This window comes from Lagopus muta, chromosome 14 (assembly GCF_023343835.1).
Source record: "Lagopus muta isolate bLagMut1 chromosome 14, bLagMut1 primary, whole genome shotgun sequence".
NCBI classification, from domain to species: Eukaryota; Metazoa; Chordata; class Aves; order Galliformes; family Phasianidae; genus Lagopus; species Lagopus muta.
The window spans coordinates 12,232,382-12,304,470 of record NC_064446.1 but is presented as its reverse complement, the minus strand read 5'-3'; the positions used below and the strand labels follow the sequence as shown (position 1 = coordinate 12,304,470).

General features: G+C 40.3%; 1 long non-coding RNA gene across 2 annotated transcripts; it reads left to right on the top strand.

Annotated features, from left to right (window-relative positions):
* Positions 1 to 23,819: 23,819 nt before the first annotated feature.
* Positions 23,820 to 70,664, top strand: LOC125700348 (uncharacterized). Of its 2 annotated transcripts, none has more exons than XR_007379869.1 (5): positions 23,820 to 23,904; positions 67,073 to 67,239; positions 68,478 to 68,638; positions 69,070 to 69,317; positions 69,690 to 70,664. It is a non-coding gene; the product is annotated as an uncharacterized LOC125700348 (long non-coding RNA). The 2 variants fall into 2 exon arrangements; XR_007379868.1 differs by having other exon boundaries at positions 69,686 to 70,664.
* Positions 70,665 to 72,089: the final 1,425 nt, after the last annotated feature.

The following is a 72,089-nucleotide window of genomic DNA, read 5'->3' as shown; positions in this document are numbered from 1 at the left end:
CTGTTGATGCATTCTTGTGGTCTCAATTACTCTACCCACAATAGGCTGTGTTTATGCAGGACTTGCCACAGCAGCAGGTCCATGTGTAGGTCTCCTAAGATAATAGCTACACGTGTGAGGTTCCTGAAGAGCAGATGAAGATGATTCCTCTTTTTTCCCTGCACAAATATGACATCTTGGGAGAGAGATGTACAAGCCTGCTAATTAGGAGTGGCTGCTGTTGATTCCTCATTTGCTTCAGAAATTACTGAAGCTCTAATGAAGAGCTTGAAAGGTACTTTTGATTTGGATGGTTTTGGGAACTGAACTATAGAAAATTACACAGGTCAGAGTTGGTTTTTTGCAAATATCTGCTATCTTTGATGGGATTGTTGTGCCAGGTTTAAAGAGAATGTCTGCTACTGATTGTGATTTAACAAGAGCAGATAAAATACCACAGCACAAATTAATATCTAGGGCAATTTTTGTCATGAGTAAAGAAAGCTGAATTCAATCATAGAGCAGGGCAGTATCTTCTGACTTCTGACCTTCAGGGATCTGGTTCATACTTTGTTCTGATAACATCGGAATTGGGGAAAAATGATGGAAAACCAAGACTACTGGAATTTTGCTAGATATTCTGTGTTGTCTTTACCTGGACAAGGGTGGGGGTGATATAAATTTGGAGCATGTTATATAGTGGTCTTATCCTATTAAAATAAAAATAACTATTCAATGCATGAAACATCGAAATATATTAGAGCAATTAAACACGGATATATATATAATATATAAGAGAGTAAAGTCATATTTGATAAAATAAATAAGCCACTGGCTCTGCTTTACTGATTATAAAGTATTATGGCAAAGACAAATCTCAATTTCAGTGAGTGTATGAATGTTCCTTGATCATTGTTCAGAAAAAAAATGCTGAGCAGTTTGGTCTTTTGTCATCCAATAGACTAAATGTTGCATTGAAATTCAGCATCTGAGTTCTACTGACAGGAGCTAGCTGGCTGATTCATTTGATAAGCTAGGAGAGGAAAGCCTGACTCCAGATACCAGTCTGCAATGGATATCAACAGGAATAGAGAATGACTCTATTGGAAAGGTGTATATTTGCTGTAGGATAAGGGAAGGTTTTAATGGCTTATGGATGCTTTGGAGCTCAGGGAACAAGAAATGGGAAGTAGGTTTGGAAGCAGGATGGAAAAGTAAAACCAGGTAGAAGGTTCAGCTGACTCTTAGCTGTTTAGAGGGCTGGTGAAGCTCTGTGCTATGCTATGTTTCAGGATGCTAACCCATGTTTTTGACCGTCTGTTGTTGCTATTGCTGCTTGCTCCTGATAGCCTCTGCATGGCCTGTCCTCACACTCAGAGGATGCAAGTTGCATTGTCAGCTGTTCAGTGAGTTGTGTGAGCTGCTCAGTCTGGGGCTCCTACCTGCATTGGCTGGTGGAAGTCCCATTTCACTCCAACGCTATCGCAGGTGAAAGCAGAATATCACTTCTCTCCTTGAATTCTGCAATGGTTATCTCAAAGTGAAAACACTAATGATGATGGTACAAACTTCCTCACCATCAATGTCTCTAATGAAATGGCTTGTGTGTCCGCAGAGGCAGGAAGGATAGTTGGAACTTCTTCTCAATTATTTTTCTAGTCTATTACACTGTCTAAGCTTAGGTTTCTCAAAAATACATAAATAAAAGAAAATCCAGAGAGAATAAATGAATGCTGAGGCCTCTGCTCATCTCATCCAGCATCACAGTTTATCTGCCCCAGGAGATGTCCTCAGTAGCGTGGCTTTATGACCGTGAGAGAAAACAATGGTGCACTGAGAAAACTTACAAATGCACAGCCCTACTGCACATGAAATGGTTCCCCCAAGTGATTTATCATTATCATTTGCAAAGTAAATAGGGATAGGAGAAAAAGAAGGAATGGTTCCGTTTAATTTGGTGCCTTGACACAGCAAGAAGAAGCTACCATTGAGGGTGAAGAAAAAGTATGAAGGCGTGGGCAAGAGAGAAGCAGCAACTTACTCTCCTCACAGATGATATATCGCATCTGAGGGCTGTGCTTGTTCTATAACCAACTGAAAGAAAGCGTGCTTCCGATGTATAAAGATGTAAACATATATCAAACAGAAATTTAGATATCCCTGCCTGAATTCTCTTTAGTTTGCTGCCACAGCTTTGAAAAATGTCCCTGTCTGTGTCTGAGGCTCTGAAAACAGACAGGATAGCACCCTGTTATACGCAGTCCATTTCAAATGCTGCAGATCATATCCATTATTTATGTAGCTGCCTTTTGGAATATATACATGCTTGTCCATCGTAAATGAGATGTAGTTTCCAAGCTCTGATTTTCAGCAATTTTTAAAGAAAAGAAGGCAAAGGGACAAGGTCCAGTCCTCCTCCTCTATTCATTCAGTAGTGTATCCCCATATGTGAACAGGACACCTCTGCTCCCTTGTAGTGAGTGGGCACAGGAAATGGGTTGTAATATGGCTCAGATAAGATTCCTGCTGATCCCTTCTACCTCCGCTTTCTTCTGTGTGCTTGGCTGGGTAGCTGACTCATTAAATAAGGAGCAGAAAGCAGCAATTTACTGTTCTGAGCTTGTCCTCACCTTCTGACAAACACCTGTGCAAGTTACATCTTGCACCATCTCCCACAGATGGCTTCCAGGCCAGCTCCCTCGTTTGCACAGCACCAAGTTGACAACTCCATCACATGCTGAAATGAGATGATTGGAAAACCATATCTTCAGCTACTCTTTCCCATGGGTTCAAGAATCAAATTATACTTTTGTAGCTTTGAAATAAAATACCACATGCAACTTGCAAAGCAAATAATGCTGAAATAATCTGGCACTTACTAATCAATCATTTCACTGAGGAGGGCTGCAGTTTAGCTTGAAAGTGTTGACAAGGAGTATGGCATGAATAAATACATACAGAGAAACAGTTAATTTATTCTGGTTTTCCATTCTCCTTGCCATTTTTTAGCTGTTCATAGTCTACACAATCCAATTTAATAGGAGCTTGGGGAATTGGAATGGGTCATAGCCCATGTGACTTTCATAATATTCATTGAGTGGGTTGGTTCTTTGAGTTATAGCTCTGCTCATTGGGAGGCATGGAGGAGCTTTTTCTATTCTGCTTGACTAAAGGAGCTCTCTTTTTTTTTTCTGCAGACCTCAGCTCTGCCCCAGTAGTATCCACAGTAAATAGGATATTCTCATGCCATCTTTGACACTGGTCAGCATTAAGTGCTTAGGGAAAGGTACATGTTCGTAGTTGGGTAGGGAGAGAAGAGCTAATATAGCCCTAGAGTATCGCACTGGCAGAGAGGAATAAGCTTTGTTTGTTAGAGCAGCCTGAATTTTTTTGTCTCAGCATTTCCCATTTGGCCTCTTGAGAGAAATCTCAGAAGGTGACTCACCAGCACTGCACTCCTCCCATCATTCTGGCTGGAACTAGTGCTAAATTCAAATGTTGTTTATATGTTTAGCTAAATCTCATGGAGATTGCTGAAGGACAAGCAATGCAGAGACCATCTTTGAGGTGCACTATGAAATCCAGAAGGCTGAGGTTTGAACAGTACCTCTTTTTTTTCAGCAGCAGCCTCAGGAGATGTGGTCTTGCTCCAAAGTGGGGACAAAAAGAACATGGGAACAAACTTCTGTCCTAGAACTGTATTGCCACCCATAGCCAGAAGTTTTGGTGCAGTGTACTTTCTCTTCCATAACAGGGAAACGTAAGAGGGGAAATGGAAGGACTGATGCATGATTGGAAGGAGATTTTTGTCTCTGCTTAGTAATGAAAGTGATGCGGTTTTGAATGATGAATCCCTTTAAAAGTAATGAAGTATATTAACAGAGTGAATATTGTAAGAAATCAGCATCTTGGAATGCCATGCAACACCACTGCTCAGCAAACATATTTGCAGGTTTTTCTTTTCCTATGGCATTGTTATTGAGAATGTGAAGGTGAAGAGAGAGTCTTGTTAGGACCTAGGAAGTGAATCCTTAGTTCATGGTGGTCAGAGAGTTGATCCAAACTCAGAGAAGGGCACCTGGAAGGGGAGAAAGAAAATACTGTTAAGAAATTGTTGGAATGGTGACACTAATCCTGCTAATCTGTCTGCAGAGTCACACAGCCTGTTTATGGTCTGGACTTCTTGGCAGCTTCAGAGACAAGCGAGATCTTGTAAAAGTGTTTCTCTTCTCTAGAAATCCCAGACACTACCTCAGAAAAGATCAAGCAGCACCTAGTCCTTTACTGGGTTTAAAATCCTATGTCTTAGTAAACCATGAACAAAGGCTGTAACCAACACTGGTGTTTTGGGACAGCTTCCTTCAAAATCCAAGAGCTGCTTTGCCCTGCTCCCTAGTTTGGGAGGCAGAAGATAAGAAAACAGTTTCATTCTCTGTGAGAATTCATGCAGAGATGTTCCTGTGATCTGGTAGAGTAGAATTACAGCAGAGCATTGCTGTGCCTGACAAGGGAGCAGTGAGGGCGGTTAAACCTGCATGGGGGCAGAGAACAGGGGGCTTTTCTGCCCATGGAAATACACCATACATGGCTGAAAAAGACCCTGATTTGTCCTGAATTTTTTTTTTCCTTCTGTCTGGAAAAGACTTCCTGTAGACGTCCTGTGTCAGCCTAATTATTCTGTGATCCTATGAATCCAGGCAAGGTCAGCAGGAAAGCTACTTTCTATTCCTATACTTCTTTTTTCCCCCTCTCTGACATTAGTTGGTCTATTTTGCTTCATACAGGATTTCTTACTGTCCACCTCTATCCTGTCTGACATGATGAATGCCTGACACCAGATTCAAGGTGCTGCAGCAGCACTTGTATTCCTATGAAAACCAAAAGAATTCCTCAGTTCACTCACAGGTCTGAACTGATTTCATCAAAATAATGAAAACCAATACTACAAGTATATGCTCATTTTTTTCCCCTTCTTTTGTTGTAAAGTGTATAAATATATATACAGTAATTTGCTCTCATGCAAAAGGATAAGAAATTGTCTCTGAGAACAGTGTGGTGGAGCCTACAGGAGCACGTTAGGTATGAAAAGGGCTCTGAGCTGGATGGATGGAGCTGTAGATGTCCCCGTTCATTGCAGGGGAGTTGGACCAGGTGGCCTTAAGTGTCCCTTCCAACTCAAACGATTCTGTAATGCATAGCATGAAGAGACAACTCACTTTTAGAGGAGGTAGCATGAGGAGCTCGGCTGAGCTCTTTTGGAGCAGATTTGGCACATTTCACTAAATCGGTTGTGGCTCTGGCACCCTCACAAGTGTGCATCTGTCACAGTCCTCCCATGCTGGTAACATCTTACCCTGCATGTTTTCCTGCAATGAAAAAAAGAAAAAAAAAAAAGTGCTTTTTAAGTGGCATTTTACTTTCTCCACGTTTCAAAGAACATGGGGATAAATTAATAATAATAAAAAAGAAGAGATCCGGAGTCAGGTTGGCAAACATAATCACAAGGTATATTAAAAAGTTAAACATAGCCCAGTGCTTTGAAAACCAAGCACCACGGGAAGCCGAGGATGTGTTGTCCCTTGGCTTTATGTCGCTTTTTAAAAGGAACGCTGTAATTGAGTAATCAGCTTGCTGGTTGTCATGGCAATTGCTGCCGGCTGCTGCAGGGAATCGGCCTCCGCGCTTTGTCTGCGCCGTGCCAAGGGCTGCCACCCACTGCTGCCGCCCGGGGCTTGGCATCCAGAGGGATAAATATAGTGCATGGAGCCCATGGCCTGGAGCGGGGCTCGAGTCAAAAGTCCGTGGTCAGCTGGAAGCTTGGGGTGTGCTGTTTGGTACTGAGCAGATGGCAGCTGTAGGGCGGTTTGGAGCTCATGCTGGTGGAGGGTGTGGGGGGTTAATTTCAGACTGAAATGCAGTGTGGAAAGGGGAAAGCATGTGCAGGATTCGTACTAGAAGAGGTGTTTGTCAGTGGCCTTTACCTGGTTAATTAGTGTCAGCTCCTGGGGATCAGCGTTTAAACTTTAAAGGAAGGGTGGACCTGGAGCAGCAGGATGTGTGCGTGTGGATGAGAGAAGGGAAACAGCTGCAGTGTCTAAAATGCACAGTGGGAAACAACTTCATTCACTGCAGAACTTTACCTGCTGTTTCTCCTGGGAAATCCTCTCACTGGGAGTCAGAGAGAAGTTTTTTTTAGAGTGAAATGTCTCTTTTCTAGAAAGAAGGAGGCTAAATCACGTGGTAAATGGCATCTGTTCAAGCAAGAGTAAATCATATCTTCTGTCTTGCTGGCTTCCCTCATTCCTCCCTGCTGCATTTCCATCTACCCCCAACCTTTAGCTGTCTCATCCCTGCTGCACTGTAAGGTCTCTGCACAACACTCCGTTGCACAGGGTGGAAGCACACTGACTCCTCACGTTCTGGATGGGAGAACATCGTTAGGACAATCTTCCAGCTTCATTTTTCTGTGCAAGCATCCGCTGAGGCTTTGGCCTGCAAACTGAACATCTCCTTGATTGGAAAATGGATAATTTATTTTGATAGGAAAACAGATAATGCATTTATCCTGCTTGAGGCACTGTGATATTGTGGCTAGGACATGTACAGAGAATCAAGGCAACAACTGAAGTCATTTAAACATAGATTAGCTAATCCATAGTGGTAATTACACAGCTACATCTCCACAAAAGCTTTCAAAAAATCAGCCCAATGCCTGCATTAAAAGAACTGAGCACTTATTGCCTTTCCTATCAAGCAAACGAGCTCAGAAAGGCCAACGTGTGCTTCAGGTTGTCTTCAAGATTTTATTCTTTCCAGTAGTGTAACGTCTTGAAGTTTTATAAATAAGGTCTAAAGAAAGTGATAAATTATTGATGTCTCTTCAAAGCTCTAAAAGATTTCTACCTAGTGTATCTGATGGCATCTCAAATTAGTATTGTTTCATTTGCTTGCTGTCTTCTGCATAGCCAAAGCATGCCAACATCATTCTGTAAATTAGTTCTCATTACTTAGCTGCTTTTACAGCAGCTAGCAAAGACTGTATGCAGCACTGTAACTCTGAAGAGTTTAAGTAAATATTAGTTTTGTTCCTTCTCCATTCTAAGGGTAAAGGGATGTGTATTTAAAAGCTATCTGAAATTCAGGCACCTGCCAACACAGTATGAGAGAGTGAACGTTAAGGCTGATCAAATTTATATACATGATGATACTTGACATTGTCCTTTAAAAACTGGTCTCTGCATACTGCAGTAGATGTTCTGCCATTAAATGTTTCTCTCTTCTTTGCATTTAACTCGCTTTGTTTTGCATTCTGTAATGTCCTTTGCAGAGTATGCCATGTGTGCGTCTATCTAGCAAGTTGGAACAGTGATAGCAATTTTAATTAATCACTGCAAGGTTCTATTTTGCATGGAGAAGGCTCAGCCTCTTTGACCCATTAATTAAATTGTGGAATTTACAGTTCCTTGAAAATGTTGAAGAAGCAAAGGATTAGACAGATCTGAGCTTTATTTGAAATGGAAATTGAGACACATTGGACTGCAGATAGCGAAGAGAGGAGTGACATGTTAAAAAAGGCTTCTAGTTCAACAGTGATCTACTAAGCCAAAGCCAACTAGAGGCATGAATTTTCCCTGACAAAAATAATACAGCAGTAAGAGTCAATGGGTTAGATCTTTTGGGGCTAAACCAGCCAAGTACTTTTAAACCCTGCAGAAGCTCCAACTTCCACAGCAAGAATTTTGTTATCACTTTTTTAAAAATTTTTTTTGGTGAGTGAAACAATCTGAATTATTCCTCTTTGGTAAGGAATTAAATCTTAATGTGCTTGGGCAATGCCCTGGGGAAAGCTGAGTGATCAGAAAGATAGAGCAAAGAATTCAGGTCCCTCTCACTCCTGAGCTCCAGGCTCAGTGTGTCTGCAGGCGAGTCACTCATCCCTTGTGCTGCCAAGGAAGCTGCAGAAGTGGGTGGAAGTACCAGCCAGGCTCTTATTGTAATTCAAAATCTTTCTTAGTGCTTTGGTAGGAAAAGTAAATATTTTATTGAAAAAGTAGTTGCTTATCATGTTAAATTCATTGATAAAGAGGCTCAGATTCCTTTAAAGTCCTTCTGTTGCTTGCTAGCGTAAGGATCAGTTTAGTAAAATCAGCAGGTATTTCTTCTGGGAGGCTCTCATCGGACATAGTAGAGCATCATATATACTTCTCTGTTCTGTCTTCTAAAATGGAATTCATTAGAGCATGGATGTTCTGCAGATCCCTCTCCAACAAACAACTGGAGCTCCGAGTTTGGTAATGCGCAGAGCAACAGACGCACATATTTAGAACCACTGTTACTTGTTTACATTCACAGAGCTTTAGACATCTCTGGAATAAACACAGAATAAAAGATGCTTCCTGTCCTAAAGACCCTCAGCTTTTGCTGCAGGAAAATGTCTGAAGTCTGAATTTAAGTTAATGTAATTGGGTTCAGCTGGATTTGGGTTTATAGCTTGTGCATGGCTGTGGGGAGAGGGAAGGGGGGGAGGCTGAAAAGGAGGATTAGATGGGGTTTTGAATATCATGTAGAGTGGTATACAGACAAGGTTTGTTGTGTGATTTTGGCTTTCTATTGGTTTCCTGAGTCCTCAGGGCTACCACAGAGAGAAATACTCTTGATTAAGTATGGCTATTTCTCACTAGGAGAAATGGGCATTCAAATTGCAGGTGAGAGACTTCCAATCTACAAAAGTAATTCACAAATTGTTACCAATTATTAATGATCATTTAATCATCACTAGTATTTAATATTCATCTACATGGTTGTATTTTTTTTTTTAACCTTCCCTGCTCCTTGAATGTATTTTTGTCCTATCCAAAGCTATGTTCTCTCCTAATCTGATTCCTGGTATCCCCTATTCCCTTCCTGTATGCTCAACAGCTATTCCAAGGCATGCGTATTTCTCACTTGGGCCAGTGTCCAGGCAGTTGAGACATAGAAATGTTCAGCTTCGTGCTAATTGGAGATTCAAGCTGTGTATGCATTGGGAAAATCGCTCAAGAAACTTGATTTGGTATATGGATTAAAAATGATTAGAGTGAAATTCTGTTCTGCATGATTAGATATTTGTTTTCCTAAAACCTCTCATAAATAAGATTATATTCCTCTTCCCCAGACAGTGATGTTCCTAGTGTTTTTTTCCTTTCAGGCAGTCATTATGCCTACGACACGTCTTTGGCCTCCTTACCCTTGGCATGACAGTATTAACAATCCTTACAAAAACATTTATCCCTATCTTAAGCCTTTTTGGTGGTATTAAATCTACCATCCCACGTTTCCAAGCTGGTTGATGGATGTATGCAAATGCATGGTGCTAGGGAAAGACTTTTTAATATACAGCACCAGTAAATTACTGAGATTATTACAAGATGAGAGAAGGCATGATAAACTGTTCTGTTGTTGACTATATATTCCCAAGATGTAATGGTGATAGACAAGCAGACAGGCAAATAGATAGGTGTTTGGGACAGCTATCTTTGAGAACCTCAAATATAAATAATGTTCTGTGTTATCTGTTTGCTTTGTCACTTCTCAAGCTGCACGAGCAGTTCCCTCTTTAAGCTTCCAAGCTTTTTAACTTGGGTATATGAAGAAGTAAACCTTTCCATTTCTATTTGCTTCCCACAAATGGTTCCCAGAAGGGAGCGTGGTGTGGAGGAGCAGGTATTTAATACCTGTGCGTGGCTCTTTGCTGCCTGGTCTGTGGCTGTGGCGTTCTGCACTGTGACTGAGAAAAACAAAGCATCCATAAACGCGAGCCCATGGGATGCAGCCCTGCCGGCTCCGTGCCGCTGCTGCACGCAGGGCTTTGCTCCCGTGCCCCCTGGGATCGCCCTTTGCTGATCGGAGCTCCGCTGTAACGTGGAAAACGGCGGCAGATGGCGCTCAGGAACGCACGGAACAGCTCCGGGCTCCTCGGGGAGAAGGGAGCGATGCTCGGGGTGCTGCCGCAGCTGGATGGGGCGGTGGGAAACACAGTGGGAAGGAGGGAAAGGCAGGGGGTAAAGCAGGAAAAACCCCAAATCCCATCTTGAAGTGCAGTTGCAACTTTTGCTTTGGCATGGCAAGAAATTTGCACGAATAAAAATAAATACTAATCCTACAGAGGGGATACAATTTGGCTGTAGATTCTAGCAGCGTCGAGAAAATGCCATTTAATTTCTACAGAACCTAACTGACTCCTCCATACGGGAAATACTTCTGTGGCCGAGCCAAAAAATGCATTCCCAGTGTTGCAGCAGAGGGACAAGAGAACTAATTTTCAATATCCTTGTTTTGGCTCAGTTTATTTTTCTTATCGTTATAATTTTGCAGTTTTTTCTTCGAACCACTCAGGATGTCTTTCTGGTTTTTTTTTTTTTTATTGCCTGCTTTCTGAACCAACACCCAAGCACTTGCAGAAGATGATTTATGGCTCTGAAGGCAGGAGCTTTGCTGTCAGTGGGGCTTGCTTTGCCAGCAGAGACCTGTACCTGAGCAGGTCAGCAGAATGGATTGCATTAAAGAAAGTAAAATACATTAATTTTGAAAATAAGGAGGACAGTGATATGGGGGGAAAGTGCATGCATCTGTTATTTGCTTCTACAGTTAGAAGCAGATTGTGCTCTGCATTTCAACCAGATAAAAGTCTTCCTTCTTTTTAACAGCAACAACAAAATCTACTTAGTAGCAGTATTAGGTATTAAGAATTTGGATTTTTATTGCTTTTTTTTTTTTTGGTCACAAAGTGGGCTTTACAAAACAGAGTGAAATCTCAGAAGTGACTATTAGAACTTGGCTTCATAAGCACAAAACCACAAATGCTTGGTGCATAAGCAGCTTTTGACATGTCAAAGCTTTCAGCAAACCTCAAGTACACAGCTGCAGGAGAGCTTTCTGTGTTACGTATGGAAAGGAAATTGCTGCCCCCATTTTGGAGATGGGCAGCAGCATGTTCCCAGCATTGTGTTACCAGTGCCAGGCTGCAGGCAGGGTGGGAGCTGTGAGAAGGGCTTCTCAGCAAAGCACGGACACAACTGCTGGCCATGCACCATCCCAGTGCAGATGGCAGGGCTGGCTGGCATCCCGAGCTTTGTCTATGTAAACCTGAGCTGCTGGCTTCCAGGAATTGCCTAAAACCTCCTAGGCTTGTAGTTTGACAAACCTTGTTTACCCTTGTGACACATGATATGAGGCCACTCTTGAACTGGCCTGTGGGCTTGGCATCAGTCTGGGCTTCCTGACAAAGAGTGAAACTTCAATAGTAATGAAAACAGCATCCTAAGCCCTGGCCATCTGTAAGGTTTTGTTCCCATGGTGTACCAGCTGCTGGCCATGCTTGTGGACCCAGCTGCAATTAGGATGTGCAGGGGTGGTGCATTTGGCCTCAGTTATGCTTGTGAAATGCAATGCTAGCACAACCCTGTGGTCAGCATTCATTGTCTACTTGAGAACTGTCTGAGTAAGAAAAGGAGTTAAGCTGAGTAAAGCAATGGGGGAAAGGCTCAGATCAATATTTCAGGAAGCCATCTGCACTGAAGCAGCTGTGCCCAAGACCAGGCAGTTGAGCAGAAAAGTGAAAGACAAAGTAGCTCTATGATGTTACTGCTAAGAAGTCCTCAGTTTGGGTGACGCTTCTTGGAAATTCAAGTGCAATCATTCCAAAATAAAAAGTCCATAATGCCTATTTCTTTAGGCATATTCTTCCGAAGGTCAAGCTCAAGGCTGCAATTTTCAGCTTCTACTTGCATTGATTCCAAGAAGGATTTGGAAAGCTAGTTGCAAGCCCTGTGGTTCACAGTCAGCAGAACCTTAGGAAAGGTTTCCCCAGACCACCTCCAAAGAAATGGTCCGGCATTGGAATGTTCCATGGCAACTGTCAGAAAATCTTGCTCCTTTGTCATGGAGCAAGTTTCATGTTGCATGACATCTCCCTCACCCTGTGAGAGCTATTACTACTAGGTGAAATCTGTTAGCAGCTTAACACTCAGTATTAAGAAGGAAAAAAAAAAACTGTTTATGTACTTATCACAATGTATTAAACAATGTTTTCATCAAAGGCTTTATTGCTGGGATGACCTGCCACCCTTGTAGGGAAAAGGGCATCCAAGACAGGAAACATATGTGTAAGATTTCCTCTGTCAGTATTAATAAGATCAGGCACGGAACAGTGTCTGTGTGAGAGCAAGAAACAACAAAATAGCTGCAAAGCTGCTCATTCTCAGATGAAGGTGAAAGGTTTTTCCTGTCTGACTGGAAGACTTCCCATTTCTTATTTACTGACAATATTTTCCATAGTTTTCTGGCTCTTGGGAAGGCTCTCTCACATACCCAGTTTGCTATCGTCACTTCCAGTGATATTATTTATTTTATTGGAAGAATTAGGTGTTAAAAAAGCTAATAACTCTTTTTGCTCCCTTAAGATGGTAATAGTATGTCTGTTTTAAGCCTGATTCTTCAGCTGTGATAAAAAATCTGTGTACTTTGCACATGCTTGTGTGTGTACACATGTACACATCTGTTAGGGATTCTGTGGTGTGTGAGTTCTCAGGAGGTGAAAGAGAACCTCTTATTTATTTCTGCTTGCTTGCTAACCTTTTAAATCAGGAGAGATTGCTTAATGACAGTCTCATGCTTGAAAGCACTACTCATTCTGCACCCACTAGTTTGACTCATGGCCAGACTGACTCAAACCTTGCAGGAGTTCCCTGGGGTGTGCTGCTATCCAGCTTATCCGATGAAGCTTTGCAAAGAAACAGAGCAAGATCTCTTGATGCTTTCAGTTTATCTTGACCTGAGCTTTGGTGAGTAGCACCATATCCTTGTGTTGTCTGAGCATTTCTTGTTGTCTGAGGTTTCTTGTAGATGAGGCTGAGAGCAACATTTTCAGAAGTATTTAAATGACTTAAAAACATAACAGTGAAGGTCAAGGTGTTCTGAAGAATGGCTTCTGCATATCTCAGGCAAATCTGAAATCAACAGGTTTGGGTGCGAAGCAGTGGAGATGCAGCAGGACTGATTACAGCATGCTGCCAAGCCCACTGTCGAGGCAGGATAAATTAGCTGCCTGCTGGGTTTCATGCTACTGAAGCTTGACTGACTCCACTCCCTGAGCTAGGCATCACATTTTTAACACATATCATCAGTGCATCAGATAACCTGCCTCTGTGAGAAGTGCGTTTACATGCACAGGCTGCCCAGAGAGCTGTGGATACTGCATCCCTGGAGTTGCCCAAAGCCAGACTGCACAGGGCCCCGGGCAGCCTGATCTGCTGGGCACAGGGGTGGAATTGGATGATTTTTGAAGTCTCTTCCAACCCAAAACATGCTATGATTCTATAATCCATTGTTTTCATTTCCTATGAACTTAACTACAAGGTTACCTGTCTTGGAAATTACCCTGCAATTTGAAGCTTTATATTCCCCTCTAGGTGTTCTATTATCTAAATAAAAATGATTAGTAGGTGAAAATCAAATCTTCCTTGATACTAAAACCTCAATTTCAACCACACATTTGACAAGTACATATGCTGTTATAAATTATTCAATTCTCATAACTTTCCATTGGCACTAATAGAAGAAAGGTGTATCTGTTACTTCCCGTTAGGAATTCTGCTTTTTCATTCTCAGAGAGTTTTGTCCTGTGAGTAACATTAGCAGCGTGCAGAAGGATCACTTCACCTTTTTCCCCATTGTTTTCCATCTAAATTGTTAGACATACAACAGAAAATCCACATGGCAACCGGGTGCCATTAATTTTTAGAGTCTCATTGTATGCCTTTTGCATCTAAATCTTCCCATCAGGTTTCACTGCAGGAATTCTTCAGGAATGTTCTGGATTGTTGTCTTTAAATCTCATTCCTTAGCTGGGGGTTTGGTGTTCATTTTGTTTACGTTTTCTTCTTTTCTTTCAGTTATGCTTTGAGCCTCCTGCTGCATCTTCCTGAATAAATGCAATAGAACAGGCTAAAAAATAAACCTTTACCTTCCAAGACGCCAATTTTATTTCCATCCACATTTCAGAAGAGCAAATTCCTTTTCAGACAGATGAGATCTAGGATGCAATTTTTTATTAAACTATAAGTAACGTGGTTAAAGTTTTGTTGGAGCTGTTGAAAAGATAAACCTATCTGGAAACATTAATCTTTACCTTCGATGCAAAAAATATTCTGGGTTTGTAACTTTCTAGACTTCTGGCTGGTTGTCTTCACCTTCAGGGAGCCCACCAAAGCAGTGACCATCATGCTAGGCCCAGCAAGGAGGTGGGAATGGGCTATAGCACAACATAGCACAACACTGAGGTACGCTGTATTCCCTACTCTTGCAGAGTTTTCCAAAAGGCTGCTGCAATGTGAAGAGCATCTCAACAAAATAATGACATAAATGTTTCGTTATCTTAAATATAGAAGTCAGTTCCTTCTCTGCTGTTATTTTTTCCCTCTCTAGAAAAAAATAATTATTATTATTGTATTTCATTTTTATGTGCACTTTCTGAAGAGTAATGCATTTCCAAGAAAAGGATTCAATCTCTCAAAGTGAGGTAATAAAACTGAAGCTGTAATGAAACTCACTGGATATACAAGGAGATATTTCACTTAGGCAGTGGAATAAAAATCTCGTTACATTCCTGATCAGAATAATTCACGACCAAAATGGCTCATCCTATTTTTAATTGTCTTTGTTTTTCAAATAAAAGTTACAGATGGTTTGGATAAATCATTGTCTGTGTAACTTAGGTTGTGAATGGCTCAGGGAATCTCAAGGGGCACTTTCAGTTTTTAGGGCTATTTATTTATTGGACTACACCAATAAAGCATAAGTCCAGAGATTTACTTTTTTATTCTTTTATAGTACTTCAAATGTATAAACCAAATAGAAACGACAGCAAGAAACACCAAGGATGAGCTTGCACAGAAGCTCTGAACGATATTTCCCATCTTTTTCTACCAAGACTTTGGGAAAAGAAAAAAGAAGTATTTTTGTTGAAATTCTAGGGTAGGATACAGTAGTTACACAATTGAGATCCATTGCTGCTTTTTGAAAAATATCTGAAGTTCTTGGTTAAACCAAAAGTTGAGATGTCATGGCACATTTAATCTTATTTGCTAACAATGGTTGCTCTAAATACATTGTATTTAGTAGGTATGCACATAAGCCCCACTGTGACTGCTGTGTTTTATCTGATATCTCTCAATCTGCATGTTCTCATCTCCACTGTCCTTTTAATAGCCCTTTTATAAACTGGAAAGATCCTGCTCCTTAGTTTACTAACTTATCTATCACGCTTTTAAATGCCCCATCACTTTCACCGCATAATTAGAATAATGAGACTTACTGTTCTTCAAGCCTGCGTGGCATTGATTAAGCTACAAACTAGATCAATGTATTTTTTCTCTGGCCTTAAATCTTACAGACGTGTAAGTGATACTTGTGATAAATTACAGATCTGCCCAAGCATCCAAGGCCTCACGCAAAAGACGAAGAAGGAAAATCGTACTCTATATCTCAAGCATCTTTAAACCAGAACTATGTATATCTACTACAGAGGTATAACAAAAAATCTTGGTTTGGTGTGACAGAGACCGATGCTCACCTGCACAAACATAATGATTCTAGTTTAGCTATTAGAGGGGAAAAGTGTACTATTGGCCTCGGCGTGTGGACTATACTCATTTATCTGGCTAAATCTGGGAAAAAAATTGAAAAGGACCATCAGAGAGATGCTGATGATGAATGAAATCTTTCTATTTCTGCTATTCTACAAGATATTTCTTTAGCAGCTGGACTGTTGCAAAAGATTTGTCATAAAATTTGAGAGCAGCTTCCACGTAGTTGTGGTGATGAGAGTACATTGCTCGATACATCTTGAATTGCTTCCTGCTCTTGGTAACTCTGATGGGCCATTGTTCAGAACCATATTGTTATGTATACACTGTCAGCTTGAATAATGAGAAACTCACAATGGGACACTGAAGTTATTCTCTTCATGACTATAAAATAAAAACAACAACAAAAACAAACTAAAAACAAGCAGCATGAAGTACCAGCAAGGATCCAAGAAGACTGATCATTTCAGATGCTAAACATCTTGCCAAACATCTGTTAATCTCAGACTATGAATGAAAGCAGGATGAGGTTTGCACAAGAAATGGCTCTGCCTCTGAGCAAAGAAAGCCAACACACCACTGCAAAGTAAATGCAAATCTGTTCCCATTTGCCAAATTAATCAAGTTCATGTAATCTTATTTGTTGGCTTTTCCAAAGATAAGTTTGTCAGATGGGCCGAAGTCTGTGATGACATAGATAAACAATATCTGGTGAATGTAAGGATGCATTCAAAATTAATATGGATGAGGATGAGAGTTCAGGAGAGGTGAAGAAGTTGTATCGGCGAGAAGAATGCCATTTTCACACAAAGCCAAATACAAAAATATGAGAAGCAGAGAAAATCAGAGAACAGCTAACTCTGAATATCTAGTGATTTCAAGTATTTGTCTTCTGAGTAAGGAACGCAAAAACAAAAAATTAAATATAGGAGTGCAATTGATTTTGATTGCAGTTTCACACAGAGCCAACAAAGACAACTGTAGCTTTCCACCTTTGCAAATCATATGAATGACAAGGTAAAAGAAAGTGCTTTTGTTTATCAATCTTTCTTTTGCTAAAGAGCTGAGCCTAGGAAAGGGAAAAATAATAACCCCTTAAAGGTGGCAATGTTAAACCCCATCAAAATAGTAAAAAATATACAATATAAATTCCGAGATAAAGGTAGTGAGAATAAGACTAAAAGAAAATGAAAATTAATGATGAAGAGGTTCACTGAGCTTCCTCCAGGTCTGTTATCAGCAGTGAACCATCAGTCAGAGGTACTCTGTGGTATGTCATAGTAAATGGGTTCCATAGATAAACTGCAGCCTTCCTGTGTAACCAACCAGTGCCTTGGCCGCACTCAGCCTGATTATATTGGTAGGGACTGTAAAGCCAAATTAAAGTCCCAAGGTTTAGGCTGAAGCTAACCAGTACAGCCCTTCCTGACTTGGGAGAAGGATGAGTTGTTTTCTTATTTAACTTTGGGATATGGCCAAGCAGCAGAACTGACTTTTTTTACTACTATTTGTACGAAAGACTTCAAATATTCCTGTTATGTTCAGCAGTTCAGCTTGCAGTACACATAGACTGCAACAGGTTGGAAAATCTGCTCTCCTCCTAGGGAGCGTCTGACTTTTCAGTTAGGGCATCCAAAATCACACATGCAGTTGCCCTGGCCTAAAATTGCTTTGATTATCACCTTGACAGAATTTGCTTTCTGGTGATTACTCTAAGTTTCCAACAAAATGTCAAAACTCCAAAGCTTTGTTGGCATCGTTGTTGATGCCAACTCCTCATACAGGAGTGACTGAGGTGCCTTAGGTTGTTAGGCATGGAGTAGAGGAGGCTGAGGGGAAGCCTCATGGCAGCCTGCAGCTCCTCATGGCCCTGCAGCTCCTCACAGTGAACAGAGGAGCAGCTCCTTCTGTATTTAGAGCAATGGGTTTTTACCCATATTCTGACAACTCTGAAATACCTGCACTAATACTGAGAGTTGCAAGCAGTACAGCAGCAGGAACATATATATTGTCATCTCCATGTGGCACATTTACTGTGGGCTAAAGTAACTTAACAGTAGATCGTGCCTTTTTATGGAGCTTTTAGCTGTCTGTGAGTTAAATCAGAATAAGCTTAGGATCACTAATTTCGGAGATCTGACAAATTTATGATAGACAAGCTCACTAAGCAAAGCTGCATGTCAAAAGACAAAACCGTTGTTCCAGTATTGGGCAGATTACTGTAACACTCAGTACTGGCAAAGCCAGACCAGCTTGGCTAGCTGTTCTACCCTACCACTCCATCTCCAGTCCTTTCTGCTACCATACATCCAGCTGCTTTCTCCTACAATAGATTCTGGATGTTAGGCTTTGTTTAAACAATACAAATAATCATAATTCGTGTTTCTCTGACTGCATAATGTACATGAGTTGAGCTTTTTAGCTGGCGGAACAGAGAAAGGATGGAAAGAAAGAAAATCCGCACAATAAATATTTTATTTCCTGCATCATTCATCCAGCTTTCGATGTGCAGCAGAGAAAGGTGACTTTCAGATTCCTGGAAAAAAAATTTGAATGCCTTAAAGTGACTCAATTTCTCTTTCTCCCACTGTAAGTCTGAGCTAGAGCTTACGATAACTTAGAATTAAGCTAATCTCCAAGTAGGTGTTGATTGTAGACACCCAGCTATATATTTCTCTAGGAAATTTATAGAAAGTGAATTGGATTGTGCTAACCCAGGGCACAGTGCTGCACAGACAGGATGTTTTGTTCTACCCACCTGCAATATTTTAACAAACTAGGAGGAAGACAGATGGAAGGACAACGTGCCCATGTTATTGTTTATCTCACAGAAAGACAATACTGCAGTTTGTCATCCTCACTTACTACTGGCTGCGTTCTGAGCTCTGTCTCCTGAATATTTCCCTGTTCTTACAATAACTGGAATGGTGAGTAGCAGCTTCCCACCCTCAACCCAAACTTGCTTTTCCCCCTCTGTTTCCCAAATAACATTTCCTTTATCCACCAATTTCTGCGCAAACACTTGGCTTGAAACATCATGAGCTAAAGAGATGAGCAAAGCATCGCCAAACACAGAAAGCAAAAATAGGAATGAGAAGTCACTTGCTATGCTCCACAAGATCCTGGCTCCCAGGGAAAATAAGTGCTATCTCCAGGGATATCACCAGGGAGGCGCTGATGTAAGAAGGAGGAACATGGGGAGTACTGGTGCAAACCTCCCCACACAGCAGAGCCATTGGCATTGCTAAACAGCCTGAGTGATACCTGGATAGTGTAGCTCCATTTGTGCAGCACGCAGCTGGACTCTCAGCGCCAAGAAATTAAAAACCAATCAGCTTTATTGGCCTGTCGCTGCCAGGGCAATTAGCACTCATTTCTGACAGCATATGCCCATGCACTGCACTGGTTTGCAGGAGTGCCTCTCACAGCCTTTGCTGCTCTGAATGCTCCAGGCACGGAGTGGAGGTGGCTGCTGCTCCTCGAGGCCTTTCTCTGGTCCCCTGTTTCTTCAAAGCCATAGGGGCAACAAGCTGAGAAGCAGCAGCATCCTCCTTCCTTGTGGAGGAAGCATAAAACATGCTGGTCATTAGTTCCCCTTAGATCTGTAAAAGCAGCAGGACTAAGCTGCTTCCATTCTTTGGCTGAGAAGCTAATCTCAAAGGCAGGAATGCATATTTTGGGAAGAAACATAAAAGATCTCTATATGCAGGCTACAGGAGGTTTCCCTGATGCTTTAATTAAGTGTGTATATTTGGGGATGCTAAATAAGTAAATTGAAGCCTAGATATTAGTTCTTTAGAAGGAGCTGTGTTTTTATATCTCACTTCTGCATTTATAATTGCGCAGAGCACATAAAAACAACATGTATTTAAATCAGAGCATCCTTCTAAATATACCTAACCTCTACACATAAAAACTCTCAGCAGGTGCCTTGTTAAACAATAAGGAACATAGGAGGCAGATTGCTGTTATGAAGTCTTTGGTGAAAACTAATTGTGTGCTTGTGTTTCTTTATCAGCTGTAATAGTAAATGTCTGTGGTACAAAGAGACTTTCACACTTCTAGCTAGAAAGCTAAGCAGTGCAAATTCAAGATACCATCTGCCTTAGTTTTTAAGGCCTAAAAGCTAAAGATATTAATATTTGATTCTGTGAGCACCAGGGTATCTTTGAGAACATAAGCTGAGCCCCAAAGACTTCATGTAGCAATTTTTACAAATTCAAATGAAAAAAAAAAAATCAGCCATTATTCAGGATGAAGTCTCCCAAAACAAACAAAAGTACAAAATATAACAGATATATTGGATACAATCTAAATGTTATTTTAACATTAAAAATAAACAAGCTACTTCCACATACCTTATGGAAAAGGTAATAATAAGCCTTTCTATTTAGCTTCAGCTTTCTTTCTCCTTTTACTACAACATTTAATGAAACTGCTAGGGATTTTTGAATGCAGATGCTACAAGTAGGATCTGACAAATATATGAGCTGCTGAATCCTTAGCTAGCACATCCCATAATTCAATAGCAGCCTGAAGCAAGAGAGGTGCTCATATTAGTTTGAATTCCAAGAGAAGCCACAAGCTATGAACAAATTCTGCTTTTTCACTTCTCCATACCCAAACAGATCCATGAATTGCATACAGCTAAATTTGTATGCTACTACAGAGAACAACAGATTTTAGTCCTGCCAACACAAAGACATTTAAGTAATAAAAAATAACCTTTTAAAAGCTAATTTATCAATCCCTGGGAAATATAGAACAACAAATAAGATCTCAGGGTCCATAAAAATATAATGCAACATTTTAGAAGTTGCCTTTTTTCTCTACTAAACAGTTACAACAGCCTACAAAAGGCCATTGCCATCTTCCAAAATCACCTAAAACTTCCTTTAGCACAAAGCCTTTCATAGAAGGAAATGAGGCCAGACATTTGATCTGAGATCAGTGGCCACTTGGGAAATGCAGTTTAGAAGCTGGGTACCCCCTTGTTGCAGGCTTTGTTCTCGTCACTGAGGAAGTTAAAGAAGATGTTTAATTTTATTTACTTTTGATCCTGCTTGACAGGTCTTCAAGCAGTCTCTTTTTAGATATGACACGATTAAGCTTTTTTCTAATGGAAAAAAAAAGAGTTTGAATTCTTTGGGAGGGCATTATGGGTAATCTGCTGCTTCTAAAAGGCACGAGTGAGCACCTTTCTGGTTTAATTGTACAGAGATTGGATGGTAAGCTCTTGGGAGAAAAAAATGCTGGTGGTGTTTAGGTTAGAAAAATGGATATTCATTTTCATCAGATCAGAGTGTGTAGATGAAATCTTTTGTTAGGGTCCTTTTTAAACTGAGCAGCCTGTAGAAATCAGAAATCTGGATAATAACAGCTCTTGACCAAAGCAGAGGGGTATCACAAACTCTGGCAAAGAATGAACAGACAGTGCTCAGATGAGCTGGTGGAATATTTCACTATTGATATTTTATTTAAGGTTTCCAAGATTTTCAAAACATTTTCTCTCTTCTGAACAGCTCCTGAGCATTTGACCTGCATGTATTTCCTCTGGAGCTACGAAGGTCCTTATAGAAAAGGTAAGCTGTTGCACCATGGCTGGTCTTCCTCAGGAGTCCTTTCTCTGACCTTCACTTTCCCACTGCAAAAATTAATTCCTTAACCCATGCTGCTGAAGCACAAAGGGTCTCTGTGCTCCTGTTTCATCTGAAAATGCACAGGCTGTCTTTGGTCTCATTAATTTCTCAGTTAACTTGAGCTATCTGTCGAGGCAGAAGATTAGCACCTTTGGAAACAGTGTGGGGGTGTTTCCTTTGCTCGGGAGTTTAACTGTATTGACTATGCAGAACAACAATTAAGTATGAGAAATCTTGCCTCATCAACGTCTCTTCCATTTTGAGAGGCACAAACAGGTTTGAATTCTATATTAACTGACAGACAGCTTAATTGATTCCCCTTCATCTCATTTTAAATGCAGCGATGGTCTATGCACAACCTTGAGTAGGTGTAATGGAAAAAGGCCTCCCAGCTGCTTTCCTTCTCTATGAGAGTATTTTGGCCCATGGCACTAGAGAATTGAAGGTAAAAAACAGCCTCACCAAGGCGTGAGTGCGCTTGGATATGGATACAGTGGGGGCTCCACGCTGACCACTCTTACATCCATGGTTCAGTTTAGTTTTTAAGCAGAAAATTCCCAAATCTCTAATCAGCTCACTTCTTTCTCCTCTTTCAGCTTTTAATTGTTGCTGAATGGAGGAAAGTAGCACAGGTATAGGGCACACAAATCAAATGTTTGTCCCAACTTCACCCCCCTCCTTGCAGCATCTTCTGGGAGGCCAAACGAACAGAATGGTAATCTCATTTATTAGGAAACACTAATGAGTGTGTTCAATCTAAAGTGAAGACCCTATTGTGCATAGGTCAGCTGCATTTGAAACCTAAGGAGACTCAGGGAACTGTTTTACTGCAAGATGTTAATTAGCTTTATTGAAAACAGGAGCAGCTTAAAAATGTAACAAAAATGCCTTTCCTATGGATGTGCTGCTAAGAAGACAAACTTCCAGCTACTGACTGGAAGGGATGGAAAAGTGCACAAAGATAACCACTTGATTGTAAGAGATGGAAAAAAACCATTACCATGGTTTTTAACAACTTACTATAATAGCCAATGATATCATCTTGATTTCACAGTGAAACTCAATTTTGTGTGTCAGCAAAGCAATCTTAAACAGCCGAGCAGATGTCAGCTGCATATCTGCCACGTCAGTGATCAGGAAAGATCTTTTTCATGAGCAGCAATAGAGTCATTGCAAGGAATATTGGTTTTTTTTTTTTTTTTGGTTTTTTTTTTTTTTTTTTTGTATACTTTGCAATGAGTGTGGAGGGTTGCAAGGCTTTGAAAAAGTAATTCCTAATCTCTGCTGGTCATGGATTTTGTTTATGTGGCTTTATCCAAAATGGTTTCTGTTATTAGTAGAGAAGTGAGAAGCCAAGAAGAAGCTCTTGGATAAGGGACTTTTGGAGAACACTTCAGACAGGACTGGTATTTCAGTTCATTATTTTCAAACTAACTTCTACTACAAATCAGTATACAGCCCTTGTAGCATCTGGGTAGCTTCCTAAAGCTATTTCCTAATATTCCTGCTCAGTCTTTTTTTTTAAGATGAGTACAGTTCAGCACCTGAGCATCCCATTGCAGCTTCCACCTGGCTGTATTACTGTGACTGGAGTTTTTACTGACACACACGGTTCTTGAAAGCACAGTTCAAGTTCTTATGCATGAGTAATAATGCTAGAAAGGAGTTTTTCACCCACTTCTCGTTATTACTAGTGGTGTGTTGTTGCTGGAAGCTGGGTAAGACTGTGAAACATCCAAAATAAGATGACTGCTGCACTGTGAAGGAGATCTTTGCTATTGCAAACTGGGGAGGGGAGAAGAGTGATTGTTGAAGCTGGGAGTCTTGAGTGCTAATCAGACAAACTGCCCACTGCCACATGACAAAACGAATAGGCTGCACACGGTTATGGATCACATACAACCTTATGTTTTCAATCTGGGTTTCCAGTCATTGACCAGACATATCTTCTCTTCATCTCCTCCTTGAAGGGACTTGCTCAGTAACCTCACATCTCTCTTGTAGTTATTTTTCCAGAATTGAGGGTTGAACTTTAAATTCCACTTCTCCACTGAGGTTAGATTTTTTTGAAGAACTGAAAAACCATTTGTTTGCAAGGGAATGAAGCTGGGGCTAATGATTGGCCATGAGTTCTGTTGTGTTGTACTTTGTTTCAACTCTTGCTGCTGCCTTAAACTTTGAAATCTGTGAACCTTGCTACAAATCTGTTCTCAGAGGACCAAATTAGAAACTGCTTTTCTATGTTAAAAAAAATTAATAATAATAATGCATGAGGTTTGAATGAATAATGCAGTGCTTAACTGGACAATGAGATCCTGGTAAACGTGGATAAATGCAGGCTGGATTTTCAAAGGAGCTCAGAATTCTACATTCACACTACTCTATTCCAGTGTTTCAAATATCACTAACCTTTTTGCACACATGAGATTATACTCTTGTTCAGGAAACTCTTGTGTCTGTGGATCTGCTAAGTCATGGCCTGAACCAATGATTGAACACCTGGCGAGCACAGGTGAAAGCAATTCACCGAAGTGACCAGAAGGGGTGGAACCAGGTTCCATTCTCCCTAAGCCTTATTTAAGGGTTGGCTGTGAGAAGGGGAGGATTTCTATATGGAGATCTCTCTTCTTGGATTATTTAGTTAACATCCATTCTAAGGATGGGTAAGTAATTTTTTTTTAATTAATTTATTTATTTTTTGGAGTGGGATAATTTAGAACCACGTATCTGCATTTGCCTTTACCTACAGTTTGTAGCGTTGTTTTGTGGTTTTTCAAAGCATGAGACTTTGAACTTTGGCTTATCCGAAAATTTGTAATGTGCCTTAGAGTTTGCAACCCCAGGCCTTAGAAGCAAGAGAAGCCTTTTTAGCTGTGCTTTGCTAGCGTTTCATTAGGATCAGTAATTTAACTGCAGACAATTTCTTTGTATTTTAAGAGCGGACAAAATTATTTTGGTTTTAAGGCTAAGAGTAATTTCAGAGGGTGATCTTTTGAGGAGTTCTTTAGTGCAGAACGGTGGAATTTCTGTTGTGCTTCCTAGTTTGTTTTTTTTCTTTTTCTACATTCAGTAGGCAATAAGTTGGTATCTCTGAGCAGTGTAGTGGAATGAGTTGCTTAAATAAGAGACAAGCATTGACTTTATTTCAATTACCCAAATTTAGTGGATTTTGAGGTGAGTAGACATACAGCTCTAACCTTCTGCATACTGCTGGCTATTACCATTGCTGGGAATCCTACAGCTTTCTGTGCTCTAATACAAACTCATCTTCCTGTTCTAAAGCAGAAACAGTTCCTCCTGCACAATCACTACTGGATGTTACTTCAGCCAGTACTTAAATCTCTAAAGAAGTGATTTTTGACAAATGCTCTAGCTACCCTATGCCAGCAGTTTTACTTGTAGTCATTAAATAATTAGTACCCTGGCTTTAATTTGAACAAGTCAGGCTTTCTTTCCTCCAGTGGTTCTTTTTGTGCCTGTGGTATATTGGATGATCGCTTTCTTCTGAATATTTTTGTGTTGTAGCCAAGCCACTTCTGGATATTTAAACAGATTTTGATAAGCTAAACAGTCTTTTTGCTGATGCTGAGTGTACAGATTAGGCTGGATGGATAATCACTTGGATCAAACCACAAGGAGGAACATACAACTTCAATCAAAGATGGAGTCAGATGTGGACTTGAGCTTCCTGTGCTTGCTATGTCAGCAGGCATTGCATGGACACAACATCTTTTAGGTTTGATGTAACTGCCTTTAATGACAAAGCAAACTGTAGTAATAAAAACTCTTTACCTCCTGTGTTTTGAGCTGAGGTTTGTTAAAGAATTGCTTTTATTTGACTCTGATGGCATGTCCTGCCTGGCTCAGCTGACGGGTTATTTTGTGGCACTTAAACAGTTTTGATTCCTAAATATGTGGTTTCAGACTCTGATTTCTGTGTGGCATAGGCCATGTTCCAGGCATACTAGAAAGGTGGTTTGTGCACAGCGTAGTTTCTGAGCCGCTACGTAAATCAAATGGTCTCTCAAGGTTTTCCATCTGAGATGCCTGAAATCTGATTTATCAAACTTGTTGCATTGCATTTCTGTCTGCTGAGGTATTTTCTTGTGAAGCATACGTAATAGCTCATGAAAGCTGTGTATATGGCACAAATACCTTGTGTTTTCTTTGGAAGGAAAATATGTTTTAAAAAACACTATTTCAGGGTCCTTTAATGCTTGCACTTGCGTTTGAGGAAGGGGGGAATTACTGTTCTTACGTCAAACTTAAGTTTTTCATTTTACATTTTGCGTAACCGTCAGATGACTATTATGAGAAATTGAACTAATTTCCACGTGATTGCAATGCAGAGAGCCACCCTGAATATTTTCACTCTAAGATAAAGAAACAGAAGGAAATTACTTTCATGGAGTAATGTATTTCAATGGTCTTAAATAATTGTGGTTGGTAATGACGCTGCTGCTGATTGCTGCGCTTGGCGGTCAGCTTTCACCTTGAGATAAAGCTGAGAAAGTAAGCTTCAATTGTAACTCCAATCTGCAACCCCCTTCAAATAATTGAGATATTTCCCTTGACTTGAGTGGACTTTACTTTGCAGACTAGCTCTGTGCTAATCATCTTGGAGTTGATGGTGCTGAGCTCTAGAGAGGCAGGCTGAGGAATTTAGGTTTCTTTTTTCCTTGCATTTCCTGTAAAAAGCATTGCCTTGACAGGTCGCAGCATGGGGTATAGTCCCAAAACGCAGGTCACAGTGGGGTCTAAAGTACTGAGGATTTGGGAGTCAGATGTCTCATTACTCCCAGTCACACAGCATCTTGCTCATTCTTCCATTGTCCACTGGTGTAATGGCACTTCATTCTAATAGTGATGATAATATTATTGCAAGAGACAAGGATTAGAAGAAATGGCTGTAGAGATTGCTAAAATTTCCATGTGAGAGGAAAGAAAGACAACTTATTTGGGCAAAGTTAGAATTGCTGAACACTTCAGGGGAATGGCAATAGAATGTATAAAAAGAAATGCGCCAGGGTGAATTCCCAAGTAGATCACCAAGTAAACTCCTTGGCTGGGAGCGTAAAATCTGTGGCAACTGCCCCGTTCCAGTTCTTTTTGCCACTCTTAATACACAGATTTATCATTAGGTTGTAATACTACGCATCATTTTTCAGATTTCCAGTAATGGAAAAAATCTGTTTCAGATATTTGGTGGGGTGTGTGTAACTTCAGCTAAACACTGGGAAAGTGTAGGAAATCAATAGGGTTCTGTTTTGCATAAAATTAACAGGGTGTAATTTAAGTGACTGCCTTCTGTACACAATTTAATTATTGGAAGCATGACCTCCTTTGAAACTGAGCCCAGGAAATGCGACTCCCTGTAAATGAATTTGCATTCTATTACAGGGTAATGCTTTAAAAAGGACTCCAATAAAATCAACTCTCACCCTAATTTCTGGTTTCTTAGAGCAGTTCCTGTAAGTGAGGAGCACTGGAAATCCTCTTCTGGTAAACTTTGGATTGAATATTGAATGTAGTACCCTCAGGATATTCTTCTTCACCGTTCTGTACCCTTCCGTCCCAGTCATTCAAAGGAACTGATGGTTTTGCTTTACTTTGCAGAGATCTTGAGTTCATTTTAGGAATTAAAAAAATAAGTAATAAAAAGAAGGAAATTTACCTGCGTGGTCAGAAGAAAATTAACTGTAATACAGTTTCAGTTTATTTCCATTCATCCATTAGTGAAAGGGATACTCAATTTCAAGTAAACTTCCAGATTCAAGGTTAGTGATTAGTGATTTAGTTAACATAATTCATTCTTTGTGTCTTCTGTACTTTCTTCTAAGAATTAGTGACATTGTGTTCTCATTTTTTCTATTTTTGAATACTGAACTTGTCATTATATACAATTGATGTGTGTGCAGTTGAGTTATCCATGAAATCAAAAAGTCGTTGAAGTACAGAAATGGAAAACTTATTGCAGTGAAGCCGTGTACTTCTTGGGTTGCTTTTAAATATTCCCATTAGTGGCGATGGAGGTTCTGCCTCTCCTCAGCCTTTAAATCTATTAACACAGCCCCCAGTACTGCAACACCTATTAATCTTTCTGATATAATGTGGGAAGTAAAATAATATTTGGTAATAACTGACATAATTACTTAAAATCGCAGCGACTGCAGTGTGTTGTGCTCACTTGAGAACCTAAGAGCACCTAAGTTGCGTATTTTTAGGGGATGATGTTAGAGGCTTCTGCCACTAAAAGCCTTTGTTCAAGTGAAAGACGTAGATGATGCCCATATGATCCAGCAAAATCACAAAATGTCTCCTTTTAGTGATCTGATTAAAGCTCAAAATGTTCCAGAGATTTGCAAATGAAGAACAACAAAAACAACTGACTACTCATTTTAGCTGAATTGTTGAATTCCCTTGGGTGTACAGAAGCAGAATACAAATTTCTGAAATATCTGTTCCTCTTCAATTAGGTTGGTTTCTTTTTTCCCCTCCAAATAGAAGAGGCATATGGCAACTTTTAGAATACATCTTTTGGAGCCTTTTAGCTCAAGCCTGGACGAAACTACATTTTCTCTGAAAGAGTGAAATTATGAGTTAGGTGAAAGACAATGGATCAATACAGGAGGAATGCTTAGTTTGGGCTTTCTTTTGCTATGGTGTTTTTTTTTTTTTTTTTTTCTGACAGGAATAAATCAGAACTCTGAATGACTGACTGTTACGTGAAAATAAATACGCCTAGAATTTAAGGGACTGTCTTCAGCTGTTTGCTGTGACTTTTATCCTTTAAAAAAACCTAACCCTCAGCCTCTGTGTCCTTGATCTTCTCATTTACCAACTGTCAGTAGTGATTTCCAGGTTTGTTGAGGATTGCAGCATGTTTGGCTGTTACAGAAGCTAGAGGTAAGGAAGGTTACTGGCATCCTATCGCTTCAGTGATATGCTTTTGCACGCTTTCTCCTTAGCACATCCTTCACTGATTGCCTTGCACTCTTCTGTGCTTTACTCCGCCTTGAATTTTACTTCCTTTCCGTGTGAGAAGCAGGTATGCTGTGATGAAATATTGTTTTTCACACGAGGCTCTAGCTAATGCAGCCATTTTTGTAACTTTATCTGCCCAGCAGAGGCAGGAGTGCTTTCCAGTGAGACTTCAGACAGCATCATAAACTGTTTCTTTCTCACAACAAGCCGCCTTCTGCTTTTTGAAAGTTTTGCTATGGATTTTCCATGTTAGTATTTCCAGATTCCCCTACTTGAAGGGAGAGAACGGTTTGCTGTAGCAAACTTTCCAATTTTCCTGCGGTTGCTGGGGATTCCTCTGAGGTAACAAGAAATCATCTTTATCCTTTGTCCTCTATTCTCTTTCCCCAGTAAAGAATATGGAGAGGAAAAAGGTGGTATAAACCCCTGATTTTCTTTCTGTTATTTATTGGGCTCATTAAGGTTACCAGAAGTCTTTGAATGTCTGAGCCTTTGATTTTTTTTTTTTTTTTTTTTTTTTGAAGACCTTCACTCCTAATCACTAAAATATGTGAAGAAGCTGAGGTTTATTTGACATTAACAAAAAGTAGATATTAAAATATTCAAAACAGCAAGTGTGTAAGCAGTACTGGGAACTGAACTGTCAAGCTTAAGGCAGACACCTTCTGGAGGCTCAGTGGAGGAAGGAGCTCTGCTAGTTGCTGAGACTTTGCATTCTCTTCTGCTGCTTGTTGCTAACAGAAATGTGATTCTGGATTAGAGCCCAGCACTGTGGTGAGATGGTAATTCCTTCATGCTTTTGATTCAGGAGTGAAAACGATAATCAAAGGTAACATACAGAGAAAATAGGGGCTGAAGCTTTTATGGTGTAGTGTAAGAGCACTTAATGTCAGAAAGTAACTCTTCCTTATTGGGATTTATGAACAAACCTGTGCTACTCATCTGCATTTTGTGGTATATCAGCAATGATGTTTATTTAGGTAGGACACATAAAACCATGTGATCTTGAACTTTGTTCCAGAGAAAGTAAACTGTTTTCTTTTGCAAAGCCTCCAGCTGCTGCAAGAAGGCTGTTAAAACAGAGGGACCAATGCCATATAGTTCAGATCAGACCCAGTAGAGCAGTTGTGCAAAGTCTGCTGCTGGCCCTCTTCACTCTTCTGCTTAGAAGCTGGGAGTCTACTCTGTTTCCTTTTCTCTGCTTTTTACTACTTTTTTTTTTTCTTGAGGGAGAAAAACAGTTGTTTACCTGCATTTCACTTGTATGACAACTGTGTTTCCTGTGGCTTGCTGAGAGAGTAGAGCTATTCATTACCTGCTCTGCAGTCTACTTACATCAGAATTTCAGTCTCTGTTGGCTTGACACTTTTAAATTGCACTATGTACGAATTCTGGAGATTTACTCCTTATGGGAAGCTATGATTAGGGAGAGCATTTTGGAATATAAGATGCATCAGAAAAATATTGTTGCTCTGGAGGCACAAGAGAAATGTTCAGTTTCCAAACCTGGTGTGATATTGGATGACAGTATGTATGGTTTCATTGTGAGCTCTCAGAAAACACAGTTCATTTCCCAAACCTTTCAAAAGCTCTGCAAACACCTGCCACTGGAGAATAGGCCAGTTCAGCCCTGCTGCTGTTATCCCAGCCTCGAAGGGTTTGTAGCAGATGAGCGGAAAGCATCACTATCCATCTCCCCTCCACTGGAGAGCAGCTTTGCTCAGTTAACTGCTCTTTTGTACAGCTGCCTCAGAGGATGCTTAAACTGTGAGGTTTGTATCCAGCTGTGACAGGGTAACAGACAAAGAAGTAAAGATCAAAAACAATGAATCTGAAGGAAATGACTTGTGAGAGGACTCTTCTAACTTTGCATTCACTGACAGTAACGTTTCACAATTCCCTCGGTTTTATGGTTGTGTGTGTCTTGTAAGTATAGAAAGACTTGCATTGTGCTTTCTGAAAGGCTTCTTACAATGACTATTGCACCTTATCATCCCTTGCCTTAGACCCTTGGAGAGAGCAGCTTCTACAACAAATGCTCTGGGTTTTTAGGAATGCCTCATTCAGCAAATAGTTGCAAAAAAAAAAAAAAAAACCCAAAAAAACCCAACCCACTATGCAGTTACTTGCTGTGTACAGCTAAAGCCAGTGGATTAGTGACTTTATCTCTCTTCAGCAAGCATCTCCTTGGGTATGAAATCAAGTTAAATTCAGTCTAGGCTCCAAGATGTATTCCTGAATTGCATAGCCCATAAGGATGACATGTAACCATTAAATTATCTTCTGTGAGAATAGTAGATCCTGGTATTTGTGGTTGTTTTGCTTGTGTTAGGTCTTTTTAGAAATCTGTGCTGGGAAATGTGTGTTTTTCTGGCTGTAGATTGAGAGGTCTGCAAGTTTTAGGCATTGTTTTAAATTATTTTGCAAAATAATATGTTGTTAGGAAGTAAGCAGTTGGTAGCTGCTACACGTTTAGCATCAGATTACTGCTAAAGAAGAGAGATGGAAAATGCACTGTTATGAATATGAAGCTGGAAGTCCTTGCTTGTTTTCTAATCTCTAAAAAAAGAGAGGGAAGATATGTACCATGAATTAACACAGTGACACAGACTCCTTTTTTCCTCAAACTACAAAGTGCACATTCATCTTCTGTTTATTGCAGTGTTAGATTGTATATTCAGCAGCCTATGATTAACATGTAACTGCCATATCTCTGGTTAACAAAGAGGCAAGGAGAGTTTTTTGCATCAAATGCTTGGTTAGATACTGACAAACAACCTCAAATTCATTTAGGTCTGTAAATTAGAAAGGCTTTCTTTGCTGAAGGATGGCAAGATTGAGTCCCTGACTGTGTCCTGCATCACCCTGGCCTTAGAGACAAGATTTCTAAATTTGATTTGGTAGGTCAGAAGCTGCATGGAGGTGAAGGTAGGAGATCAATGGAAGCAGTAAGAGTAGATGCAGAAGGTAGGTGTGAGGCCCCATGGTTAATTTGCTTGAGCTAATTGATTTCTTAGATTTAAGCTTGTGGAAGGATGCACTCTGAATGGTGATTTAAGACATGGCCCTGGTACAGATGAAGCAATGGAGAAAATGAGAAGTAAAATGGAAAGGAGGAGGTGGTACATCACACTGATGTTAGTTCAGACTATCTCCCCAGGAGAGAGGATGTGTGAATGTAATCCAATAATCTACATGTCTAGGTTGTGCATCTCCATGAGTATACATGAAAATAGTCTGGTACAGCCTTCAGTTTGAGAGTTTAGCTCTTTAGGTTGCCATGTGGAGGTTGACAAGCTCTGTTCTGGGGACTGGTCATTCAGTCACATTTGCCAAGCGAAATGCCAGCTTCATGTTGCTGCCACCTGAGAGAAGACAGACACACAGAACTGGGAGAATTTTTTTTATGTTCTCCTTTTCTCAATTTTCCTCCAACAGATTATTTTTTTTTTTTAAATCTGAATGAAAATATTGCTTAAAATATTTAATGCTCACTTTGTCACGTTAAAGCCTTTCTTTTAAAGTGTGTGTCAAAAGATGCTTCAGTGAGGCATTTATAACTCTATCATCAAAATGAAGTTTTGCTGACAAATTGATTGCTGCATGTCTGTGAAGTCTAATAGCTGAATTTTTGCTTCTTTCCCTGGGATATTCCTTTCTCTATAGAACACTGGCAGTAGCTGTTCTCAGCAGGGCTGCACATGTGTCTCTTTGCTTCAAAATATGCCCCCTCCATTTCTGCTCAGTCCTTCTAAAGTTGGAGTTAATAAGAGGGAAAAGGTTTTTTTTCCCCTCTGAAAGTGTTCTAGGCTATCAGACCGCTATTGATTGGAGCAGCTCTTTCAGTTTCTTATCCCAGATGTGCAGTAATTCCCTGTGGACTTAACCCCAGTTCCAAATTGCCATATAGCAATAGAAATCAGCAGCGTTTTCTCAGACATGCTCCTAATCCACTCCCCCCACCTTGATCATTATTGATTCGAGAGTGTGATATTTCACTGTCATATCAAATGGAAATGATTAAGTCTCTCAATCTTCAGTGCAAAGGAACTGATATGAACTGCTCTGACAGGACAGTGTCCTTCCTCTTCATCTTTCCTGTATTTCAGAAGATGCCTGAAATGAGCTGATAAATGGGATTTTTAGATGCTGGGAGAAGCCAGTCAGCAAAGTCTGTCATGCCAGATTCCCTGAATCTCAGAGGTTGGAAAGATGCTGACTCCTGGCAAAGTTTTGCAGACCTTGGGTGACTAAGCAAGCTTCGTTAACTCAGACTTGACTAATTGCTTAAGAAAAACAAACAAACAGAAAAACTCAGAGCCAACAAGCTAAATGCTTGAATAAGATACAGTGAAAATTACTTGAAAGCCTGTTTTGAAGCATGTGTGTGACCATTTACCTTTCTCATCTTTCTTACTACAGTGTTTTTTGTCAGTACTGAAGGCTGCTGTGTAGGCCATGATTCTTTCAGCTATTCCTTTGTCGTCCACTGACTGCGTCCTGCTTCACCTCTCTTTCAGCCCACTTCAATGAAAAACAGTGCAACAGGAGGATCTCATGTGCTTTGTGAGCAGCACCTTATTGGAGTTTGTGAATAATCTGGAGATTTAAAGTCAGGCAGTCAGCATAATATAGCTGCAGTCTGATTTTTTTTTTTTTTTTTTTTTTTTTTTTTTTTTTTTTAAATCTCGCTTCTCATTTTTACCATCCTTACTTTGCTTCTGGCCTGTAGTGTCAGCCCAGAAGATGTGAATCTAGTTCTGATTCAGTCACTGACTCAACCAAACACATTGCTCATCTCACCATTCCCTTCTCAACATGCTTCTGTCTTGGAAATTTAGTTTGTAGACTTAGTGGGGTTGGGGATTTGTTACCATTCATAGCTTTCATCCAGTCCTTTGCTGAGGCCCTCAGTCTGCCTTCAAAGTACTGCAATAATACACCTCACAGAAAAAGCACGTGGGTCACTTAGAGTCACAGAATCATAGAGTATCCCAAGTTGGAAGGGACCCATAAGGATTGAGTCCTCCTCACAGGACCATCAGCGATTCTCAGTGAATGAGAATCAACAGATTCACTGGAGTTACATTTTGCGCGTAAGCAAATGTTGCAAAAGAGGAAAACACTGAGAGACTCCTGTGTTTTTTTTTCTATATTCATCCGGTAATTTATTCACAATGAGTAATTTGACATTGTCTCACACACCAGCTTGACTGTCAGGAGTGCTCAGATGGTTTTGTAATGAACTTGTTTGAAAGGTGCTTTATTTAAAGAAAGGCAATTCTTCATGGGCAAGCTTCATTTCACAATGGGAAGATAAACATGGCACTTAACGTTATTACTGTGCTATTATTCCAGTTCCCTGGGGTAGCAGAAGGCTTCCCATTTGGACTTCAGCTGTGTGACCAATTGCCTGCTTTCTTTTTCTTCTCATGGGGAAAGATTCCAGCTGGGGAATTGCTGACTGTTGGCTTTACAGTGTCCTAATAACCTTACAGAAGAGCTGTGGATTTGTGCTCACCTTAATAGGCTGCAAGAAGAAACACTTCTGTCAATATTTGCCCAGTTCTGCTGGTTGCACAGATTGAGCTGTGAATACCTTTGACCAAGCCTTTCACGCAGAAGTAAGGGTGAAGTTTTTGGAGTGGTGTGTGTGGCTTGGAGCTCTGGTAGAGGTGGTCTGATTGTCTCTGAGCCAAAAAGGAAAATAAGAAAGGGGAAAAAATGATTTCATTGTTGGTGTGTCAGGGCACAGTTGTATGTTTTGCCCTTACCTCAGTTTTCTGTTGAATTTCTTACAGCAACAAGAAGCTGTTACATTGAAGTGAAAGTAATAAACATGTTCCTTTTTTGTACCTTTTTTCATCATGACTGAGTTGGCTGTGTAAGCTGACTTGCAGAAGAAAATTCTGATTTCTATAATGTCCTGGTGTGACTTAAGCACATATAACAGCTATTGGAGATGAGCTTTTCTTTTCTAACATCAGTTTCTAGGCTCATTGTGGAGGCCTCAGACATCTCACCATAGTGATGGCTATGACGAGTGGATGTTTTGACTCCTCTTGGTGTGCATGATTTGGAGGCAGCCTTGTACCTACCTCTGTGTGGTCTCGCTGTATGGTTCTGTCCTATGGAATATCACATAATCCTTCAGGCTGTATCGGCGCAATGCTGGGCTTCATCAATAACGCCCACCCTACATGCTTCCATGTCCCTTCTTGCTCAATTCTTGAAGTGCAGTAGCATTAAGCCCTCTGAATTTCGTTTAGAAGAACAAGCTAAATTTCTTTAAAGACAAAGTATCATTTTTTCTGAGCAGTTTCCTTCTAAGTGTGGTTGATGTCTGTCAATTCATTTCCAGAGTGTGTTTGTGTTTTTTTTTTTTTTTTTTTTTTTTTTTTTTTTTGCACTTCTGAAACTGTAAGCTAAGGAGATGCTTTGAGATGAAGTTTGGTAATTAGATTTCAGCAGGAATTAACCCTCTAAGTATGTATTTAAGAACAGCAAATTGATCTTTAAGCAGTGGATATCAATAGTCAAATTCTTAATTTTTGTTTTGAGCTGGGAAATGGGGTTGTTGATTTGCTAGTTCAAGACATAATTTCCTTTGAAACATCCCCACAGGCTTATGTGAGACAACAGACACAAATCACTTGTTATATGTTGGCAGTTCCCTTGTTTTTGGAGGCAGTGCTTATGCTGTGGATTGCTCATGTTTTCATTAAATATATTATTTTTAATGCTCACCCCAAATCATTTTCATGGCTCTGAATGGTCTTTTTCAGTCTTTGTGCTGTCAACATCCAAAAAACGAGCTGTGCTCTGCCTTGTTAATGCTGTTGTGCACCTGTCTGTCTGCGTGCTTTTATGTTTTGCTCCTCATAATGAAGCCCAACGGCTGCCAAGGCGATGGAGGAGGGAGAACAGTTCCATTTGACACCTACATGTTGAACCATTTGTTCAAAGCTACAACTCCTTTAATTGTGCATGCTGCATCTTAATAGAGAGCCTTGTTGAAGTTAATTATTTCTGTTGGCATACCCCAGCACTCAAGATGTTCCGGAGTGAATCATGTTGGTCCCTCTCCTAGACTTCATATAATTTATTAAAAGCTACACTCATCTGTAGGTGAAATGTTGGCAATAACCCTTAATTTAAATCATGTAAGGATTTTGTTAGTTCCTATATGCTGCATAGCAGTAAAAAATTATTCTTGTTTGGATGGGGGAAGCAAGAAGGAGGCAACTTGTCATTGCCATAGGAAGACCATTGCATGGGAACAGGGGGAGATTATTGTGCTGGTGTGAGAATTCATGCTGTTGCTTGTGGCCATTTTGGCTGCCTCAAAGAGCTGGGTAACTCAGAATTACTTAAATGTGCCTGAAATTCACACAGAGCTCTGGAAAACTCCCCCAAACCTAGGCTTCTAAGCAGCACAGCAGCGAGTGAAAATTGTTAGGAGAATCTAAGGCAGCTCATATTGGAAAGAACAACTTATTAAGCAGAGGAAACAGCATGCAGTTCTACAGGTTAGTGGTGTAGTTAAGATGTAGATTTTTATTTCTTCCTATTACTCACAGAAACCTGAAAATGGTCTGGAGGAGGACTGGTGGGAAAAGCGAGGAAAATATCAGTGAAATGTTTCTCAAGTTTATTTTACCTTGGCTGTAGCAATGCATTCTGCCTGTTTGTAACTTCAGAAAGCGAGCAGCCTGATCTGAAACTTCATGTAAAAGAAACTGTAGCAGAGAATTTCTCCCTGTGGTTGTCTGACAACAGAAAATGAAGTTTTATCAGGAGATGTCAGTCAGCCCTATCTTCACGTGACACTGCTAACTTCCTCAATCGTAAAGACACTTGTTGAGTTTAATTCCACAATACTAATAATAAATAAATAAAAAGTGCAAGGTGTCACACGAGGGATTATGCTGCTACAGAAAGGTATGAAGGAATGCTGTACTATACAAAAAAAAAAATTAGCCATTTCTACCTTAGCTGGGTCCCAGATAGAAAGTCATGGTCTTATGGTCCAAAATGCCGGTGTTACTGTGGATGCCATCTTCCAAATAAAAACAATCAATTATTAGTGAAAAGAAACGATGAAAAGCTTAAGTGCCAGAAAGGGAAGAGGCTTGATTCCGTTTTGCTTTCTTGTTCCCGTAAGACACACCGAGTGACATCCACAGCATAACATACGCTCCTAATAAGAGCAATAATAGCAGCAATACATCTTATTGTGTGTGGCACCTACAAACAGATGGCGTTCTCAGAGCTTCACAGTGACATAAAACGACTTTAAAGGCTGTAGTCCCTGTGAGATTAAAACAAGGGGCAATTAAAACTAATCCAGTACAGAAATAAAATCGGTGTGCCACGAAGATAATCTTTTTGAAGAAAAAAAATTCAAAACTCAATAACGATGAAATATGGATCTATTTGTTTTCGTGGCTCCTTGCAGATTTGCCATTCAAATTGGAGGTAATCATATAAAAATATGTATGTCAGTTCTAATCCTGTTTTCTGCTTAAACATATAAACAAATGGAAGGGAGCTCTGACTGTAGTGATGTGTGTGTCGAGGAAATGAATGTTAATTTCAGCATGATGCAATTTAAAACTGAGGCTCCCTTAATTTCCATAGCAGTAGTTCTGTAACTGGTGCTGTGAGGAAAGGAGAGGGGTGGGAGTGGATTTACTCTTCCAGATTTCCAGCTTTCTCCATTTGGTTGAAGATGAGGAACTTCTGCCAGCTGCTGCCAGGTCAGGAGCTGGGACTGCCCAAAAACCACTAACACCCTGAGTGTTAGTGGTCCCTGAGTGGGCAAAATGGCCCCTGAATCATGCAAGTCTTCAGCTAACCAGCAAGTTCCCCACTTGTGAGGTTTCTTTCATGGAGAAGCCACCTCCTGGCCCCTCGCTGGCTTCAGGTGATGTGTTCAGATGTGCTGGTTTAAAAACAAGAAAACTGAAGACTTTACTTTTTTACACCCAAAGTGGGGCAGGGTAATCACTGTTAGAGCATTGTGAGGTTGAACAATTAGTCTGATAGTATTAATAAGAAGCACAAAGCTCTTAGCTCTTTTAGCTTTCAGGCAAATAATTATCTTCCTTGTGCTGGAAGTTGATGATAACTGCAGGCATGCTTTAGAATTACTTTTCTTTCTTTCTTTTTTAAAGAAAAGGCTTTTTCTAAAGGATTTTATTCACATAGGCCATAGAAATGAGCTCTTCAGATTAACTATTTTAAGATGATTTGTTTGCAATGAGTGCAAATGCTCATTGTTCATGTTTAATTGTATTTTAAGAGTATCACATTAGTAATGAACTCTGACATCTTGTCTAGATCTTTCTACTAATTTTCAGACGTTCATTAAAAAATAAGACAAGCTTGGCTTTCAAATCTGAGCTCATATTATCTTGTGAATTAGCACTACAGGAACATCAGCTTGAGAAATTAAGATCTGCAAAGTATTTATTTGTAGAAGTCTGCCTACTTTTAAAAATGAAACAACAAAAAAACTTCCAACCCTCTGGGCATTGTTCTTTGTCCCTGTGGGTTAGTATCTGTGTGTTTCCTCCAGCTGAATTTGTGCAGGCTCCCACAGCAAGGAGCAGAGAACATGATCTGGATGCAGGTGCAGTGTGCCCTCTGTGATGCTCACATAGATTGGGCATGGCTGATCTGTGGGCTTGGGGAGCATCAGTTCTTGGGACACAGAGCTGTGCTCTAGCCTGCCTGATCAGCTGTAAGATCAAATCCTGCTGTTGCGTGCAGGCAAATCTCCCACACAGCTTGGCAGCTTTTCTCTCTTCCAAGAGCACAGACCCGACTTTCGGAGAGCACCAGAGGGAGGCTGGCTGACATTTCTTTTTTTTTCTCCTTTTTTTTAACCTGTCCCCAATGGAGAATTGCTTTGACTTTTTGTTGGTTCCAGCCATCAAAACCAAATCCAGTAGAGAGACGATATCAAGTAGAGTTCCTGAGAAGTGCTATGGCATAGGAAGATTGAAAAACAAAAATATCATTGTAACAGCCTATGTTTTCTCATTTTCTAACTCCTTAATTACTGGGAACATTTGCAGTTACTCTCCATCCTCTTGTGTCCCAAAAATTCCAATGCCAAATTGTTCAGTTTCTGATTGAAATTCAGGACTTCAGATACTTTTGGCCCGCTGCCCCATTTGTTTTCCCCATGATGTAATGGCACATTGTCTCCCTGTCCCATCACTGTCAAAATATATTTCCAGGTAGTATACCTAAACCTGGAAAGTATCAGTTCTTCTTTTGCTTTTCTTCATGGTGGAAATTGCAAGTTCTTAACTATTGCATGGCAATAGCAATATGCAGGTTATCAGTGTACATTTAAGGTCTCCCAAACCAGCTGATGTCATATCCTAGTACATGAGTGACCTGTCAGTGAATGTCAATAGTGCTCCTGGGAAGCTGTGAGCTTTAGTAGGTTGAGGATACACTAAAGTAGGTATAAACCAAGTTGAATTTGTTGTTAACAGCAGCATGGTAGGAGTAGAACACATCAGGATTAGCGCTACTATTTTGCCTGTGCTTTTTGGGACCCACTTTCCATGCTCTGTTTGCTCTCAGTGATTTTTCTGGATTTTCCACTCTAAGAGCTGCATGTACTGTCCACGTAAGAGAACAGATGTGCTTTTCTGCTCTAGCTGCTGTGCTTATTTGAAATGCTTTAGCTATTGCATTTAAACTTAATGAGATGGGTACTGTTGCATCTACCCGATTCAATTGATTGCAGAAAGAGTGTTCAGTCAAAGTTTAATTAGCATGTAACTGATAAGTCCAATTACTCTACAATGACTTGAAAATTACATGAGCTACATATTTTGTGGTTGTGGCCTTATGTAAAACACAAAAGTTGTGAAGAAATTTTAGCTATTTAATGAACGAGGGGGGAAAAAAGCTATTCTGGATTTAATCAGATATCAATTAGTTGGAAAAAAGGAAATCTTAAATTAACATGTATAAAGTGTTAATTGGCAGCAGCCTTCCCATTGAGTGAACTGTAGTGTGGATGCCAATTTCCACCACGGTGTGTAATGTGGCACAGAATGAGCAATCTGTACAATGCTCCTATTGTGCTGAAACTTTGTAAGAAATTCAATTATTCCCTTATGTTGGGGGTGGATTGGATACATAATTAATTCTGGCTTGTTTTAAGGGATGCCTAATAATTAGCTATGTATGGGTTATATTATCTTTGGCGTATTTTTAAAACTTTATTAGTTACCATTTGAAACTAGCCCTTGCTCTGTAGTTAACAGATAACATATTGCAGTATTAAATTTGAGATGTTGCCATTTTGGCAGCACTTAAAGTGATGTTATTCAATATGGTTGCCATGGAGCATGCTTCTTTTAACTTACGATCGTGTCTCCTTATTAATGGAAGAATGTCCTGGGGACAGTACCCACAGTGCTGCTCCAGGAGTGCAGAATAGAATACAAGACATTGAATCATTAAGGTTGGAAAAGAAACCACTGAGATCAAAGTCCAACCCCAGCTCATTCCCACCATGTCCCCAAGTGACGAATTTCCACGTTTCTTGAATACCTCCAGGGATGGTGACTCCACCACTTCCCTGTTCAGCCTGTACCAATGCACCATTGCTCTTCAGGAGGTTTTCCTAATAGTCAGCCTGAATCTACTCTGGTGCAACTGGAGGCTGTTTCCTCTTCACCTATTGCTATTACCCAGGTGAAGAGCCTCACCACAATCTCCCTTCAGGTAGCTGTAAAGAGTTGCATGCTCTGGAGATCAGAGGGCTGTGGGCAGTGGGAGCATTTTTACTGTGTGTCTTTAGGAGTTAGACTAGATGATCCTTATGGGTCCCTTCTATCTCAGGATGTTCTGTGATTCTAGTATTGTGTTGTTATTCCTCATGAGCTGTCTCAGAGGAAAAAAATTTGGGCAGGCGTTGGAGGACTATCAGCCTGTGTTTAAACAAGTTTGCAAAAAGGAAAAAAAAAAATACACAAGGGATGACTGCTTTTGTTGAATCAACCATCCAAAGGAATATGTCGCTTTTGCATTGAGTTCTGCAGGAATCCATGCTAGACTGGGCATTCAAGTTGGCTGTTAAATTGTCTAAAGCTGGAGGCTAGACCATCTCTCATGTGGTCTTCCATCCACTCTGCCCCAAACCTATAGTGTTGCCTGGGGCTGTTGTGGCCAAAGTGAGGAACGTTGGCACTTGGTCACTTGGTCTTGTTGAACTTCATCGCAGTGATTCGGCCCGTTCAGATCCCTCTGAAGGGCAATCTTCCCCTCAGGCACTTCTTCCCAATGGGGTGTCATCTGCAAGCTTACTGAGAGAATGTGCTTAAGTGCCTCGTCCAGGTTATCAATAAAGATATTGGACAGGACAGAATATCAACAGGATGCCAGTAGCACAGGGTCCCTCTCTGAGCCAGGTCCTCAAGCGTGGAAGGAACATGAATAATAGATTGTGGAAGAAGGGGAAAAATGAGGTCACTTGAATGGTCAGAATATAGAAGTACAAATGACAAACTGCTTCCACCCATTATTTCCACTGCAGTTAGTGCTGCTGATCTTGTCCAAAATTCTTTTGTTAACTGTGTGATCACAGCAGCTGAAAGACAGTGGATGCTCAAAGTAGCCCAAGGTATTGGGCTTGGATGATATCTGTGTGATTATTGAAAGTGTCTTGGATGTTAGGTAATCGGCTAATTGACTGCCTTTAGCATTGCAGAATCATGTCATGAAGTCAGCTGATGCAGTTACTGTGGTTCAGATGCATTGCTGTCCTGCTGTCTAACCCTTGTCTTAACGGGGTAAGGCTACATGATAGGAAAATGTTGCCTAATGTCTGTTGTAATGCCCACTTTTACTGGTAATATTTTATAGCTATGTTTAGAGCTGGCATGAAAATTTCATGGTGGACATGAGGTTTACACAGCAAAGGATTCTGTCATTTTTTTTGTGTTTATCTGACATTCCAGGAAAAAAAAAAAAAAAAAAAAAAACATTATTTGGTGGAGCTAGTTACTTTTGGTTATTTTTTTTTTTTTTAATCCAGTAAAATTTTCCAGGATGATGAAGCAAGATAAAAAAATAATTTGGAAAAATTAATCCAAATCAATTCTGTCAAAATGGAAATAAGTGCAGATATGTACTAAAGAACATTTATTCCATTGGACCTGGAACTGGTGAGATGCAGCTCCAAACCTCACAGTTCTGGCTGATCTGCAAGAGAAAAGACTGGGGCAAAACAATCTTTGTGTCACTTGCCCTGACTGAACTCCTTCCCCAGGTCTTACCTCAGTGTGGCAGTCCTGCAGGTTAAGAGACTTTGCTTCACCTGCTGTGGTGATGTCTGAGATGTTTTGTTCAAAGCTTAACATGCAAGGCTGCCTTCACTCTGACAAAGTCCTGCTGCCTCAAGGTAACTCAGGAGGTCCTGCCAAAGCCTGAAGAAAGCATCATTTCTACCCTTTTACATTACTGAAAACCAGAAGTGGTGAGAGATCTGTGAGCTTGACTTTAGTGAGCTGCAGATGTGGTACAGTGATTCAAAATGAGCCAAAAATTAGGCCAAGTAGCAAAATGATACTTTCTTTTAAAGAAGATCACAAAAGCGTGCTGTAATCTTGTACAATTAGTGATCAATTGCCATTGATTTATGTCTCTCATTTACCATCGAAGAACCAACTGGAATTTGACCTAGGCACCAGACACTGATTTAACATACTGAATGATTACATAAGATACACCTAGATTTCAGTGTTATTGAAACTTCTGTCATGGGAAATTGTAGTAGCATGAGGCTTTTCTAAAATTATGGGGTCATATGCTCTTTCATATGACTGATGATTGATTCAGTGCTAATTAGCCTACAGTTTATGTAACAGTCAGGATTCTGGAATGTGTCTCCTCACAGCTCATACCTGGGGCTTTGGAGGGGCTGAGGGTCTGCAGAGGGAGAACGTCCTTCTGCTGGCCAAAATGAAACCTGTGTGGCAATGTTGTGTCCAAATTTGTCTGCTGATGAGGAGATGAGTAATATGTTCAGAGCCTGACCTTTTAGTAGTTAAGTGGAATAATGTAAATCAATACTGCTCTATGACAAATTATAATTTCTGTCATCTGGCACAATGTTCCTGGGGAAAAATTGCTTCTCTGAGGAGCGTAAAATACAATGTAGGAACAGCAAAAGCTTTATTTTCCTTTCTTTCTCCCTTGGTAGTGAAAGAAGACTGAAACCTCAAAAGAGATGACAAAGTGTATCTTAGCACATGACTGCCCTTGAACTCTATGAGAAGGAAATGCTCCTACTCACTTATTCTCCCTTTCAGCTGATCTTGTGGCGTTTCTAATTGATTGGTATGAGAGCAGAATTTAAATAAAATGAGAAGCCAGCAGTACTACTGTAGATGCAATTGATTAATGGTTTTCTTTTTGAGCAGCAAGTGGCAAGTTGCAGGGCAGAGAAGTACCGTGAGAGGTGAAACAATAAAAAAGAGAGGGATGGAGGAAGTTTAAAAGGGGTACCTAAAGAATAGGAAGAGATACTACAGAGAATGGATCAAACAGATAAAATGAGAACCTGAAATAAACAGCATACAGTTACGTTATGATTAAAATAATAGTCTAACAGAATATCTTGAAAGCTGAAGACAGTAGCCTATGATATTCATTTAGACCTGTAGTCCAGTGTCTCACCTTTGGAGAAATAGTACTTGAGGTATCTTTTGAAAGATGATGGAAGGTCATGGTTAAAGGAAATGAACTTTCTTTCAAGGCACATCGGAAGTTAGAGGCTGGGAGGGGTGATTCATCATCCAGGATTCTCAGAATAGATTTGCTAAATTTACAAATTCCATGTTAATTCTGATTCTCTTCTTCAGAATTGACTGGCAACAGCTGTTTACTTTGTTCTGTTTTACTCTTGGGTTTCAAAATTTTTTTTTCCCATCCAATTCCCTGCTTGTGGAATTGTGAGGTCCTGAATTAGTTTGGAAGATGAAGGCAGAGATGGAATCAGTCAATACAGGAGTGAGGAAAAATAAGAAAATGTTTTTTCCTTTGTTTCATCTTCACTGCACATTTTCTGTAATTACTCTAGCAGAGTCTGTCAGTGTATTTCTGTAAAGAACAAAGTTATGATGATTGTGGAAGGTTTGGGTGGTGCAGGCTCACATTTCTTTCAGAAACTGGTTCTTTGCCCTTTCACAAAGCCACAGTGTGCTGTGACCTTGTTGGGCAATCAAGCAAGACAAATCAAATTTGAAGTAATTAATACTTGCTACAGTGTGCTTGGGAATATGCTAGCAGCTAAGAACTATTTGCAGAAAATTAGTTCAGTTAACTGAACTGATAAAATAAGACTAATCAGAAAAAAATTATTCTTTCTGTTCAGATCTTAAAAGAAATATAGTGACAGTTGGCTTTTTTGGCTGTTACACTGCTGGCACCTTCACTAGTGAGTCTTTACTTATGTATCAGCACCAAGTGTACAAGTGATGTCTTGTGCCTTGACACTTGCTATCTGTTATCAGCTGCTTCATCACTGGCTTTGAAATGTCTCTTGTCTGTTATGCCATGGATCACTTCCATTCATGGGATGCTTCTGATGTGCCACACCGATCTCAAATGAGTTTTCCCTTCTGGATCATCCTTATTATTTGGTAATGCCTACCTTGAGCATTTTGAGGAGCTGTTGAGAACCTTTTTGCTCACAGGGATGATGCAGGTGTGTGTGTATAGGATCATCATCAAGTTTGGAAAAGACTGCTGAGATTCCCAAGTCCAACCCCAGCCTACCCTCACCGTGCCTACTGACCACGTCCCTCAGTGCCACATCTCCTGGTTCTTGCACATCTCCAGGGATGGTTGCCCTCCCCCTCACCTCCTTGGGCAGCCTGTGCCAATGGCAGGTCACTTTTTCTGAGTTATGTATGTGTGTGTTTACATGTCTGTGTATATATATATTTATACACGTATGTATAAATGTATGACTTGTCGGGGGCATCTCCCATGAATTTTGAGAATATCTCAGGAACTGTTCTTGCTTTAGGCTGCAGGATAGTGGCACGAAGCTGAATGGTACCATAATGTACCCGAGACAAGTTTTGAGACTCCATATTATCCCAACCAGAACTAACTCCAGAGATGATTATATTCATTTATTATACAGTACTAAAGCATGAAAGACTCAATTAAAGTTTATTTGATATAAAATTAACACTCCTTTTTTCCTCTTTGCGGTGCTGATTACGTTAAAAAAGAACAATGAGGCAGCTGCAGTGGAACAGTATTGGAGAGATTTCTGTCAGCATTTACTATAGGCAAAATTATAAGGGTAGTTTTTCTCAGCCAGTTCAGTGAGCCAACTGGCTGCACATGTTGCAAATGCTTCTTTGTACTATCATAAACTGCAAAAAGAATACATTGAATTTTTTCTTCCTTTTTGAAAAGTAAGAGAATGCTGTAAACACAGGAAAAAATTACCATATTCAGCTCTTGCATTGTGCTTCTCCTCCAGAGCTTTCTAGGGCTCTGATCCAGCAAAGCCATTCCATGCTGGTACAACTTCAAGCACCTACGCAGTCCTTTTGAAGTCACTGTGACTCTTTTAAAATGCAGTTCAATGTGTACCTCACTTGAACCTCTGTTTGATTTGAATGTCAGAATTTTCCGAAAGAAAACGTTTTGTTGTACAATTAATGCAGTTTGTGCACCTTCGGTACGCAGGGAAAACAGAATAGGAGTGATGGCCTTTGAAAATCAGCCAATGGCAATCAATCACAGGAACCACATTTCTTAAACTTGCTTTATGGTGGAATAAAACTTCTGCAGACTGCATTACTTTTTTTGGGGTTCTTTAGTGCAGTTTCTTTAGCAGCTTTATGGATCTACTCCTATTAAATTTTACAGACCTCTATTCCATGTGAGCAAAAAAATATTTCAAACAAGTCTATTGAAACCATCATTTTTTTTTTTATTACAAGGATTTTTTTTTTAATTAAAAAAAAAAAAAAAAACATCTTTCAATTTATTTTTTCCCCCTCCATGGTGGAGTTGGAATAAGAATAGTAATTTGGCAGTGTAAATTTGCATAGCAATGCACTGCCTAAGAACTCACTTATCCCACCAGTTATAACTCAAGCAGATATGAAATGGCCCAAAGGTAAAGCAGAGTTGATGGAAGAATAAAAATGTGCATGCAACTTTCCATAGGCTTAAGTTTGTTAACTTTGTGATTATCTGGAGACATATTAAATAAAAATAAATAGTAACTTTTTTTTTTCCTGGATGCTTACTTCTAGCTCACCTGTATTGAAATAGGAGAAGCATGAGCTCTGATTAACACTTAGTTTAATTTAACTGTAACCCTCCTATTCCTTGCTGAAATAGAGCTGTGTAAGTTTTGAGGGTTTTTTGGCAGTGAATGTTGTTTTTCTATTTTCCAATGACTCAGAAGGGAGATTCCTACACCAAAAGCAATTGCGGACTGCAGGTAGCTACTGTAATTTTTCTTCCTTTGCAGTAGTGGATGTGTACTACTTTCTTTGCATTCAGGTTCATTGAACGTTGTGTCAAAAGTAGTGGGTTCTTTTCCCAGTTCTTACGTGTTTTTATTTCTTGTTTTTCTTCCTTTTTTTGTCCCCTGCACATATTGCTTTCTGGTTTGCAACTGACAAACTGAATTTGCTGTGAATTTCGTTCAAGATATGAAAGAATGAGGTAAGAACTTGGTAAGAGAGAGCAGCAAAAGCATTTGTGCCTTGAAAAGCGTTTGTGCTCTAAATGGGTTTGCTGAGCTTGGCCTTTATAGATAATTCTACACGAGTGGAGAAAGAAGGGGTGTTTTAAAGTGAGAAGAGAAAAACAGGCAACTTCTTTTCTCCTATGATCTAGTTGAACTTTGAGAAATGCTTCTAAAAATGCTGAATACCTTCATGTTGATTTTGTGCGTATTGTCAGAGATTGCTCCTCTTCAGCAAAATTATCTTATTCTCATTTCTCAAGGAGTTACCAGGGTATAAAATCCTAGTTTTAAACTGAAAGTGAAGATGCAACGTTAAATGACATCACTGGGCTTCACTGAGCAGTCACGCTTTTCTGGTCTCTTACTCTCTTTTAATGACAAATGAGAGAAAATAAAAAGCCAAAAGAGATTGTTCCTATACTACAGACGATAAGAGCCATCACATGAATTGTTACAATCATCGTCGACTTGTGGTATTTCTCAGCCAAAATAGCTGAATGTTGGGTTTTTTTTTATTACTGACTAATGTGGTTCGCTGCTTCAGAAATTAGCTCTGTAATTTAAAAAAATCTTTTTCTCCCATGTGTTCTGGCCATATAAATAAGGGTAATATTTTTCTCCCATTGCTTTTGTTTGGTTTTCTGACTCCTACCATATTGATTTGTCTCAGTGCTCTGTGAAATTGATTACATTTTTTTCTTTAGAACTGAGGCTTCTGGAATTCTGCATTACATTTACCACTCAGGGAAAAAATGACAACAGAGAAATGGGTTTCTTTTAGGAATGAAACAAAAGCCTCATTTGGATGAGAATTAATTTAATGAAAGTATTTAATCTTCCCCTCCTCCCTGTCCTGAAGCAAGAAGAGATGGCACTTTATTTTAAGATTTCCTTGCCGTGTTTATTCTGAGTCACTCTGGGTTTACTGGCAGAAATGAATTCTGATTCTGTTGGAGCTGCTGAGATTACTGTGCTCCATGGCAAGGAGCTGCAGTCCGTCTCCTGCTTTTGAGCATCCTCAACAGACTGGGCTAAAAGACTCATTATAGCAGATTCACTTAAATTCAGTACTACTTGTCACGTGTATTTGTGTTCCTTTTTACATGATGAGAAGGAATGGAGGGAAAGATGACAGTTTCTTTCATGGCAAGTTCGCATTCTGTCAGATTTAATCCAGAGGATTTTGCTCATCCTCTGACCCATCCAACTGAGGAGTGGCATGCCAATTCCCAGTACCCAACCTACATCATAGTCAGCAAGCAAACCACTTCCTACCAGCTCAGTAACAAGAAATAGCTCCACAGATTGTGTTCTGCAAAGTTACAGCTGGGTAGCTATCTGTTTATGTGGCAGTCCATCATGGAAAAGCTGAGCTCTGAGGCAGGTTAGGGCTGGCATCCTGCCTGAGCTTGGATTGAGCTCTGTGGGTTCACACTGAGGTGGAGAAGAGAAACCACTCCTCACACAGCACTGGTGTGAGGAGAGCTCTCTGGATTGAAACAGCCTCTGCTGTTTGTAGTGGAGGGCAGCAAAACTAATCTGTTGTCTTATGTCAGCTTAGTGCCTTCTTTTAGAGGCGCAGACCATTCCAAATTCATCTGAGACCTGTAAGGTATTGCAGATGAGCAGGCACCCAGTCCTCATGGCAAGAGCTACAGCCCAGCTGTATGCAAACTTCTCATTGCTACAGGGATGGGATGTGAGTATTTTCTGTCCTCGGTTGTACCTCTGTTGCAGTACCTCATCCTCCTTATGATTTTTTGATTTTTTGAAGAGCTTGAAATTGAGAAGTGGTTTTGTATCTATGTGACACAGTTCAATTTAGTTTCCAAATTCCAAATATGGGAAAAATCGCATTGAATTTTTGTTTCATGGAAGGGATCTGCATCTTCATGTCATGTACCAGTATAGCAGAATTAGGTCCTTTAAATTCCATAACAAGGTGAGAAGAGGTAGAAGCAAGTGAGAGAGGGAACACTGCTCTCTGTGAGCTTTTTGGAGGCCTGAAGGTGAAAGTGAAAACTACATCATCTCTTTATGTAAAATGTATCCTTTGGTGGAGTTTCTTAATTTCACTGAAAGATAATGACCTCAAGTCAGACTGCTATTTCTCTTTCTCCCATCTCCTGCCAAGCTTTTACAGTGATTATTCAACAGAGTCCAAGTCACAACAGATTAATCTCGAGTGATGCTCCCTAGAGAAGGCAGAAGCCTATGGCTGTATATGAGAGTGATCAGCAGGGCGTTAGGACAGCCTGCTCGTGGGTGGCTGCTAGGATCAGAAATGATGGTTTCTCTGAAAGCACTTTGTCCCAGAGGAAAGCTTTTCATGGGACCACTGAGAGGAGAGAGGCTTGAGATAAGAGAGCACTTCTGTGTGGCACGGTCAGTGCTGAGAGGCTCAGCTGCCTATTTCTTTGAGAATGGAGGTCAGGAAGCCCAAGGAGAGGAGATGCATTGAGTATTGTCTTGGTGACAGGATGCTGAGTAGCACAGTTGAAGTCCTTGGCTCATATTGCTGAGAACGTAGTATGCAGGCTAGCATAGCAGGGAAGGCAAGAACTGAATGGGGACGAATGGAGTTGTCTTCTGAAGTGACCTGTTTCTGTCAGAGACTGATAAACATCAAGCAATGGTTATCAATCAAATTCTTGTTGACTTTCCATCTTCTGGACTGCATCTCAACTAGGGGTGGGATCTAGAAGTAGCTTTGAGCACCTCAATATAAGTTAACTCTTTCTCCTCCATCACCTACAGTCAGGCTCTAATTACAGGCCAAGGATGTAGGGGGAAATATTGCAGACCTTATCAACTGGTCACAGTCAGCAAATGTTGTGTGATGCTAAGAACTGGCTCACACTGACTTTGTGGTACTTGTAACTTTTGCTATGATTGTTTATCAGATGATAAGTAGAGGCCCCAGAGCAATGGGTGAAAGGAAATATAAATCTATTTAAAGGGAGATTATTTTTTTTTCCTCAGAGTGCATATGATCCCATTTGGAGTATTCCAGAAAGGCATATGAAAGAGGGAATGCCTTGATGTCATGCAATGACTTTGGCTGGTGCTTCAAGATCTATAAAATTTTCATTAATGAATGTAAACAAATCATTGTGTAATTTTTGTCAGTGTTGTGTTATTGACAGGAGAATCCAGAAAGCGTGTCCTCTCAAGTCATTACTATCTCAGTGTAGATTGTTAATGATACCAGGTATGTCAAGCCTGTACATTATTTAGACAGCTATAATAGTTCTGATGTTCCAGTGAAAGCACTCTCTGAGCAGAAGTCACGACACTCTTCGCTGCATGCTTAAACAGATTTTTCAGTTGGTGTATTGTGAGTGAGATTTTAAAGCCCCCAAACCCATAGTTTGTAGCAAATTATAATGTGTGACAAGGTGAAAACACACTCCTCTTCAGGTCAGTCTTAAGATGAACTACACCTTCAGTATATCTATATGATTCAGGGAAAAAATAAATACAATGAATAAATGCTGTTTTGTAGATGAGGAATGTGATTGCAGACAGTAAATGACTTTCTCAAGGTCGTGGCAGATTTTTTTTTTCCCATTTGCTCCTCTCCCTGCATCTAGGTCATGGTAACACAGTCATGTTACACCATTTCTTTCCCTGCTGCATCTTGATGATAACGGGAGAACTGCTGGTGAGATTTCTTCTTTCATCTTCCAATGGGAGCCAGAGCTAGGCTCAGCCTTCTGTACATACTGTGAGAGAGAGATCATTGGAATAACCTCAGAATATATCAGTCCAGTGTGACATTCATGAAATGAGAGTCTATTTGGGGAAGCAGAAATTACAGACATGACAGGCTGAATTCATGTTCCCCCTCCAGAATCATAGGTCTTTCTGGCTAATATCCATTCTCATCTCCCATGCTTTGAAACCTCTTTTATAGAAACGTTATCTCCTGCATCCCTCCATGTGATTTCCTGCTGCAAATCAGCCAGACTCAAATTAATCTTCTGGATAGATCGCTGGCCCTTCCTGACTGGCTTGATGGGTGACTCATGTCTTCTCTTCTGTCTCCTCCCTGAGCATGGCAGCCTGAGTCACCGTCCCTTAGCACATCTCTTATTCACAGAGCTGGAAATTCTCAGCCGATGTGTGCATGGAATGCAGGAGCTGCCAGACTGTCCCTGTGCACTGATGTGACCTGGAGCTCCCCACCATCTCTCTTGCTTTGCAGTCAGGGGCAAGAGCTCCCTTTCCACATCTTCCTGGAAGGAACTAATGTGATGATGGGAGTAACTCCTGTCTCATAGTTAGATTCTTTGATTGCTTCTGGACATTAGAGTTAATCACTTAGTTAAACTTCCTAAAATATACGCTGATATTAGGCTTTGGCAGAGACCTCTTACTTAATGTTTCTGACCAACACCAGTTCACTTGGCAATACCCCAGAATGTGCAGATGGATCAAAATAGCTCATCATTTCTCAGTCAAATATGATTATTTGCAAATAATAATCCAGACTGGCACAGCTGGTATTCACAGGGCTTGAATTATACATATGCAAGCTGGGAGCACCTCGGAGGCTCAGCCAGTCAGAACAGACATCATGCCACACATAATGCTTCCTAGTTCCCAGCTTATCTGCTAGTTCAAAAAAATCCCTTGTGGAAGTGGATGGGAATACTCTCATTCTTCAGCCAGCTTGCGTTAGCCTCATGCAGAGCTCAGCCAACAAAGCCTATTGCTGTCAGAGAGCTGCTACCAGCATCTCTTAGGTAATGTACACTCAGTGGAATTGTCTGACATTCGAATACATATATTACAGACTTTGGTCTTCAAAGAGCAGAAAGCATCTAATTTAGATATGTTATTAATTGTAAATAATTTGTTCAGGTCTAAAACCCACTGACAAAAGTGTTTGTTCCTTCTTTCTTCCATGCGTTTAGGATTCTTTCACCAGCAGAGATAGGGGATACACAGAACAACAGAACAAGTTTTTGTTTTCCTTTTTTCTTTTGCTTACCTACATGCTATTTAGAAATAACGTACAGGTCATATTGGTGTTAGATTCCAACTCAGGAAACTGAAAAGAAATCTCTTGGAGGCATATACAGCAGCACACATTCCAACAAGAATACATTTTGCAGTCCAGTAAGTGTTAGAAATGTCAATTTTTGGTTATAGCATTTCCATGTGACAGTTTCAGTTTTATTATGAACTTCCTTCACTGTTTTCCCTAGTTGAGAAAATAACGTAGTGTAAGAGCTATGGGCTGAAAGTCCAGCTGGTCACGTAAATGGCTAACAGCAAGGCAGTCTGCTAGGAAAAGAGTGAAAGACCAGGGTGAGTATAAGCAGTGCTCTCTCAGCTTCCAGAAATGTATAACTTGGAGTCATTATGAGCCAGGAGGATGTCTTCTGTACCTATGGGTGTTTCTTTCACTCGTTGCTCCAGTTTTTTGCGTGCTAATTTGTCTATGGCTTGGTACCCAAAACAACAACAATAGTCCTTGTGTGTCCACTTCAGCATGTTGCCAGTCTTTCCATTTCCACTTCTGATGTGCTTGCAAAATTTCTAAGAAAAGAAATGCACAGTTCTCTACTGTCCAGTTTCCATCAGAGCATTTGAATAAGAACTTGTGATTTACATGTTCAATGGTGATTATGTAGCGAGTTCTGAGGCCACGTTGGTTTAATCGCTATTGGTATCTTCTCATCACTGTGGCCATTCTGCCTGTCAAGGTAGATAAATATTTTGCCTTGTAAATCATTAATTATACCTTTGGTTGAAAACTTTGCATTCAATATTCCCCTGCTATCTTTACTTTCTTGCTTTCCCAGTTCTCCCTCTTATTCTTGTCATGTGTTACAATTTTACTGGTGGTCCCATCCCAAGGGTAGGGGTGACTTCAGAAGAGAAGCTGATGAATAGTATCAGATTTAGGCTGTGTATACAGTGCTGATCTTCAGTCTTTTCTTTCCTTTGTGCAGTAGAGAAGAAAAGGCTGTGTTCAGCCACCTCAGGCTATCCCTTCCTCACTGAAAGCTTTGCTGCAAAGGTTACTCGGAAGGGGAGAGAAGTAAATCTATATTTGTAAATAAACAGCGGGGAAACAAAAAAGAGAAGTGTTGGGAGATCTGCATGGGGTGGATAGCAGAACAGTTATTGAGAGGTAGATAACTTCTTTTGCACAAGTAAGTCCCATGATACATATAAATAAATTTTCAACAGCAAGAAGAAATAATGAACAAATGTTAGGGATTTGAGTGAAAAAGTTCCCAGTGCTTAATCACTTTTGGAAGACCTCACTTCTCTCAAGCAAGGATGTTCCAAAGGGCAGTCTTGTTTTACAGGCTTTGGTGTGGCCAAATATTCCACCATTGAGTTTTCCACTCAGTTTGGAACCGTCAGCAAACTGGAAAAAAATACATTTACAGTCCCAAATAATTCAAGAGTTGGAAATAAAGATGTAAATTGGGGTTGCATAGTCCTTTTGGTGATGTGGATAAGGATCATATACACGTAATTTATGACTTTTAGGACCAGGTATTCCATTACTGGATCAAAAGATTCAGTTGGTGGCCTATGTTGGAACCAGGTGGGTTCATAGAAGAAATTCAAGAGTGAATGGTAGTGCTTTGTATTTTGTTGTGCCATAGTTGCACTGGATTCTTTACAACCAAAAGTGGCTCAGCTGGGATATGACTACTCAGAGTTGGCTTCAGACTGGCACTCTGCTATCCAAAAGGAAATATAGTGATCGATTTCCTATTCATTTCTTCTTTTTCCCTCTCCTTATTATTGTGAGCTGAGCTAAAAGTTTTCCAAACACTTTAAACAATAGGAAATAATGTATACTAGAACCAGCATTCCTGTAAAGAATTATGCATTCTGTGTTCACTCAGTGACATCACACCCTGCGATAACTGCCTTGTCTGATTCAGTTTTGATTTATTTTCAGTAAAGCAATTGAGACTTATGGTTCCTGTCGCTCCTTTGTATGAGTTTAGTTTATTACGTTTCCCATCTTACTGCAAACAGATCTTTTGCTCCTATTTTCAGTTTGTTTGTTGTTGTCGTTTTTTTTCCCTGTCATTCAGTATTCAAGGAAAATGCCAGTTTGGAAGCTGTAACTCATTATGAGTTTATAATGTTGTGGGTTTTTTTTTTCTTTAAAGCCTTGAAGTGTAGAATTCCCCAAGATGACACTGTTGCAGCCAGTTCTTCATTGCATTACAACACAAGTGTGCTCAGACACTCAGCTGTAATTTCCCTTGGTGCCTGTGCTGAAGTGATGTCCAAGCATTTACTTTCTCAAACAAGTAGAAATCGTGCCAAAAGAATAAAAACAAAATTTGTTCTCAGAGCTATTTAGCCACTTCTGCAGGAAGAAGTGCGGTCCAAGAAGCAAGGTCGCAAACTGTTTTCTCCACGAGGCTGGCAAACACAACAAATGATGCTTTTGAAAGGGGGAAGAATAACGGAATGAGGGAGACAACTTTGATTGCAAGAACACTTTGTGTTCTCAGCATCTATGCGTAGCGGTTGCGCCTGGTACTTCGAGATCTGGGAAATTTGCTCAATCAATGCTCAACCTTTTTACAGAAACATCAACAAAATAGCAAAATCTATACTACTCCACCTTCCAGAAGAGAGGGTAACTACTGTTTTCTTCGTTTAAACCACATTTTTATGGCAATGGTAGCTATTAGTTCTGTTTAACGCTGTGAAAGACATACAAGGAGGAATCTTTGCCCTTAAGACTTGAAAAGAAAATGGATATGAGAGAATAAGTCAGAAGGGCAGGCAGCATTAACTCCATTTCATAGACGGGAAATGGAGAATAAAGAATGATTGTTTTTTGTCAAAGCTTTCTAGAGGAAAGAAACACTAACTGTGCATCAGTGTAACTGTATCAGTGGAGACTGATAGAAAGAGAGCGCTGGATTCAAGGAGTGTGCAGCCAAAGCAATGTTGGGATGAGGAGGAACCTTTGAACCAGTTCAGAAGGAGCTGGATTGCTTTCTAGGGATTTAGTGAGTGAGTGGGACCAAGGATTTTGCCTGTCACGAACTTGTGTCTCAGTTTGATGTGCTGATATTCCTTTTGCTTTTCAGCTCCCTTAAATTGTGTGCAACAAAGAATATTGCTTCCTTATGAATCTGTGTAGCGCCCAGTGCACACAGTGTCTTAGAAACTGTTACAGCATCCATCTAAAATGATAATAAATAAGGAGCTCAAAATCATACCATTGTTCTGAACAGTATCTTGAAGCTGAATTCATGCCAGTCTGGTGGCTCAATCCTTTTCAACGGTTTTCTAAAGATATTTCAAGTATATTTCAGGTTTTGTTATCATTGGTTTAAAGGCTATGTAATTTTCCCAAAGTTAGATCTTGGTATTACTGGTGCCTTTTGCAGAAAAACAAAAACAAAAAAATCCAACTGGTTACTTGCTGCTTTCTGCTACAGTAACATCTCTGGAGCTGACACTGCCTTTTATCTTGCAAGTTGTTCTCTATGTGTGACAATATCTAGGGTGCAATGTATCTGAATTTCCTTTTCTCACGTAGCTTTTGCAAGCCTTAGTTCAAACTCTGCCCAGATGGGTCCTTGATCAGAATCTATCAGTTGTTTCTTTTTTTTGGACTGCAGGTATTGGTCTCATTGGGTGATCATGTGGGTGGCTCAGAAATGATCACACATTTAGAACTTTTCGTTAAAATAGTTGGAATCCATTAAAAGCCCCCATTTGTATTCAGGGCATTTCAGCACTGAGCAGCACGAAAGGAAGAGATCAATAACTGCATTGCAAGACCCAGCTGTTGCTGTGCCAGGCTAATGTAAACTAGCACAGTTCCAATAAATACTAAACCCAGTTCTACCTAATTTGTTCTTCAAATTAAGTATCCCACCTTCTTCCTTTTCACCTTGCTGTCCTCTAGGGCTGTTTTCCAATTCAGCTGTGATAACATTCTTTTACCTGTTTGTAGTTCATTCCCACATCTATTTTTCTTCTCTTTGACCTATTGTTTAGCAGCTGCTACTGAAAGGCCCCACTACTGAAGGACTGGACAGATGAGGAGAGAGCAGTGGGTTGTTTGACCACCAGTGTATAGCGTAAAATGTGTTGACTTGGAAGGGACCTTTAAGATCATCTGATTCCAACCCTGCTGCTATAGACAGGGACACCTCCCACTAGACCAGTCTGCTTGAAGCCCCATCCATCGCGAAGGAAAAGATGGTAGGAGTTCTCTGGAGGTGTATCAGGACCTAACAGCATGACAAAACTAGTTTTTGCTTCCTAAGAGAAAATTGTGAAAATGCTGACTAGGAGGATATCCTTTTATTTTTTGGTGATCTGGTGATTTTTGGTTTTTAAACTCAAGTAATTTATTGTGTAAGATCTATTAACATTAACACAGGTCCCCTCCTATTCTTCTTTGCCTTTTATCTGTTCTCAGGCTTGAATGTTGCTCCCAGATCTCAACGGTTTTCTAAAGATATTTCAAGTGCATTTCAAGTTTTGTTATCGTTGGTTTAAATGCTGTATAGTTTTCCTCAAAGTTAGATCTTGGTATTACTGGTACCTTTTCCAGCAAAAAAAACAACAACAAAAACCTAGCCCTCCCACCCCCCCAAAAAAATAACAACCAATGGCCAATGATACCTTGTATTTGTTAATGCTCTAAGAATGGGAGAGCTGGAGGAGAGATAGGCTTATAGCCAAAACCCAGAGTTGCCTGGGCACAAAGGGAGTGTATTGTGGGAGGATGGATGGAGAGAGAAAAATCTGAGTGTGGAATCGATGCCAAAAATGATGAATGGAGGAAAAGAACTGGGCAACCAAAGTGAGATGCCCTTCTGTATGCCAAGTCAGGGAGAAGGAGCACAAGGATGAGTTGATGTTTGGTTCGGTGCTGGTTTGTGTCATGCTGAATCCGGCAGCTGTAAAGTTTCTGCTGTGTGTGTCACAGAACTCCTGTGGTGAGAAACCACATGAAAAAAAATTATGATGAAGAAAAACACTGGCATAAGGATTTCAGGCTGTCAGTCCTGAGTGGAAAGCTTGCTTAGGTATAGTAGCAAATCTCTCTGGTCTACCTTTGCTTTTATCTTAGTTATGGTGGTCTCATTTTCCACTGATTCCAACTTCACAGATATAAAAAAAAAAAAAAAAAAAATCTTTGAACTCTACTGTATGCAAAGTTCTGGTTTAGCAGCATACTGGACTGAAATTGCTCTTGTTTTACACAGTGTGGATCAATCAGTAAAGTTTAGGACAAAAGATGCTATGAAGTATTCATTAAATCTTGGAGCGTTGTCTTTGTGGAGCCAGGATTGTGTCAGGCTGAGTCACAAGGTATGAAGCCATTCGATGTTGTTGTCTGCCTGAGTTTGGAATCTGAAACAACAATTTGGAGTTTGGAACTGCCTTGTTCACATGAGTGGACTCAGATCAGGGTGAAACACTGAATGACAGCATTAGAAACAGTTACACTGTATTCTCAGAAACAACCACCAAGTTGTGCAGGCTTTTCAGTCTTTTCCTAATTGCAAGATAGCTAAGAGATGCAGTATAAGGCATGCAGGGAGAAGCTGTCATCTTCTTCTATCTGAAATGAGCCAAGCCCTGGACAAATTAGTGTAGAAAATCATTTTTTTTTCTTCTCCTTTTTGTTTTCTCTCTTTCACGTGTGTGGTTTTGGGCTGGCTCAAAGTGAAGGAACCAAAATGTTGGTACAGGAACAGAGCTGTTTAGCCTTCAAATTGCATTACATCAACGTATCTTCGAAACAACAGGAGAAGGGAAAGGGGAGATTTTATTTTTCTGAAGTTTCAGAATTCTATTTTACCTTCCTGCACAAAAGTAAGCAGTATTCACATCCAGGCTTCCCTTGGCCTGCTCTCCAACTGAGCACCCATCTTTTCAAGTTTTAGTCACGTCTTGTTTTTCAGCAATCTTCTGATTTGGCATTGAATGTTAATACACAAAAGGCAGAAAATTGGATGCTTCAGGTATTTTCAAGATTGATAGCAATATTAGGAGGTAGCCGGAGTTCCACACTCTTCTTCTCATCACCCTCTTGAACATCCAAGAGCAGAGAACTGAGTTTTGCAAGTATTTATTCAGAGTGTTCTGAGGTGAGATTTCCTACAGTTAAAATATTATTTTACTTTTCAAGTGAAATGGGAAATTTGTTTGTTTTGAGCAAACCAAACAAATGTTTGACCCATGTGAAAATCTGCCACTTGTGCCCACGAGCTTCTAGTTTATACAGCATCTCTTTGCTTTTGCAGTGTGTAATGAAGGAAGTGTCTGAGGCACCCAGGCTCTTCTACAGTCTCACAGAGAGTTCAGTGACCTGGGGACAAAGGCCAGGCCATTCATTTCTCTTAGAAGTTTCCCATTGTCATACACAAGAATTAAGCTGCAGCATACGTATATTTAAAAGTAGGCTTAAACCCTCCCCCCTTTTTATTTTTGTTTTTTACATCTGTCTGTGTATTCTCCCGTGATAAGAAGAGGGAAATCTGTTGGATTCTGTAGCAGTGTTCTGGCCAACACTGTTAATTGTTTTCTTTGCTTTTAATGAAACAAACTGCCTTGGGCTGAAGCTAAATCTCTCGGAAGCCATATGAGTGAAGATTAAGTTCTTCTTCCTCTTTTGCAAAGCTGTCAGGAAAATGTCACTTTGCTTTTTATTACCTCCATTAAAATGTTGTACACATCCCTGCTCAGCATCTTTCAGTCCAGTTCTGGAGAGGCACACAGCAGATTCACAGCTTCATTTGCCAGTGCAGACGTGAAGGGACAGAGCTCTCCTATTGCATTCAGTGCTGGATGGGTTGCTCTCAAGGTTTATGCTTCAACTAGAAAATCCTTTGTTATTTCCAGGCAGGAGACAGTAGCAGAACAATTGTTGGGTTGATATTAGGAACTGGTAGCGATCCCACAGGTTGGTGACACTGGAGTACAGTCTGTGAAGTCTTTAACATGCTGACATTTGATTTTTATTATTATTATTATTATTTTTTTAAAGCTTCATCCTACACATCCTTCAGGATTTCACTCAGTAGTTCATTGTAACCTAGCTGGAAAAAAAAAAAAAAAAAAAAGGACAAATATTGAGAAGCTCTACAGCAGAAGTGCTAAGTCTCATAGACAGGGCTACATTCAGGCAGATACCAAGAGAGTTGAAAATAGTATTGCTCACTAAGAAACTTCCATAAAGGGATCAGATTGTGATCATCAAACAACCTGTGATGTCCCAGAGAGTGCTATTATCTAATTATTCTTGTTATGCCTTATACTCAGCTGGTGATAAGCCAGCGTTGCTCTTATTTGGTGGGTTTTTGTTGTTGTTGCTTTCCTTTTTGATGTAATAGATGCTCTAAGAAAATGGAGAACACTTGCTGCATTTTTCCAGTGCTGGGTCCTATGATTTCATCACAAATATTTCTCCTAATGAATCAATTGGAGATCTACAGGATTATTTGAGAGCAGTAGATTTCACATCAGGTAGGGGGAGAGTGTTTCTAACCCTAGTGAATTTGAAAGACTCCAAGCCCAGGAATACAATCTAAAAATCGAAAAATTGCAAGGCAGTAAGTTCTATGGGAAGGCTGAGGGTGCCTTTCTGTCAACAAGGAAAAAACAAGTGGAATTAAGATCTGGAAGAAAACAAAAACAGACAGAAAAACCACCAACAACAGATCAAACTAAAGAAAACTAACCACTTTTCTTCAGGGCTCAGGTAGAGTAGTTGTTTTGGAAATATGATTGCATTTCAAGTGTGTTGTACATATTATTTCATGTGACTCAGCAGAAAGGAGGGGGTGTATTTAAAATAATAAAAATTATTATTATTGAATTTCCCCCCCCCCTTACTTTTTTTTGACCTCCAAAACGTGGCTGTTCTTTCTAGAGAGGTGTACTCTAAGGGGAAGAGCAATCCCTCTCCAGCTAATAGTTTGCATTGTTCCTACCTGCTAGTTATGTGCAGGGATCTTCAGAGAGCCTGATAGACACGTCCACAGTACCTGTGTGATCTCAACAGAACTTTGTCCTCTTGTCATCACGTGCCCAGATGCAGTGACTCCATGGAGTACTGACAGCCGTGTGTCTGAGATGCCTGTTAAGGAAATGAATGTTCCAGGCTTCCATGTTGCCACCCTCCTGATGAGTAATTCCAAGCAGGATGGAGCCTTCTCTGATCCTCTCTGTCACCCCCACCCCTCTGTTCCCAGCAGCACATTCTGTCTCCAGGAGTCACGCCAGCCTCTCAAACCTAAATGGTACATTATGTTAGATTCACTGGTGAAGAAAACATCCACAGAACAAGGGGAGGTGGGGGAAGAGGAAGGTTTGCTTGTCAGGAATGTCATTTTGTCATAATGAAAATCATAGAAATGGGGAAAGGAAGGATCCATCTTGTATGTGAAAACAAAATGCTTGCTTAGATGTGGCTTGGAGCGAAGGCGGAGGAGATGAACTGGGAAGGGAAAGATACAGAGTGCTGGTGGGTGCGTGGTGGCTGTCACCAGTGTGAGGAGGGCTCTGAGGAGCTTCTCCAGCTGTCTCTGATCTACGCTGCTGGAGCTGGTGGCAATCCTCTGCCACAGATGGGCTCAGAACAGGGACAGAATGGAGACCTGAGGGTGAACAGGAAAGCAGGCATGAAGACCCACAGCAGCCCAGCAGCAGATCCTGAGCTCCAGCGTCATTACAAACAGCACTGTGTTTCCTACTGCAGTGACGACCATATCTCCTGGTGCTACTCACAGCCAGCTGTAATAGAATCCATACAGAAGTGTTTCCCTGGTTTGGCTCTTTTCCTAATAATAGTGACAGAACCTCTTCTTTTCCTGAAGCTGAGCTGGAGACGTGTAATTCTTTCCTCACAACATCTATCTGCAGCCATAGCAATTACCTGATGGGCTCCTTGCTAACTTGGCTCAAACTGTACAGCAAAGTTGGAATTCAGTTGCCACTTCCCACTATAGATTTGGCAGCCCAATGTATTCCTGTGATTTTCAAGTTGATTTTTCTTCCTCTTTTCCCCTTCCCTGTTAAATTCTATGCACTGTTGTGTTCTCCAGGTGCTGAGACCTCCCTTGTACTGCCAGCTTGTTGGTTCCTTGCTCCTCCTTGGCTTTTCACTGTTATCTCTTCAGCATCCACAGGCAATCTACATCACAATTGTTTTGCTTTTTTAGTTTTTTTTTAATTTTAATTTGAGTTTTAATTTCTTATGTACTTTTCATACACAGAACAAATTTGGTGTAACCCACTGCCAGGGCTATTTTGATAAGTGATTTTTGAGGGGAAATCAAATGCTTGTGTTAACATAAGTGCAAGATTCCCCAAATGGGAACTCTGAACTCTTTTTTTACTCCATCCAGTGCCAAAACTGTAGAAGGATGTTGCATTATTCTGACTGACCTTGGCAGACATGAAGCTGCTATGCAATAATTAAACATCTTTATGTGAAAACTAATTTTTTTTTTTAGTAGCCTGCAGACATTCTTGCACATTCAGTGTGCAAGGAATGTCTTAATTTCATTCCAAATATTTCATGCTGAAATTAAACAGAGAAAGCAAAATGACTTCTTTCACACAGTTTTGCTGCTGATTCTGTGTCCTACTTAAGGACCAAGTGCTGATTTCATGGGCAGTAATATCTAAAAATGTCCAGTAATAGGAATTTGGTATTGGGGGGGAAATAATAAGAACATTGCAACAGGAAGGACAGTGAAGGTAGACAGAGCTTGGAGAGTGTGTTGAGTACACAGCTGTGGAAGTACTGCTGAAGCAAATGTTGAATTTGATTTTCACTACAGTTTGTGTTTCAGACAGGAAAAACTACTGTTCTCCTGGCATTTCTCATGTTTTTTCTTTTACACTTGTAAACATGTAGCACAGTGCCAGGAGAAGGAAGAAACTAACTTCCAGCCTGGATGTGAGACCAAAGTGAAGTTCCTAGGTGTTTTTGTCCTCGGTAGAGCAGTAGGCATAAGGGTTTCCTTCAGTCCTCTGTAGGATATGACTTTTCCTTGCTCTCATTTGCAGTGCCGGTGGTCTGGCATGGGGACACGCTGAGTATCTGCACCTTTGGTTACACAACTTGCCACAGTGTGTGGCAAAACCATCTCCTTCACTGACCTCTGCTGGCAGAACCACTTGCCAAGTTGTAGGACGCTCTTTGTTCTGTCACACTGTATCAACTCCTCCGGAGGAGAGCTGTTGCTTCAGAAGAAAAGAGCTAAGCCAGTACTGTTTGCAAATTGAGGTGGCATGTTAAAGCATCTTCAGAATGGATTTTTCCCTGTGCTTTTTGTTGACCATTAGTTTCCTTCAGTTGGAGCTTGAAAGGACCAAGCATATCCAGTGCAATTCCCTTTGCTAAGTACCACCTGCCAGGCAAACGAAGACAACCTATCAGCCACTTTTCCTCTGAGATTGTAAGCTTTCAGGAAGAAATGCTAGCACACACCCACGCTACAATCCTCACTGAATTCCTTTCCTATCCAGACTGCGGTGTGACTAGGAGCAGGAACAACACAGAAAACCCATCTATCTCAATAGCATTTCAAATGTAAAACTTAACCTACAAATAAGTGACTTACCCCCAGCACCTCCACAGTAATTGTACTCAATTTTAGATCACTTTCAGTAGTAATACCTGAACAAAAGGGCAGTAGCTATAAATAAATGAGGATGGAAGATATTATTAGAAGATGTTATTAGAAAGACAAAGGTAGATTAAATGGAAGGAAGGAAAAAAAAAAAAAAAAACTACCAGCCCAGCCACTCTAGCATAAACAAAATAGAATAAAATTAGAGCTGGCTGTAGGCAGAGCTTTGAATGACTGAAGAGTGCATTTGTAGCCTGCTGAGCAAAGGCAATTCTGCCCCCACACTGACGTGCGGGAGATTTGGATTAATTTCAGTCCAAACAGGTAGTACAGCTGCAGTTTGGGGCTGATAGCTTAGTAGGAAGGCAGAACGCAGGACTGTGCAGACCTGAGTACAATGCACCTGCTGGGTAACAGAGATATAAATGCTAGAATAGGGGCAGCCAAATGCATCTCTTAAGCAACACGCAGCTTCTGAACAGTTTTAGCACAGCTTCTGCAACAGAGAGGTGTGATGGGAAGCTGCTGTGAGGACAAGGCAGTAATCAGCTTTCCCTGTTATTGAGATTCAAAGGGAAGTGGTAGGAGTATTTGTGGAGGCTCTAAGAACAGTTGCATGAATGCCTCATGGTGACTTAGGACAGGTCTGTCCTCTCTTAGCTGTGGTAAGGGAGACCCCTTTTAAGGTGTCCTTATGTTTCTATCCTAGGCCTCGTGCTACTGGAAACCCCACATCCTTCTCTGCTGAAGGGAGATAGGCAACAGGGGCTATAAGGGTTGCCGTTGGGTTATGGGACCCTGGAATACATGTGGGTGAGCATCACTCTATCACCAAACCTCTGGGAGGTGTACATACCATCCTGTGTACATACCATCACTTCTGCTCACCAGAGTGTGCAGCACTGACCCTCCGGTTTGTGTCCAAGCAGTAGCAGCATCATGTTTACTGTGACCAGCATGTGTTCCTCTGTTGTTATTGCTTTATTTATGGTTTCAGTAGAAACCCAAATCTGTTCAGAGCCTTGTTGTCTTTGTTGTTGTTTGCATCTGCATAAGGAAAGTCAGTTTTTGGTAGTTTGATTCCATTTTCCTATTTGTGGTAGTGGAAACCTTTTGGTTAATGTCTTTTGTCTGAAGATGTTTTCTATTGTAATAACCTCTTCAAGAATGCATATGTTTGAGTTGCCAGAAGTTTTCCTCTGCCATGAACAGAGAAATAAAGATCGATATTAAAATACAGAGGAAATGTGTGTGGTGATAAGGGAGGAGGAAAAAGGCATTTCTCTGATTTTAAGGTTTCCTCCTGCTAGGAGATAAGAAGAATGGTGTTGCCCAGCACTTACAAAATATTGCCTATCATTTCAAGCAAAAAAATTTTAACAGAGAAAAACTTTTCTTAAAGCCTTTAAATGCAATAAAAATATATTTTGGACAGCAGTTTGCACCATATGGGTCACTTACTAAAAATATATATCTTAAAGGTGAAATTTCCTTTCTATTTTATACAGTGGCTCAACCAATCACAGCAAATGTTAACCACAAAGTACTCAGACCCACGTAACCCAGACGGCTCAGTGCTCTGTGAAGAAAAGGGAGGAAAATTCCTCAAGTTCATTGGGGAGAAAAGTTTTTTTTTAACCTTCCTTGCTAATTCTTCTTTGGACCTGGGCATTGTTCCACGTTCTCCTGACCTTTAAAATCTGTAAGGAGTGCAGAGACCGGGGGATGAATGACTGATGTTGTGACCAGTGTTTCCTACTCCATCACCTCTTTGCTTTGCTTATTTATGTCCCTCTCAGAAAGAGTGCTGCAAGGCGCTACTGAAAAGCTGTGTATGAAACTGCAGGACTGGTTTTAGCTGTGTGCTCTCCGGTACTTTTGCAAGAGGCTGCTGCATTGAACTTCTCTTTAATTTGGCACAAACCAGAGCTCTTGTAGAATTCTGTTGCAGACTTATAACAAAAGAAATGTAGACAGGATAGTGCTCCAAATGAGCTTCAATTGCAGACCCACAATGTGATATTCATACTGCTGTTAATATTCCATTAAACGTAGTTATGTAGAAAAGCAGCCTCACTGTTACTTGGAGTTCAATGCATTTGCAGCCTCTCTAAGGAATCTCTCTCTGTGTGGGCTGAGAAATAGTCACAGAACTTCTGGACACGGGAGGAAACAACTCTTTCTCATCCAGTCTCCTTTTTTAGCTGCTTCTATTAATCTTCTATTTATTCTCACAGCTCCTACCCTCTTTCATATACAGTCAAGATAGAGAAGTGTAAATAGGTTCACACCACATTTGTGTCTAGAGTAATATTCACATTAACCTATATATAAACTTATTTATCCAAGTTAGGTAAATACATATTTTTTTCAGACAGAAAAAAAGAATATCAAGACATCTGAACAATTGAGTTTGAGAATAAGCTACACATGGTCATTTTTAAAATGATGGGGGGAAAAGACCTGCAAATAAGAGATTGCTATCTTTTGATTGTAAAGGTACAATAGCAATGGAAGGATGTAATCGAAGATAATAAGTCTAGCTGCACTTAGCAAATGGTTTGGAACTTGTGCAGAGCTGTGTAATTGTGACATTTAGAGCTAAAATCATCATGTGAACATGTTGACTTTGAAAACATGATCATACAGACTTGGGCATCAGATATTCATCCTGAGATAATTCTGTCTGTTCTGTTAGTGAGATTGGCTTTAATTGGAGCTGTAAGGTGAAATGTTCACACGTTGTCGTGTAGTTTGAACATTGGAGATGCTTGCAGTGCTTATGAGTGTGAGGAGGGGAGGATACAGCAGCTGTGGTCTGTGTAGGTAGGTGTCCAGATGAAGAACTATTCCCCCAGGTGTTTTGCCTAACGTCTTATTTGTAACAACTGTGCCAGCAGACTCAGTGGTGACTCAATGTCTCCAGTTTTAAAACCTTGCTGATGTACAATCCTGCTGTAACAGTGCAAGGGTGGATCAAGTTAAGAGTGGAGTTCATTTTCTTGCCTTCAACATCAAGAGCTGTTTTCTGTGTGACCTGAAAATTACCTGAACTTTACAAAAGGGTAAATGATTGTCTGATTTCACTCAGAGAACACTGAGGAGAACAGTGTTCTTCAGAACCTTTGTAAATGCTGGGCTCCAGTGAACGCAGAGGAGGTGGTTTTGCAATTCCATAAGCTTGAATGTTTGTATGGGATTCCCATTACCTTGCTGGCAGATGTCAGTATTAGAACTTCCGTGACTTCCAGCATCAGTGCTTGGGATAGGGTAAAAGATTGAAAAGGTTGTTAATTTTTTTCAGTAAGACTGCAACGTAAAACAAAAAAATAATAATAAAAAAAACATTTTAGGCTCCTCTGAGCCTTTGGCTGGCTGCAAAATAGTGTTGAAGTACCCTTTTGTTTCATGCAGTTCCTATTATGTAGAGAAAAGAGTGCTAGTTGTGCTTGGAAATGGCTCTGAAAGAAGCACTGGCAGAAGTGCCAGAGGGAAAAGCACAGCTCACCCAGTGAAGGGCAGTAAGCACAGTTCCTGGGAAAAGTGCAGCTTGCTGAACTCACTTTAACACAATTCCAAACACATTAATGGAAATAAACATGAGGACCACACGCACTTCACTTCCTACCAAGTTTCACTTTCTTATGCCATGCTTCCTTTGAATTTTTGCAAGGTGTGCTGAAGATCTTGACCTCCACACACACCAACACACAAACATGTTCACACACTCATCTGAACATCGAGCTTGTTACACAGTCTCTGCATTTCAAAGTGGAGAATCTCATCATGAATTCCCATGATACGATGACAGTAGTCTTCTGATCTCATTTGAATTACAGAATAATTTCCTGTTTTGAAAGAGCAGCAGAAAGGAGATTGTTCTGAAGGTGTATTGGTCCAAGTCAGCTTGTTAAAAGCACAGCTTTGAGAGTGGGTTGCTCAAACTCATTTCCAGGAAGCTCTATGTGACTGCAAAGTGCTGTTGGCCAAAGTTGTGACCTCATGGGAAGCTCATTTTCCCTAGCCCACCGAGGCTCTCACTGTAAATAGTAATGATGCCAGTGACTGCCCCAGGCTTCAGTTCTACTTTGTGTAACAATAGGTGTATCTACGCTGTGCAGTAAAGCAATATGAATGAAGAATTGGACAAGGGATGGCAAAATTGTCCAATCTCTCATTGTTAGTCACAGAATGAGTATGTAAGATGCTGGATTCAATTCAAGACAAAACAGGATACTGAATGACTAGACAAAAGTGTTACACCTACTCTCTCTCAAGACAGTAAATCTAGTCCTAAAAATGGGCATGAAAATCTACTAGTCCACTCAACCATTTTTCCAATGAAGTGATGAATAATTTTTGTGTAATATAATGAGTTAAGAAATATGGCCTGTGCTGTTAAGTGTAATACTGAAGGTTGGGACAAGAATTTAGATCCTGCCTGAGCTTTGATATAGGATTTGGGCCAGTGAACAAGTTGCTGTGTATCTGTCAAAGGATAAGAACATACAAGACCTATTTCTACATCATAGCTATCATGTACGAATTATTCACTGACAAAATATATGGGATCTGTAGGGCTTTCTTCATCTTTGCCAGGATGCAGTGAAATCCATCTGCTCTTCAATGGAAACAGAATGGCAGAACTCCTGGGCTTCAGTTTGTCCCTACCAGACCCATACTCCATAGCTTAAACTGATGTTGTTCCAAATATTTAGCTGTATTTCAGGGTCATGGAACGTAATGTTGGGAGATTGGCTTCTTTCACAGTCTTTTTTCTACTCTCTCCAGTCTTTTTTTTAAATAGGTTCCACATGTAATCCTACAAATGCAAACTTTCCCTGTGAATTCAACAGGGAGGTTTTATTGATGTTTTTCTCCCTCTGTTGCCATCTAGGGAAATAAAAAATAAGTATCATACCATGACAAGACAGGACAGGGCAAGTTCCCTACAACCATCTTACAAGATGAAAATAATGCAGTAGCAAGAACTGGTGGGAGGTGAGAGCTAAAGAGTTTCTGACTATCCTAGAGAGAAAAAATGCATTTGAATATACTATTCACAGTGCCTCATATGAAAGTTTAACATTTTATGGCTGCCAGCTCTGTACAACCCTGCGAGTCACTCTAATCAAGCCACAAGCAATGGCTATGTGAAGGATCTTGGAAAAGTTTCTTGGCATCTCCAGTGGATGCGTTACAAAGCGATGACCCACTTTTCAGTCACTGGTCTGTATTCAATAACCATGCAGCTCTACAGAGTAGAGAGGGAAAAGAAATGATGTTGCCTGAACTGAAAAAAATGGCTCTGTGATCCAAGCCATTGTGAGCATTTATGTCTTGATTGCTTCTCTCTGGAAAGCTCTGCCAAATCTAAAATAATTTCCATAATAGCTTGCATCACTGATATATAACAGATAGAAAATGAAACATCTCCGTTCAACTTGCCCTTATAACACATAAAATTCCTTTCAGATTTAAACTAGGACCTGTTTATCACTGAAGAGAAGTGCCCATCTGAGGTTCTTCCTAACAGCACAGGAGGCAGAGACAAGATTTCCAAAGAACCATTCAGTACAAGCACTTTGAAACTACCTATTAGCCAACAGATTTCACTGCAACAGACCTAGGTAAATTCTCAGGTAGGTACTTTCTTAATTATTTTCCCCTATTCTAAATGGATTTTAGTGGCATCTCTTGACTCCTGTTGGCAGGAACTGAGATATTTACCATCTGTTCCAATACCCATTGGCCGTGGTAAAGAATTCACACTATTCCCCAAGCAATGGGCATGGGAAGGCAAACAGTAATGGATATCATCTCTTCACGTAGCTCAAGTACAGGTAGTAGGCAATGCATTCAAGTTGCTGGCACCAAAACTAACTCATGCATAGGACATCGCTCCTGGATGCTTTCAGCAGGAATTAAAATATGGCAGTGTTAATGATCATTTCGGAAGATACTTGGCTTTGGCTTAAACAACAGTGTTTTATTTATTTTACTACGTATGGTGCCCAAGCACACCTTTCTGGGTGGTGTAACAGAATAAAAAGTAAAGAGAATAGCTGTAGGCAAGTAAGCTTCCATTCAGAAGCTGTAAGTTCACATTAGAGCATCTTTTTATACTGCCTATAGTACATTTTGCTCAGAGAAAGCTGAAAACAAATGCATGAACTCTTACATGTGTTTAGCTAAACTTGCTCCTGGGCAAGAACTGAAGTCTCTAGCCATAAACATGGTCTGCGAGTGGAGGCTGTGGTTTGGTTATGCTCCCAGGTACCAATTTCTAGACAAACCTGTCACAGTTGGTGGACCTCAATCAGGATTTTCTTGTAAGGATGCCCATGCTGTTAGGAATTGTATTTGCAAGTAAGTGCAGGTGGAGAATTTTGAAGGTTGCTACTGGGAGAAGTGAGTGTCTCTCAGTGGTGTTTCTCTTTCCGAAATAGCAACTGCAGCCTGAATCTTTTGTGTAACAGTTTCTCAGATTAAGTCTCTGCCACTCATTTTGTATTTGCTTTCGATTTTGCAGAACTTTCCAGCTCGAGATGCATGTTATGTTTGCTCCCCATGGCATGAAAGCATGACATCTTACTGCTTTTCCCTGGAGTGAAGCAGAACATTCATTTTTAATTGTTGACCGCTATATCAGAAATTCTATTTCCCAGAGTTTAATTGTTTTGCATGATGTTTAATTCATGGCTTCCCTACAGAAATCAGCTGTTAACCTTTTTAAAAAAAATAATGTATTATTTAGTATTTATTTATTATTTAGCAATAGTGTTTTTTAATTTCGCAGGACAATATAATTTATTTATGTTTTCTTTATAAAATTCTATGTCCCACTGTTCCCTACTTCCTCCCATTCTTTTCCTTGCAGTTATGAAGAGCAATAAGAACTGCAGAAGAGGCAATGTAAAGTTTTTACAAACAAGTTTTTGAAATAAGATGCTTCTAGATCAGGAGCACATTGAAAGCACATTTAAATCCTCCTGAAATCTCTAAGCCAGTGCTTAAGTGCTTTTTGAAATCAAGACTGAGGTGAGTCTCGTTTTCATGCATCCTTTCTGAAATCCCTCTCTTCTTGCAAATGAGCTGTCCTGCAGGAAGGTTGGTGGAATGACAGTTTTCAAGCCAAAAAATTTTCAAGCCAATGTTGGAGAGAATTTGTTAGGAACAAGAATTTGGAGTTCAGAATTTCTGCCAGAGACCTGATGCAACGAGTGATATTCATCCAACAGGGAGGCTGCGCTCTGTAGAATGTGTTTAGCTGAATTTTACTCGCAGCAAAGTGCTCTTGGATAGGTTCCAAGACAATAATTATTGGATACCGTGGAACTGCAAATAAGTACTAAAGGATTAGGAAGCAAAGCACTCTCACAGATAACATCCGCCCTTTTGGCTGCTCAGAATCCTGTCTGTAGCACAGTAGCTCTGGCTGCCGTGACAAAATCTCCATCTTCTCTTTCCAGCTACTGATGCAGAGCGAGATGAAAGCCTTGGGTGCTGGGAGACATTTTGCAGTATTCACCAGGTGCTCACTCAAAAACCCAGAAACCAGGCAGAGGCTTTGGGAGGCCCCACTCATGTCTCATCAGAAAAATGTATTCACATGGGGCCCATGCAACTCAAACTCAGCTGCCCCATGGCGTTGCTGCACACAGTAGAGAGGCTGCAGCCAAACAGTTTGTAATGTCAAAGATGGATACTTGCACAGTGGGTATGTTTACAAGTTCTTCATTATCTGTGTATTTATTGCTATCTGTGAACTGGGAAACATTTATATGCATGGAAGTATTCAACCATCCTTGTCATTTTAGTTGGAAAGTGTGACTAAGTGAATGGTGAAACAAGCACAGAGAGATGAAAGCAAGGTAAGATATGCTGTGCTGGGCTGCTGGATGTCTGGCCAAATGGCAGTCTGGAAAGCAGCAGAGCAGAGGCTTACATTTTGTTTGTGTGGGGAAAAACCCATTGAAGTTAGTACTGAAAAGTATTGCTGCACCTGGACTTACTTTTCTGATCCACTTCTTTTGATAGGGAACCAGACCCCTAATGCAAATCTCCCTGTTTTCCTCTTTTCCCAAGGCAGGTGGTAGACCCAAGAGAGAAATCCAGGATGAATGTTTCCTTGTATTCACTGAGAACTTCATTTATGACAGATTACTTGCTCTTCATTTTTTCATTTAAAAATTATCCCTGTGCTATCATTGCCTACGCAGGAACACATCACTTCTTAACTGCTTTGACAAAGCGCTGTAATGTCAGTGCATCAGCAGAGGAGGAAGTGCTACTTCTGGGTAAAATTCAGCTTACGATGGAAGAGTCACAATGCTAATGATGGAACCAGAAAATAATTTGAAGCTTTTTGCCGAGTGTGTTTGTTTCAAAAACAAAATCCCCATCAAATCCTAAGGGAGTCAAGCAACACTTCCTCCCCTAGATTTTAATATAAACCTTGGCAGGGGTAAAGTCTGGATGGCTAAAGCAAGTACAGGAAAATTCTAATTCAGTAGGAGATAGAAAATAAACAACAACAACAAACTGACGTCATTGCTGAGAGAGCGGATATCTGATACAGCTGCTGCTCTTTCAAGAACTACTTAGAAACATGTTGACTACTTTTCTTTGGAAAATATTTCAATGAGAATATATAAAAAAACTTGTTTTCCTCCTTTACTTCCTTCCTTCCTTCTTTCTTCTGCCACAATGTAACCTACTGTAAAAGAATGAAAAAGCACAGATGAATCTCACGTCAGCCAAACTCTGCCACAAGTGATTGTGCTTCTCCCTGTTCCTGCTTCAGACATACTGATGTTATGAATGAATTAACCAAGGGACATAATACTTCATTGCCAACTGAGAGCGAATCCTTGAAGTTTAGTGCTATTAACACTTAAAATGTTTCAGTTGGATCTCAAACCAAAATGTGCAGAAGAATTGTTACCACTGAAGGAGTTGGATTTTTTATCAAGGAGGAGTCTCATGATTCCTTTGCTCCAGGGAAATTTAAATGAAGAAACATTCAGTTTGGAGGTTTGCCTGTTCTACTTGGAAAATGTTAAAAAAAAAAAAAGGTTGAAGAAAACAAGAAGAGCCAGAAGAGTGCAAAGAAAAACTGTCGTGTTTGCAGTCAAGTTTATAAATCTTTCCATGGGATTATTCCATGGGATTTTGTGAGACATTTCTTCTGGACATTGCTCAGACACTGCTGGCATTTTGCTGTGCAGGTTTGCCAGCTGAAATTTCTCAAATTCCCTTTTTTTTTTTTTTTAATGGGAGGAGACTGTGTGTCTCAAGGAGTGTTAGTACCTGTTGCATCCAGTCTCTCTTTTTTTTTTTTTTTTTTTTTTCCCTAAATACAGATATGCTTGCATTCAGATTAATTCTGAGCAAGATCAGCAGTAGTGAAATTGCCATAAGCATAACTCAGTTGCTGCTGTTTTCACAGGTGATTTCTGAGATCAGCTGAAGTTGCATGTTTTTCTGGCTCTGTTAAGAAGTAATTAGGATTAGAGCTCCTTTGACTCAAGCATTGAAGCCAGACCTAAATGCTTGAGTGAGATTTCCACACTAGCATAAACTGAAGCGCATCCAAACATCTGCTGCTCAACATGTCTGAGAGTTATCTTCCACCCTGCTGCCAGATTCCTTGGTGCCACATATAGATTTGTTGTTCACTCTGTGGATTTCTTTTCCTTTTCCCTCTACTGTGCTCTTCTGATCATCCTCTAACAGACCTGAACGTCTGTCAAATGCATCTCTTTGCCACTGTGGACAAGACATTTGTCTTGAATGGTGTAGATCTTACCTTTTCCCAGAGGACTCCCTTTTTGACTATTAATACATGGTTTCTGGTACTGGAGCATGTGCAGGGCAGTGATTGTAGAGTGGAGCTCAGTAAGGATATTGGCTTGGGGTGAACTATGGTAAATGGGTTGAGCTGTTGCTTCCAAATCCCTATGTCTACATCACTTTGCTCTAAGGAATTTCTGAGACACCCAAGAAAATAGTGTAACTGCTCTAAACTACCTGTTGTAGTCAATGAGGTGAGCAGAACATCACCAGAGAATGGTTTGGGGGTGTCCTGTAGTGTTCTTAGCTGTTTCTGTTGACTTGCCTCCTGATGTGGGTGCCCTTGGTAGTTACAGGGATGTGCCTGGCAGACAGATGAGGCAACGGGTGGAGCAGAGAGCTTCAGACGAGTTATTTGCATCCAGACAAGGAGCAGTGAAAATAAAAGGACCTTGTGTCACAGTTCAGAGGCTCTTGGGTTTGCATGATATTGTCACTGTGGTGTTTTGTGGATGACGGTTGTTTTGCTTTAAAAATGGGAGAGGGAACAGTCTTATTTAACTCAGATCTATAGAGAAGTCCAGTATCTATCTGACAATAACAATGGCAAGAGAAAAGGCTGCATGAGCTGTATGTGATTATAGTTCTCTTCTTCCATTACCTACTGCAGGTAGCATACATGTCAGCACGTTGCTTC